The following is a 59,665-nucleotide window of genomic DNA, read 5'->3' on the forward strand; positions in this document are numbered from 1 at the left end:
GGTAACACCCACAGGTGACAATGCCATACAGTACCTTGGGTGGGTAATGTCAGATGTGTTAGTCCCACATTGCACTGCACTGTAACATACGGCATATTATCATTCGCACATACAGGATAGAGATGTGAACGTGAACGTCAAGATCAAAGCTGTTTCCGACTTTCAGTGCATTTAATAACAGTCCGACCTAATTACTCTTTACTCGGTACACAGCGTGCTGGTCTGCTGGATAACAGTCTTATTTGCCACGCAAGGACGCAAACACCCGCTTTAGGTAATCCTCAACAACAATGCGCAGATTCTTGAACGTCAGCATGATGACGACCGGATCGACAATGGTTTGCAAAGAAAACGTAATCCCGCCTACGTGCAGCCACCTTCTCAAAAACGTGACATTATGTGGTTGCTCGTTCGTTAACATCCTGTAGATATTATAGGACGTGCCGGGAATCCAGCAGACTGCCGTGCTAAGCGTCAGCCCAGCCAGTAACAATAGCGCCCGCTTTGGATCCTTCTTAACGCCCTCAACCGCAGGAATCTCCGCATGAATGATTGCACACCGATACCACTGTGTGGATGCCGCGTTTAAAGCGCCGTCCCCGCCAGCAGATCAAATAGATATTGGCGAGTATCATACCGGTTATCGGAGCCGCCACCAGAACAACCGCCCGCGCGGTGATCCACGAATGCAAGGCCTTCATATTGATGATACAGAGATCCACACGTGATAGTGGGATTTTATATATCATGGCGTCCAGTAATAAACCTGGAAGGCTGAAAACATGGACATAGACCCACATTCCAATACATAGGCTGATTGCCACTCGGGGATTGTGCTTACGTTGGTAGTGCAACGGGCGCAATATAGCCCAGAGACGATTTACTGTCACAAGGAGGTGTGCATGTACGATAATCGGTGGGATACCGAAGTTAGCGTAAGTGAACAGGATGCAGATAGGCTCTCCCAGTTTCCAATGATAAGCGGTCAACGAGTTCAGAATGGCAATTGGACCGCTGATGAACACGTAGAACAGGGTGGCAATTGTTAAGTTGATGAGGTAGACACTAAAAGCGGTGTGGAGTTTACGGGAGGTCAGCAACATAATTAGTAGGAACACGTTGAAAATGGTCTCCAAGATGAATTCACTGAGAGCGATATATGACTGCAATTCCCAGGCAGTGGTAGAATTGGCATGGGTTCCATTTGATAAAAACATCTCTATAATAACAAACACGTAAATTGATTCCTAATAAAGCCTTTTCTGCGTGCCTCACATGATCTCAAGCTTAATTATGGAATACTGCCATATAGCCAAACGATATCAATGCAGTGCAGGCGTTCGTGCATACCATCAATCATAAATCAGCAGCATAATTAAATTACGCAATTTAGAATCAAATGGCCATTGTTACAACTGATAAATCGGCGGTTCTCATTGTTTTCTCACAATACGATCCCAAAGGAAGAGATCATGCGCGTGTAAATGCGCGCAGTGTTTACATCAACTGCAAGACAAAACCTCATATAGATATACATGTATATGCTTCATAAATGGACTGCTCGGCGGACCGCTCCAATTATTATCCGCATATCCCGTCGTCTACGATTTCTTTTGCCCAAGTAATAGCAGTAATTATGTAGCGAGATACAGTACGCGCTCGGATTTAGTCCAAAGAAGAACGGCCGCGTGACAGCGAGTAGGCCTTGCCGAAAGCATGCAGCAACTCCCCCAACGCTTGCGCAGGTTAGTAATGATTTTTGCTGGGCGGCATTGATTTTGCGCCATCGCAAGTGTCGTGCTACTTATTGTTCTAGGTACAGCAACTGTCATGTTCACGTTCACCGATCCCTACCAAGCAACCCACACGTTCAAGGAACGAAATTTAAATTTTATTGTGTCTGCTGCCACATTGCGTGTTACGGTGTTCTCATGATAAATTGATAATAGCGTCTCTACACCGTGAACTTCCGCATTTGCACAAAGGTACTATACACTGAGCAGCAAAGTACAAATATGTGAGACCAGAACGGCTTGAGAAAGACTGCAGAAATTGTGATATCCTACTGGCTGAATTTAGGCACGCAATAGTTAGCGCGGTGTTGTTTTCTGATCTTTGTCTTTTCTAAACTGCCACGAAGCAACGAAAATATGAATAAAGGAGAACGGTACTAGCGAAGAGGACTGCTAGATTCTTTGCCCTGTCACATTCTTTAATCTAACAAAACTAGGCCGATGTTTCCGTCAGCTTTAATTTTTTGTGGTGAGCAGAGAGGCATTGATTATACCCACTACCCTAGAACGATGCCTCGTACAGTCATATCAAATGAGAAAGTCCGGCATGAATTTCTTGTGCTGCATGTACGAGATACATTACCCGAACCACTGGGACGGTTTGAAGTACATTGCTACTTTCATAACGACCGATGGTGCAAAAGTCGCCTCGCAATGCGAGAACTGCGTACAGATTTGTACAGACGTGCGGTAGGAAGTACAGGTACCTAAAGCTATAAATCGTGGATGCAGTATTTTGTCCATCGCTTGGAGTAATCTGTGAATAAGATTAAAACCAAAATTATAATTAATTTTAAACCGAATTAAGTAAGGGTCATAGTATGCCAGAAGTAGCAATGCTATCTCGATAAGATCAGACCCTGCCGCATGCCGCAAAGAATTATTTTTCGGCAGCAGTTCCATGAACGGTTTTAGGTCGGTTTTTCATTTCTCTCAGACCCGGTAATGTTCTCGATTAGACTACCATTATTTTGCCTTTGACAGTTTTTACTATGTGCGGTAGTTGAAAATATCACAATCATGCAGTTGTAGCAACACTAGGAAAGTACCGGACCTGTGGTAAACTGAAAGATATGCTGCTAAGCGCTGCCACAATACAGAATACACTCCTTAGGAATCCCATGGCAACCGGCAACAGTGCTTCCGGTGAAATCCAAGCAAAAGTCGCCAAATATTTTCCGGCTTCGGGTTATGTAAAATTATACAATAAAAAGAGCTGAATACGTTTGCCTTCCAAATCCACCAAGCGTATCGTAACTGCATTCCTTCATCAGTGCCGAATCAAACACGCCCGCTCTCCTCTCAACATCCCTTCACTGAGCAACAAACCTTCGCATACCTCAGGAATTATTTCGACATTTTGACAGTTAGTTATATTGTTCTGCCTTGATTGGCCGTACATGGCACCCGACAACCAAGCGCACTCGCCCTCAACATTAACCAGGCTTAGCAACGATCTACAGCCGCAGAAAGTGCTAAAGAAAGCCAAAATGTAAGGTCAACCGTTATTTCCCAGCAAGGCATTGCACGATAACAACTGCAATACTTTTGACCAGGTTTGTTGTCAAGATTCGAAGGGCACAGCCCATCGGTTCAGCAGACTCCACTTTCGTTCAAGCCAAACGCAAATCTCTTTCCCCAGAGTTTTTGCCGCCCCGGCCAACCCGAATACGATTTCAGCAAAAAAGCACACAGACCGGCGAGGACACCAGCACACCGCTGAATCCTGTTCAATCCGATCGGATTATCGATGACACATTTTCGCACGCAAATTACGAGCCAACTGCCAACCGGGAGGGTGTGTGCGCTGAAACCCAGACAGACGATGACGTCAACAGGCCGCGTATCCGTCTGATCAATCCGTCACCTCCCCCGTCGACTGTACCGTCACATTCACCGGGCCCCAGTTTTGTGGTAGTGAAAACAACCAAACGCAGGAGACCAACGATTAAGAGAGTGCGCAGTCAGCGCAACTGTAATGAGGTCTTCGATGGTATTGAGCCGACAACCGTTGACAATTTCCTTAATACAGTGAAATTAACACGAACTGATGCGGTAGAAGAAGCTACCAATAAGCGCCACAAACCAGAGTCCGCATCGAGGCCGATTGCTACAGAAAACATCTGCAAGGTTAAGAAGAAACAACCGGTTAAAAAGCAGGTCACTATTGTGGCACCGGATATTATACCTTCGTCAGCAGAAGAAGACATCAGGTATAAAAATGTTTCCGCTAGGGTGAATATTCAACGATGGTGGTCAAGAAAGCAGACCAAGCAGAAACCAAAACTTGAAAAAAGCAGACCAAAGCATGTTTTGCCCGCAGGAGCACAGTAATAAAGAGAAACCGAGCATCGCCGAGGAAGGTTAGCGCAGCTCCGCTACGCCGTTGCCTGGTGCCCGGGTGTCATACTGAATTAAAACTTCCCCGTCCATCCGGAATGCGCTACCACGGCTTACCCAATGACGCTGGATTGCGACGAGCATACCTGCGATTGTGCGGGCGAGACCAGAAGATTTCCGTATCGGGATTCGTCTGCGGCAAGCACTTTATCGCGACTGATTATGAACCAAACGGAGTGCTCAAGAAAAATGCATTACCCTCCGTTAACTTGTCCGAACCCGGAAAGTTCTGGTACGATCGATGGTTACGTCACTAAAAAGCAAATAACTGTATAATTTATAAATTCGATTGTCTTAGCAGCGCACCGGAAATCGTAGTCAAGGCTGCTCCCGAGTTTAGCGACTTAGATGGAAGAATTTACATCACGTGGTGCGAATGACCTTTAACGTTGACATCCATAAATTTCATTGGAACTCTGCATAAGCATTCTGTGGTTTGATTTAGGAATCAACTAGCTTCTCCCATTTTCCGGCCGCCGTTGACCGCCAGTGACGATTGCTCGAACTGGGTTCCGTGTGCTAGTCTAGCAGACTGCATTCAGTTCGTTCGTCTGCGAGTGCGCCCTGCGGGTATTAAGGAGTACACGCTGCAGTACTCGGTGGTGGATATGATACAAATCTTTCGTGATTTATCGGTTTACCTTTGGAGCGATGATCGACTGGTACCCCGTGAGCGTTATATAGGGAAACTAAAAGAATTCTCAGAGCGGGAATTGCTAGTCATGCAACTTGAGAGGTTGTTTCGGTTTGATTTTGCATCGCATGACTTGCACGACAACGCAGGGATATGACCCCAGAAATCATTTACGGAAGTTTTTACCATATCATCTTGCATTTTTTACTGCAGACATTTCGTTTCCGGTGATGAGATTTCTGGAATTCTTGAGAAGCTACCAAAACAGTGATATCAATTTTTGAATTTAGAAACTGTACAGTGTACACGCACATTAGAAGCATGGACTTCATACTCTACTGAGTTACTGAGTATGCTGTTGAGAAACTCATTAGAATTTTGTTCTGAGTGGTTGCCAACATCCTGTAAACTGTTCATCACTACTATCAGTGGGTGTGTTTCTGAACATACTTGCCTGGAAACACCAAAGCAAGCAGTTCAGTAGTTGTGTCGAAATTTCCAGTTTCCGAACTTTCCGTTCGGTATACTACGACCGTATGACGCGATGGCAGCATTGGGAGCAAATTCGGCCAAATCTTTCAGGAAACTCAAGAAATCCGATCGACACCAAACGTTGACTGCGGTCGTATATAGGAGACTACAGGATTCTATCAGCTCCGGTCCTGATTAATTTTAGAAATCATCAGACTGTTTTCATTCCACGGCCCACGCTGATTAGACCGCGGACACTCTACTGGCCGGTTGTACCGTCGGCGCCAAATCCATTTGTGCATGTCGCGGAGTATGTAACGGCATTTTAGGGTGTTTCACTGTGCATTTCGGCGCGCAAAGCATGAGACAGGTCCAAATTGAAGTCGAAAAAAGTTAGACTGCCCCTTCGGCACTGGACAACGATGAACTTTGTGGGCCAACAAAGGTCATATCGTACTTATCGTTCCTTTGCAGCTGTGGCTGATTTCTAGCTCATCGTCGATTGGCACAGCGTGCATTACGCAATCCCAAAACACTGTCCACGTATCTGGATTTTACGATACGCAGCGGTACTTGATGAGAAACATTCACGTTTATAAGAAACGTTTTCAAGTGTCCCGCCTATGAAAGCCGATTTTCTGTCCACAGCGTCTACATACAAGCTCAGTTTAGTGTGCGCATAACAAAAGTTGCTTTGTTGTTTGCAACGGAAGAAGAATAATGGCAACTTAGAGATGTGTGATATCACGGGTGACTGCAGAATAGCGGATGCAATGTCCGTCCTAGTATTGTTTCGGGCGAGAAGGTACTGGCTATTTGATGCAAGAGTGCTGACATATGGTAACCAAATTTGCTCAATGGATCACAAGGTGTGCTGATGCTGATAAGTTAAGTGTGTATTGTCTACGGCGCCCCATGTATACATGAAGTTTATAAAAATTTAACACTGTATTCAACATGAACGTTGTTTTTGCTGAGAATGTGCAGCCAGAAATCCAAAGAACATAATTATATAAACTAGTGTCCCGACAACCGATCGACCACAATGACTCGATCCTCGACTCATGCAATTTAAATTTAAGTAAAGCACAAGTTAAACAGGTATTCGTCAACATAGTATCACCTTCGTACCCTCATTGGGAAAAGGAATTCTATCAGCCCGCAGACATAGTTATTGGGTCAAAGATAGAACTTACTGCAAACTGAACCGAGGTGCTTTGTTTCATACTACGGAATGCAACAAGTTAAATCCAAGATGATATGCGCAGAATGTTTTACGGAAGGCAGTAATGTGCTGCATTAGAAAATATCTCGGGCGGAAGCTGATCGGTTACCAATCTGGAGCAATCGTTGCTGGAGACTGGAGTCACCGGCTCCCGGACCAGAGTGTTCTTTCCGTACTGTCTGCTCGGTTTAGATAAAGATCACCGTGGGACAAAAGTCACAAAATGGATGCGTTGCCACCCGGCCCAGTCTAAAGGAATTTTCAGGCCAGCTGTTCTCCGAAAAAAAGCTGGTTGTTTATTGCTCAGTGTAATAGGACAACCGAGCACAACACTGCGGTGCTATATTGGACATTTTTCGGCGATTGTGTGAACGGCGCGCTCAATCCAACTGACCCCTGCCAGGTCGAGTCATACACACGGCCGTATCCAATGTGGTTCAGTCAGATCGACTTGACTGATCGTGAAGCGAATCGCTTTCTTGCAAATGCTCGCTAGTTTTTGCCTGTTGGGCTGTTGTGCGCCAAATTTCAAAAATTTGCGGCTGATGAAAAAGCCAGCCCCATCGTATGCATCATAGCCATATCAAAGGTAATTAATTACCAAAATAATTAGAATCGAAAATTAACCCGGCACTGGGCCGGTAGCGCTGGTTGTATTTCAGTAAGATAAAATTAAGATTATAGTTTGTTTGGCTGTACTAGAATACTATCGCGGTCGCGGTTTGCGGTCTTTATAATCAGTAATTTTCGCCGTGCAAAAGAGATAAAGACAAGTATTTTACATCGTATGCATTAGCACTGATAAGACATTCACTCGCTACTGTTATAGTCTAGCAAAACAAAAGAAAATTTGTCTTTGCCTGTAGTTTAGTTATCCGTCAGCTCTTAAATATGGAAGAGCTTCTTAGAAATTTCACGATGACAATAGTTGCCGGTAGTTATCTTATCGATGCCGTACCGATACGACAGAAAAAAGTCCAGTTTCTCCATCAGCATTGTTCAAGCGCTTAATTTACATGGCACCACAGATTCTGGCATATGGAAAAAATTTGAATTCTTTCTATACCAAACAAAATTTTAAAAATGGCGCTCCACTGGCTGTTGACCTTTTTTCTAGCAGGTAAGAAAAACCATACAAAAGTTCTAGAGCTCCGGTGTACAGAATAGAACGAATGAGTGGAAGTCGCAGTCGATTGTGCATGTCAATTTCGTTTCAGTGGTGCTGCTACGCATTTCGGAATCAGAAGCTAAGGTTTCGTGCCAGTTTAACACCAACTATTGCGGATGGACTCGTCCGGATGGGGCATGGGAAATCCGAGACTCCATCAACGGCTACCGCACGGTCTATAATGCAGCAGAAAATTTTGCCGGTATACCGTACAATAAAAATATAGTAGTTAATACGGGTGATTTTTGTGATGCACGATCGTAACTGCGCAACAACTTTGGCTACAGTTAGAATACCGAATTGTGCCGCAGGTGCCAGTGGAATCGCCCGCACTCCGACGCGAGACAGCTACGGTTTAAACGGGCATCATTTGCTGTCAGAGCCCATCTCCCTGAACACCACAACCAAATTGTCATTCTGGATATTTTTAAGCGAAATGGGGTACATTAGCCAAAATCACTACCGGTATTTACCTAATGCCCACATGTATATTCAATCAGCCAGTGGTAACTGGGAAGAAATTTGGGCGCTAACGAATAACGGCCGTTACGAAACTAGCCAGCACGTGACGTTAACTCTGGAGCCCATGGAATATTTCCGGGTAGGTGGTGCATTTGAAAAGTGACAAAGACGGAAGCACTCTAGTTGCCGTTCGTGTGTGTTTGCAGTTAAGGCTCAAGATTGTTGCCGCTTGGCATCAGTCGGGTGTGATGGCCATGACCCTACACAAAGAAGGTAGCACAAAATTTTCTGCTGCAGTAAAACAAGACTGCCGTTTATATAAATTTATTATGTGCATAATTCACATAATATATTTATTTAATATACACGCTTATAAAAATTAATAATTATACTTACACAAATTCCCGATCGAAGCAGGAAACGAAGAAAACTATACTATGACAGCTGAAAAACAGTCATAACTCTTAAGACGACCTCTTGTTTAATTTTTAGGAGAGAGCGATGGCTTCCTTTCTTGTACGTTTCGATCAGGTACCTGTGGATGGATTAATGCCGGTGATGGGCCAATGTGGGTGACGGGATGCAACGACGCTAGCTCCCTGTACAGGGCTCCCGATATCTCTGCTGGTATGTTCCGTGCTACATATTCACACTAGTGATTACGCTGATGTAATTAAGTCGAAGCCGTCTTGGGGCAGACAACCTTTGCCTCATAGCTCGGAATGCCAACAGCACAGAAACCATCACAGCTGCGTTGCAGTCGCCGATGTTGCTGCACGCCGAAGTGTCGCGGTTTGCCTTTTATTTCCGTTGCGGTATTAATGCGGAATTAGTGTTCGTTATCGGTGCCAAGCAAGAGAGCGTCAAAATCTGGCGACGCGATTCCTGGGAGCATGCTTTTATCGAGGTTGATGCGTTAGACAATGTCCAGGTGCGCTCTTCACATGATCATGAGTAAAACGCTCATAAATAAATACCGACAGGCTTCGTCGCTTCGATGTCAGTTGTCATTTCAAACGGATGAGCACGGCTGCAGAACCTTAAAAACAACTTGCTGCCTTTTTAATTTTCACCTTGATACCTGTTTAATGCGGGCACTAAAAATCTCGGGTGCTGTCTTTTAGTTCAAAATTGTTGCTACTTTGCCTTACGGTTCCTACTGCGCCATCGACGAGGTCACCTGGAGTGCGGATAACGGAGGTGAAAGCACAATAATTATACTTAATCTAAAAGCGTTCTAACGGAGACTTGATACTTTTTAGGTTACACACTACTGCCACACCAAACGAGCATCGCAACATCTAAAACGCCCACAACGGAGATCCCAGAAGTAACCTCAACGTTCTCCGGGAGTACTGAAACAACTATCACTGTCCGCTGCCAGCGAGGCAACCTGACCTTTTCCGAAATGAATTTCGATATGTCGGAGGCGATGCGCACTGAACTGCACTGTGACAACACCTTGAAATGTCGCCGCATCCTCAGCCAGGCGCACCAGTGGATCTTGGATCATCCGCATCAAGCACGTGCCGAGACCTCTGTGGATATAATTAGCGTGGTGTGTGACGCGCAAAACGGCTTATCCGTTTCCAGTTCTAATCCGGAAGAGAGCGAAGCATCGAGCTTAGTGTTTATAACTGCCGTCAACTTATCCTGTCGGTCAATTTTCGTCGACTTCCTGAAAGCTCTGGCGGCACTAGGTCCAAGCAGTTTATAAAGGACATTGGCAGTAATACTAACACAAGTTGCTTAAATAAAGTAAACCGTGTCTTATTTACAAAGGCAATGACTTACGGATTTGGTGAGTTAGCACAGCTGCACAGGTACAGTATGTTTAGCAAACTTTGTTTTATGACTGTGATGATCTTCGATTTCGGAATAAGATTGTAACATTTATTGGAGATAGTATCACAACAAGAAAAATCTGACCAACTACTTAAATCTGCAGCCAAGCGCAGTTGGCGATGTTAATTATTATTTTCTGCTTCTAAGTGTATTGAGTGTGTATGGCCAGTATGGGTATTACCAATCGATTCGTCGCAGTGCAAGTCGGCGATTCACACTGCCCTTTATCTGGTGCATCGCCAATGTTTCCGCAGAACACCAAAAATCTATTGTTTAGAGATAGCATCACAGACGCAGTTTTTCCGCCGAAAGCGGCTGCTTGCACATCTGGTGTCCATCAGTCCATGTAGCAAAGTATGAAACGCGGATTTGCGGTGGTTCTAGTGTGAGCGTTGCTGAGGGCAGTTACGCTACAGTAATGTTTGAGACAGCATCTTAGCTACTTGTCAAGTTCCGAAAGATTAGAATGTTATTGTTATTCAGTAGAACGCAGATCCAACGCCTATCGGCCACGAATTGCACAAGAAACCAATAAATCAAAAAGTCAACAAAATCGGCCTCAGACACATAAAAATTGATCAACAAAGCATCGAATATGACAGTGGGAGTCACCAAACATGCAAACTGAGCGCAACATATAATATATTGCGCTCAGTTTGCATGTTTGTTTGCATAGACACAGGCATTTACTGCAAATTAAATTTTTCCCGTTACGAATTTAAAAAAAAACAAAACAACGAAAAACAAGAAACAATTTGACAATGAGTTCGGATGCAGCCTTCCGTAAGCTAGTTATAGGCTTTCGTAACCAACTAACGTAACATACAAGATTACTAACCGGTAAGTACTGTAATATTAGCAATGCAGCTGAATTAGGAAGACGTTCGCCATCCGCGGTCGATAATAAACCAAGTTGAGTTTGACCTTTAGTTCAGTGACACTATCCTTTGCAACTTGAAACGAACATGCATCGTTCCTGATTCACAAGGTGATAAAGCACGTTCGACTCGATGACACTGGATGTTACTCCAGGTTTTGAAGAACGAGCCTCTGGAAACCGGACACACAACACTAACTGTGAATACAACTTGTTCCATTGCCGCACATTGGTGATTGATTTCTTTGTTTAAATGTTTAAATGGTAAACCTTGCAAACAATTCACAAATTTTTAGTTACCTGTAACCATTCTCTACAACTCGTTCACACCCTGCTGCTTTTCCTAGGATAGTATGAGTATGATAGTTGCACATTACAGATCGGAAAAATCGCGCATACGTGGTCTTTCATTTGCCGATCTTCAGTGATTCAACAGGACGTAGAATGTATTCCAGTACGAGGAGGAGTGATTCAGTTCCCACTCCGCGCAATAGCACCGTCCCAGGCTATCCTCATGTGTGCTATTCGACCCCATACGTAGGTAGTTCGCTTTGCATTTGACAGTTCGCCGCTTCGATTTATACATACATCCATACTCCAAAGCAGAAAGGCTATGTTTGTTGGTACATTGGCAGTACTGAAGCGTAGTACAATTTAGCCCTTTAAAGGCCGCACTGCCCTTTAAAGGTCTGTAGACACTGCTGTCAGGGCGGGCTTATGATTCAGCCCTTCTGTCATTGGTTGGTTTTGGGTTTTTTCCTGTCTGGGCATTTTCATGCGTTTTGATGGCTCTGTAAGGCAGCTGCGCTGCCTACAGAGACCAGTTGGTTTTGGCTTGCGCGCAAGCGCGGTGTGTGTTCAGATTTCGGCATTAAAGCCTACATCCGGGTTCGTTTTGTTCCTCCGTCGATGGACGATGCGCGCTTAGCCAGCGCCATCTGATACTGCACTATTCGTTTTCAGATATACATGGATTGCTAAAGGCCACATCAAGAGGCCGACTATTGACCCCCATGATCTTACCATTATAAAGAAACAGTAACTCGTATCGGATTTTTATTAGCGCAAGCCAGTCACACTGCAGATTTTGTTAACAACAAAAAAAATGATTTATTATAACAGAAAAATTTCTCTCAAATTATCCGTTAAATCAATGGTTCCAAGGACAGACGCCGCGTTGCCCCGCTGGATTTCGATCGATAGACGCTGGCGTAAGAATTCGTGTGATCGAGGTTCACCCGTGTGCTGCTGCAATCGCTTTCCGATTTCCTTCACTAAAGCGGATGCCGATTTTCCCCAGGGCCCGAATGTTTCAAAAGCTAACGCCGCAAAAATGTATCTGCCGACGAGGTACGCATATTGTCTGGTCTTCCTGTCTTCGGCCTGGGCAGCGGCGGATCCCGCCGCTGTTGAATTTGACTTGATATGCGACAAAGCGACGGTGTCGACGCAGGTGACGTCCCAAGCTAAGCACATGCCACGCTTCCAGGCAAACGTCGTGCATCCGTCCGGACGTCGCTCGGACGTGTGGGATGTGCCGCGGGGCTCAAGCTTCGCCGGGATACCCGCCGATACTAATGATCGGCACACAATACTGTTCAGCCCGCCATGGCGAGGGTGTCTACCGACGGAGAAGGAGCATGACAATCCGTGGTGGCCATACACGTCAACTGGTTTGCGGCATTTTGCACAAGAATGTGCTTCACAGATTACTGCGCCCAGCCTAAGCCCGACTGAAATCTTCAAAGTGTCGTCATCGAGTAGGTTTCCGATATGTGCCGAAGGCAGCGCATTTAACCAGATGCCGGCTTCCGGTTTGGACTGGGCAAGGAGACGGGCTCTGTTAGTTTCGTCGTCACGGAAAACATCCAGCAGTGTTGACAGTGACGCATTACACAGCGGTAAGTCCCACGATCGTTGACAGTTTTGGAAGTTGAGTTCGGGAAGATCTGTCTGACCGCTCTTCACTTTCCACTTTTCCCGTGCATCGGTGGAGTCCACAGCAGCGTGATTGGGAAGAAGCAGTGACATTAGTGCAGATGCGGAGTGAATCGAAGCCAGGAATTGGATTGTGTATCGGATTGTGCATGATGCGCCCTTTGAATGAAACATTGCAAACAAACGATGGCCTGACTTATACCACCGAGTCAGTACTCGGCATTCCTAAATTTATCGTTGAATTCAACCTTTACGTGGGGCTGCTAATAATCCTCTTATTGGCCCGAAAACTACCTACCACCTTCACTGTCTACCTGATCAACCTCACAGCCGTGACGCTTCTCTTCATCACGATAAGCGGATCAATTAGCATCGCCGATCAATTAGATGGCGTGCGCTGGATTATGAGCGATTTGGGGTGCAGCCTGTTCAATTATGCTAAATTCGCCTTACCTCCGGTGATGATCCAGGCGCATCTTCTGGTATCCATTAATCGATTGTGGGCCATCCTCAGACAAATTCATTACCGCAAACATCACAGCCAGAAAGTGGCCATTATTCTGTGTGTCAATATGTGGATGTACGTACATATTATCATGCTGCCGGAATTATTATTGGACGCTGTTTCCCATAAAATGTCCCCCATCTTTGGGGAAATCTGCATAATGAACGTGAAACCTTTAAATTCGTGGTTTGCTGTGCGCGCCGTTGTTCTGGTCGGAAGTCCCATGTTGTTTATATGGCTGCGATAAATATTTATTAAATTTGTTGGCGCGGGAGGAGGTTTAGGCGCGGAACTGCTGGTGTTGCATCGAGCGGTTATCAGCCAGCCAAAAACAGCGTGAGCGGATCGTGAGTGTTAGGAAGGAGCCGAAGCATGCACTGTTCTTACTCGCCGGTTTGACCGTTAGCACCGTGGTCTGCTGGATTCCAGGGACAGCCGCGGGATTGTATTTGACCTTCAACAGTACCGCTCTTCGGGATGCGGGATTTCTAAAGGCGTGGTTGAATGTTGGCGATAATCATGTTCTCCCTGCAAACCATCGTGGATCCAGTAGTCATTTTGTTGACCTTCAGAGAACTGCGTTATGTTGTGAAGCGATGCTGTTCTCTGAAATATATCCTAGTCCCATACCCTAGATGACCTGTTAGTCCATACACATACATACTGGCATAAAATGCATTTGCTGACAGATATACAGGTTTTAGACTGTGCAACGCTCTATAAAGTTTCCTAATGAACACATGGATTCTAATTTTGAATAAGGTGAGAACCGTTGATACTGACTTCAAGTAAAAACTGAAAAAATCCGCCGTACAGGCCCGTACTGCCGTATCAACGTCAGAAATGACTAACACGCTAAGGTGCCAGTGACCGTGCCAAACGTTTGCAACGTTCGTATTTTTTACGACATTTTTGATGATTTTAGATTGCGAATTTCAATTTACTATTGCTATTAAAATAGAGAGTAGTGCTTGAAAATTAGAGCGACATCAGTCATAACACGGTAAAAATTAGCGTATAGATTTGGCGCATCTGAATAACCAATGGATTTTGTTTGAACGAAGTCACTGTATATACACTGTTCAGCCTTTAAGTACTAGTGTCGCGCTAAGAGACCGGGATGTTTTGGTGTTGCTCACACCAGTACTTACTATATGTGAAATTTGGGAGTACTTAAGACAAATACGGGAGTTTCTGTTTTATCGATTTTTGATTCCCACCATTATGCATAGATGGTGCAAGTTGCAGTTATGCGCTATGGTTACTGCGTAACACGGAAATCGATTCTCACTCGTAACGCTTTATAATAATTCTCACTCGTAACGTTTCTGATAGATACAATAATGTCCATGATCCACATATGTATGTTTTTTATTGTGCGTGCACGATTCCACCCACAAAATAACAAAGATCACGTGGAGAAACCCGGCATAAAAATGAATCGGGTCAGCTGACTCAGTGGCTTCCCTTTTACATCAGTTTGGAAAGCAGCTTGAAATCAAAATTTTACGGATAGAGTACTGTACTAGTACGAAGTATCTTTTACATCTTAATCTTCGTCGGCGTTTTTAACAAAAGGGAACGTGCAATTTAAATACAGCAAATCAATATTCCGATTATACTGCGAGTACCGCTGCTGCTTTTCACCAGACGTTTATTGCTTACTCTGACGCGTACGGTATTCGGTAACTGTAGCACAGACCAAAGCATCTTTATGAAGCGTGCTTGCAAAATTCACAGTTTACAGATATGCATGTGGAACCGCTATCAAACCGGTTATCGTTACTTGCTTTCCTATCGCTGCTGTTTACACTATAAACTCTTTGTACGGCTGCATACAATAATTATCATACCTTGTGTGTAAGAGTATGTAATGTACATATACAGTCGATATCGGTGAGCACGGCTGCGACCACCAAAGTTTACCAAGACCATCGGAAGAGAAAATTAATGTTTATCTTGTAACAGCGATCTGTAATATCGTCAACTGATAGCATAAATAATTTTTATTATTTTCGTGCCGTTAGTTTGTCATCATAATTTACAAACCTACCGAAAATGTTGGTATGGATATTCGGAGTTTTGTGCGTCTTGTTTGCGTACTGCGTCTAGTAAGTGCGCGTGTCGTACAGTACGTTTGCTTACGATGAGAATTATTTTTATCTTACACGCTACAATACGTACTTATGAATTAGTTATATAGATATTCATGTGTTCAATACTCATGCAGAATTCGGAATTCTCAAATCATGATCAACGAATTGGATGTTTTCGCCATATGAACCAACGAACCGAACGAATGAGAATTGCACTCGCCGAACACTTCGCTGTATGGGCAGCCCTACTAGAGCACGGCTACGTAGCGGCGTAGTTAGCGTGCAGTAAAGCCTGTTTTAGGATACATCCGGGATAATTATTCGATAGTGCGGAACTGAGTGAGAGATAGCTAAGGTGATAGCGTATTCCCTCAAGGGACATAAAAGTAACTGCAGCCAAGTGTTCTGCCCGCTGGTTCAGTGGTTCATACATCGAAAGTGTTCAGTTCATTGAGAATGTCGAAGTATACACTTGTTGTTCGTCAGTCTGAACTCTAAAGGCAGTTCGCAAAATACAGCGGATGCCACAAATGTTAACGGCACTTGGCGAGCATTTAATCTTATCCAGCTCTCCATAGCGATGCCATCTGGAAAAATGAATACTGGCGGAAAAAAGGCATCCCCGGTCCCTTGCTATATCCACTATTGGGGCGCTTTTTGGACCAAGCTCTGGTATGTTAGTCATGCTACCTAGAGTAGATAGCAGCAGTAACGCAGCAGCTGTGATTTTTTACGTTATTAGACGGGTCAAGCCAGGTTCGACCAAAAATGGACCGAGAAGCTTGGGAAAATTTTTGGGTAGGTGTCGAAAACATGATGTGGATAATGACTGTTCCGTTATCCATCGTAAGGGTTTTACATACGCGTTGCTGCTGTACAGCATTTTCGATGGAGGAACACCTGTGCTCGTCGTGTCCGATACCGGTAAAACGCGATAGTGAGCGTTTAGATCGTTTTGCAGTGTCTGTTAGACGTCTGGTTTATTTGTAGATATGCTGAAAAGTATTCTAGTGAAAGATTTTTCACACTTTGTGAACCGACGGGAAATCGAGGGCATCAATGGGCCAGTTCTGGACCAGGCTGTCAGTGTTCTCAAAGACCAGCGTTGGAAAGTAAGAAGCACATTCCTGCACTGGGCGATTTTGTCTTTTCGGTATTTCGGTTGATTAGGATGTCCGAAGTGTACTAGTGCCGACGTTCACATCTGGCAAGCTGCGCTTGGTGAGCGGATTGATCGTAACTGCAGAAGTTAGTCAGTAACGAAGATTTTGACTGTGTACTAATAGATGAATGCCCTGATCCATGAATCCTGTCAGACACTGGTGAAAAATATGGAACTGGTTGCCGAACATGGAACAGAATTCGAAGCTAAAGAGTTAGTGATCTCGTTGTAGTTCTACCTTCTTCCAACATGTAACCCAGACCTTTTATTAAAACCCAGATTATATGGACGCGTAACAATGGACGTTATTGCTTCGACCTTCTTCGGCATGAAAATTGATTCCCAAAATGATGTCAACAATGAGTTTGTGAAGAACGCCAAAAAGGGTTTCGAGTTCAACTTTAAGAATCCGCTGCTTATCATCGTGTGTGAGCAAAGTCTTTCGCACTTATGTACAAGCTTGTCCGGCAATTCCTAATGGTGTGCAGACAAGACATATACTTCAAGTATATTTAGCGCGACCTTTGTGCTATGGCAGTTGCCAGTACATTACGCCGTGAATTTGTATATTTGTATATTTCGCTGTATTGATTTTGTATATTTCGCTGTATTGATTCGTCAGAAATTACCGGACTAGCTTGTATACCAATCGCATGTGAAAACATCAACCGTGTGAGCTAAAGTTATTAATTCTTTGGTCTTGCCCAGTTGCGTGGCCCAAGCTGGTGCCTTACATGGTCAAAATGGGATTCGACTTCTTGATTGACAGAAAGGTCGTGCAGTTTTTCGTCCGCAACACTGAACAAATTGTCAAGCTGCGAACAAGCAGTCAAGTCAGTGTGTACAACTTTCTCTTTTATAGCTGCATAAGAACGATAATTGTGGTCATACGTTGTAGGATCAATCCCGGAAGGACTTTCTTCAGCTTATGCTAAACTCCCTCAAAGGTCATAGCGGTATTGGGCGAAGCCAGAAGGAACCGGCAGGGACTTTGGTTCGCGACGAAGCAGGCGATCACGCCGATATTTTGTCGGACGTTATTTCCAACTCAACGGAACCCAGTTACCACTCCAATTACAAGTTGACGACAGAAGTACTGTATTACGCTTTCTCCCACAACCGGCTACAGCTTCATGAAACATGTTTTTATTTTAGGAATTGGTAGCCCAGTCTGTGATATTCTTTCTTGCCGGCTACGACACCACAGCAAGCGCCCTGAGCTTCCTGACATATTGCCTGACCGTCAACCCCGATATCCAAGAGAGGCTTCGTGACGAGATTGACTCTGTTATGAGCGATCGGGAGGTTGCCACCTACGATCTAATCGCCAAAATGGAATACTTGGATTGTTGCATCAATGAAGCGCTGCGGATGTATCCGCCGGTTGTGCGTACCGAGCGCGAGTGCAATGAAACATGGACCTACAAAGGAATGACGATCGACAAAGGAACGGTGGTTGCCGTGCCAATTTACGCCATCCACCATGATCCAGAGAACTGGCCGGATCCAGAACGATACGATCCTGATAGGTATTGCTAAAACTGCATTTACCTTTGCCGCGTACTGAAGCATAAATACGATGTACATCGTATTTATGCTTCTTTTCGCGGTTTTTTGGTTAATCTTTTATCGCTGTTACGTAGTATACTAATGCAGTCGTGAACATCCCTACCAATAGATTTTCCCGTGACAGCAAGCATAAAATCAAACCTTTCACCTTCGAAACGTTTGGCCAGGGACCACGAAATTGTGTCGGAATGCGTAAGCTGTTGAAAATCATTAGCATGAGCGTGCGTTCAATGCGTACTGTACATGTGTTAATGTCGCTGCAGGTTTTGCGTATTACGAGATCAAACTGGTCATGGTTTCAGTACTGCGAAAATACCGTTTCGTTCCTTCTTCCAAAACCGAGGTAATGCGCACTGTAGTACGGATGGCAAAAATTGTAATATAGTAGACTAGAATAACCAAAATCAAAGTTTACTTGGATTTTCATTACTGTAGTGTAATAAAAGTAACAGAATGAAATGTAATACGAACAATGTTTTCAGTTTTTTCCTTCGTAGATTCCTTTGCAACTGACGGACATGAGCTTTCTTCGCGCCAAGAACGGCATCTGGGTGAAACTGGAAAAGATTTAGAGTGTATGCTTTGTTCGGCGGCAAAGCCGGCTCCGTTGCCGAACAAAGGTTTCTCGAACGCATGACTACCGTACATATTAACCAGTTTCCTTGCTATGGATCACTACGGCAGCTGTTTAACAGCTTTCAAAAAGTTTTGAACAGCTTATCTTTAGAAGCGCTATCGTGAGGCCCCGAATGAAGACTTTGCAGCTTTATTTCGCTACTACAAACTAGAACTGTAGAAGTGCTACCATACGGCATACATTGCATACCTGTATCGATTTCAATAGCTGTGGCTTCTCTATTGCACGAGGGTAATTATTGTGCTTGTAAACTTATGTAAGTACTAGTTTCGATTCTGCTAGAAGCGATTCAAATCCTAACAAAAATGCTCGTATGGTTTCTGGGAATTAAATGCGTATATGTAGATCTAGTGCTAGCACAAGACAGTTATTATTGTTTCAGACATTGCCCGTTTATCCACCAGTGGTACGCACTGGGCGCATATGCACCGAAACGCTTAAATACGAGGTGTTGAAACTGACCGTATAGAAAGGAAACATTGTGGCGATACCGATCTATGCCATCCACTAGTGACTACGATCCCGAGTACTGTCCGGATCCGGTGATGTGCAGTAGTATTGGAGTAGACAGCGTTGCTAGAAAGATTTTTTTCCAAGCAAAAATTGCTTCTTATCGCTAAAATAGATGCTCCCACTGTCCCACAGATTGCTTTTCAAATCACGTGCTTGGGTTTTTCGAACAGAGAAAGGTGTCTTGTGAAAGCTCTGTGCCTGGAGCTCCTTCATTTCGGCTACAATCTTTTCATGCTGCTAGTAAAAATCATTATGAACGTTTTCTAAACACTTCTCGGAAGACTTATTGCTCAAAAATCAAACAGAGTACAACTATAGCAAATGCTATAAAAACACATCCATACCAAACTCTATACTAGCATAAGGAAGTGTGAATCAAAACATCCGCTCACGACGCCAATTTCTAAGTTATCGTGAAAAAACCTAAACAAATTGTGGCTAGTGGCTAGTGTTCAGTGTTGGGCATTGGTTAGTCCTTTCTCCAGCAAAGCGGTTCACTCGTTGGGTGAGGTTCTTCAGCACTCGGAAGCCGACATCGTCCTTATCGGCCGCACTGAGTTTGTCCACATCCTTCCCGCGCGAAGTGGGTTGGTCCATCACGTCGCCATGTATGCTCACCGCCGGCTGCAGAGCTGTCGGCTCCGACCATCCTGATCGAGGCAGCTGTGTGCGAGAGTGGAGAAGCTTGTCCTTGTACAAGCGCTCCAGTTGCGAGTGTATTTGTTGCTCTTTGACCCATAACCGGTAGGCGAACTTCCAACAAAAGTTCACGTATTTGTTGCGCACTATAACGGCGAAAGCGTTCAAGGCATAGACTACTAAAGCAGCTTGCAGGATGCAATAGTGTGCACTAAATTGAGTGTGGTATCAGACAGGATTTGCGGCAATTACTAGTACTGACCGTGATAAGTCTCAAAAGCCAGGATTGAGCTTCGTAACATATCTGCAAATAGTGACATTTGGTAAAGGAAATCTTCGGGAGACTGTAATGGTCAGATGCTGCAGTTAAATGCGTTACAGGCTGACGGCCCAAGTTAAATGCTACCTCTTTATCATCAAAATTAATAATCATCAGATTTTTTCATCAGGCAATCGAAAGCAACATGAAAATAATTATAAGTTGGTCTTAGGAAATTTGAATAGGTGGGTGATCAGTTGCTTAAATATTTTATCAAAAGTGATCGGTTGGTGAGAAATGCCGAAGTACATTAGTACGGTACGGCTGATATAAAGGAATAACAAAAACCAAACGAAAATAGGGATCACCCGCCCGGCTTGTGCAACACGGGCACGCACGCAATCACTCCTGTTCAATGTGTTGCGATTATTGCGATTGTAATAAAAATGAACTCGTACAAAATGTATGAACATAAGTCGGGGGGGGGGGGGGTGTGAACCGGCATGGGAATTTGCCTACCCGTATTTTTTTCAAAACCGGTTGCCCCTCCCCCCCGTCAAAATTTAGAAGGGAGCAGACCAGTATGGCTTTCAAAAATGATTGCCCCCCGTCAAATTTATGACAGGGGCAAAATCTGACACCCCCTTTGTGCCAAACCTCTTGACGCCCTTGCACTCGGACCAGCTAAATGCATAACTCTGGATGGAAATTCTATACTCTCCATTGTTAGAGCTCAGTTTTAAATCAACAAATAAATCGGGAAACCCACATCCTAACAGAGGAGTTATGATTTTAAAACTCAAAAAACGCCCAAGCCTAATCTCATGGTCAGTAAAGTAATCTCAGCCCTCAGGCAGTGATTTAACGGCTAATCAAAATTAATATTTTGCGTACTGAGACTACTGACACTTAATAACCGCCAACCTTGGTGGCTGGCAGGGCTGCACTACACTTGGATGGTGATTCCTAATTTTCGCTACTGGTAGTTTTTATGTGATTCCCATATATTAGCTCCATCCTCGTATATAGGTAAAACTATCCGTAAGACGTTAAGAACTAAACTAAACACACATGTCTCCTGACTGATTACCAACCCAAATGGCTTTCGGCTCCGCGCACCGTTTGTCGGTAGTACGCCAAAAGAACTTCCTTGACATGCTCATTCAGCCTGGGATGGGTCACATCCATGTAAGCATTCCACAATACGTAAGTCTGCAAAAAATCTCACTGCAACTTTCGCCGTAAAACATAGTGGGTATTGCCATATCGGGATAGCAGTGTTGGTCCGTACTTACGCACTTTCGATCGCGGGACCAGGCCCCGCCACACCACCACCACCGCGTACAGCAGTACTAACAGCGACACCACGGTCACCGCATGAATATACCGGCTTCCGATGTCCGGATGTAACGCCGGCATCCAAATGAGTATGTCATAAATAATGGGCACCATGGCCGCCAAGACCACGTCCCGATGGTAGGTGACCATGGGATTTGTACTGTTCCAAAAGAACTGTTGGTGAGGTCGGCAGAATATAACGCTAAAGAGACTAGACGGCGAGGCATGCTCGGGTTTAGAGGCAAAGGTCGTCGGGTATGCTTTGCCGAAGGAGAATGAGGAACCCGGGCGCGTTTGCTCATCGTCCATTCAGTCGACTAGATAACAACTGCGGTGGTTCCCATCGAGCCACATTTCCTTTTACAATTCCATTTGTGCAAAATTTTGTAACCTTCTCATCTAAGAAAAGCGGGACTGAAAAAAAGAGAAAAACTTTGCTCAAGTAATAGGTACTGGATTGTGTAAAACCACACGAAACTGAAAAAAAGCCTCTGCTGTATATTGTATCCGCGAACCGTTTTATGACGATGAACTAGTACAAAGTACAAAACACACACGAGTAAATAATTAAAAATATTCATTGCGCAAAAAATTACTATAGTAACCACTGGTCCACTATCCAGCGCTACAACAAACTACAGTAGCATTTGTATTTACCAGTTACGATATCTAACTGTTGAAATGTGCTTATTTGTTTTCTTCATTTAAAAACTTCATTTGAATGGAAAGTTCTCGCTGCTTGATTGTTTTCTGTTATTAAAATTTTACCCTTGCGACATAATTGTTTTACGCCGCTAAATTTTCTCATCGTTAGCTGTGGTGACCAGCCTCGCGAGTTCCCTTGGTTTGCCTACTCTAGAAAAATAATTTAAGTAAACTAACTTTACTAAGCGTGACGAAGTGAGTAGTGACTGAGTACAGTCATGGCAGAAATAAAGAGTTTACAGTATACTGTGCGAATTTACACTATTTACTTACTTACTTTAACAGCTTTAAAGACTGTACAAGTAGCCTGGAGTAGGTCATCCTAAGGCCCAATGAACAAAATAGAGCAGAACCCGTTCAGATATAAAATTTTATATACATACATAGCCCGCTCGAACATTTTAGCAGACCACTTGGCACACAAATTGAGCACAGACTTTCGATGTATCTGTACATTCCAAGCAAATTTCTAAATTTATCACATCATGAATGAACATTATCTCCACGCAGTGACCGCACAAAACACCCAACATCCAACATCGAGCACGTGTTCCCCATACTTTTCTGTGGAACTACCCTCCGTCCCTCTTCAACCTCTTCCGTTAATCCAAACTTCAGCGTATGAAAAATATTTCCCATCGTCCAGAATGCGAGGATTTCCCGTGGTCCCCCAATCGGCTGCTTTTCGGGTGGACTGTCCAACTGTTTAACACGACCAATCAATGGACACGTACGTTTCCGTAATAAGCTGATAGCGGCGCAAGACTTACCCACAACTCCCAGAACGAAAGACGACTTTTCTCTTTAACTGGTTCTGATACCGGCTGCACAATCGGAAGAACCGCTGCTTCCGGCCGATGAGGCTGCCCGTCCCTGATGAACCCGCCCATTGCCCATCGCGCCATAAGATCTCGCGGTGAATTCTGGCCCACCCTGAACGTCTCATTGGGTGGCACTGGCTCGGTAGACAAAGCATAATGGAATACGTACTTTGCCGCAGCAAAGGTCATGAATGCTAAGAGTGCCCGATCGTTGCGCAAATACTTCAGGATGAGCGGCAATGGTATGCGTCGTTGTGATAAATTTGTAAGATATTCCGCGATCCGGTTCCACCAAAACAACAGTAAATGGTAGAGGGCAGAGCTCAGCCATTCGAGGAACTGGCGAACTGCCAAAAGACGATCCCGCCACCTGTTTTGTAGCCCTCTGTGCCACTGCATTCCAAACCTATATAAGCGACTAACTAGTAGCATTATTGCCACTGTATTCCACAACGATTCAGCCCGGGAAACAATATGGTATTTTTCAGTGCTCCGTTGCGGTTGAACAAAGGTTTGCAGATTAGTCGCTATTGTTGACGAACCTTCGTGCTTCGGATGAAGAGGTTCAACCCATTCTTCTACTGATGGATGACTTTTGTATCGAGGCAGAAACAATGGACCATCATCGAGCTTGGCAGTTGCTGCCAGCTTGTTTTCGGTTGGACTTATGACGGAGGCCGAGGTCGTTTCTAATTCAAGGCTTTCGATTGTAGCTTTGTCCAGTCTGAAGAGATTCGGTGAAGGAGGTCGGTTAACGTCAAGAACGTCTGCCGCTTCCACTGACTTCTCCTGTCTTTGAGATACTAGATTTTCGCCCGTTTCTTGCACCGATGATAAGCAGTGCTGAACACGTTCATCAGCCTGGCGTAGACTGTCTTCGACTAACTCTGCATACGCTGAATGCACCATGGCTTCGGAATTTTTATCGCGACTGTACATGTCGTTGTCCACCGCGTCGGCCTTCTGCAGCGTTGCTAAATTTGTCGCCGGCGAACGTTGATGGTTGTCATGTAAATCTGCTGTTTTTTGCTCACATGTACATAATTGGTGAGATAAATGACAAAAGTTGAAACAGCTTAATGATCGAGCAGGAGGTGAAGGAGTCTCTGACAGCTCAGCCAGGTTTCGCTTTAATAACGTTTCCGACTGCAAAATACTGTAATAGATTACTGCTCGTGTGCTAAACTCCTTAAATACTGTAAATGATTTTAAACTGCACTCACTTTACAGATAAGCTGGACCGGCGGGGATATTGCTAGCGTAAAGCGGCAGTTTTCACTAGATCCTTTTCCATCTCCGCTTCCTAGATGTTCGATGTGGCTTTTTTGCAGTATCTCATGTTGACTGTAACCTTTCTCTTGTTCTTCGTGCGCATGGAAGAATCCTACAGTCCGATTGCCTTCGCCATCGTTCAAATCACTGTTTCCCAACATCTTCTCAAGCGCAGGCGAAACCTTTCCGCGAGAGTTTAAAATATCCCAGGGATATCTTCCCAGTGCATCGACGCCATGACAGTCACCCACTACCTCTTTGGCCACAGGCGAGACGCACTGAACATTGAGTGCGGATTGATCTGCAACGGTTAGGTCGTCATTTCTGTTCTCCTTTTCTAGCGATTGTGGATACTCATTATGGATTTCGTCTGGGTCATAGCCCTCATTGTTAAGATCTCTGCCTTGAAGAAGGACGCTCAAAGTTCGCGAGCCGTCGCTCGGATAGCGCCGGCTCTCGGGGAACCCAACCTCCAGTAACGCAGGGCTGATTCCGTGAACTTCGGGAGCCAGTGTGTCGTTAATCAAAGGAGCCGCTTCGGGTAGTACGAGTTGCGAGTGCAATTGCGAATCAGGCAACTGCAATTCGTCAGCTTTGAATTGCGTAAGTGAGTCGTCTGGATGTTCCCTAGAACATAGTGTATCCCATGGATAACGCTTCAACTGATCGACCTTGCTCGTAGTCCCGGTTTCTGTGCTTCCGGTTTGCTGCGATGGGAAACTAGGATTTTTACTCCCTGTTCCCGAAGCCAGTGTGGTTGCTTCCGATTCTTCATGGCTCCCCGCTTGTAGCGAGTTTGCCTCTTCTGGTTTTGTTTGATTGAGCTCGCAAATCGAAGGATCAAGTTTCTCTGAAACGATTTCCACGGTTTCGGCTGGTGTCATATCTTTTCGAACGGGAATTTCACATGCAGGCACTGACACTGGATTGTTACGCCTGAGCAATGAATCCCACGGATATCTCCGCAGTTGTTCCACTTCGCTCACGGGCTTTTCGACTGCGGATTTCCTGTCCGGGCAGATCGTCTCGGTTGAACTGGAACCCGTTATGTTCGTTTCTTCGAAACTAACCTTCTTTTTGGGACACTGCCCGACTTCCACTCGTGACAGAGTCCGCTTGAGCAGCTTCTTGACCGTCGCCGGTTCTTTGACTTCCGCTCTGTGCTCCTCTTTCAGATTCTCCCGCGACATTCCCGTAGATCGATTAACGAGAACCTGTTCTTTGCAAGTTGTTTTCTGAATATTTCTGGCAGTGTTTTTTTCCTGCTTCCTCGTTCTCGGGATAACTAGCTTGTGCAAAAACATTTCCGTGGAACCAGGTTGTAGACAACAGATCTTATCCTCTGGTATGGGCTGGCATGCAGTACCCTCACTGGTAACCGCCGTCTCCACCCCAGCGCTAAGAGTTTTCGATTGGCTTCGCAATCTGTCCGTCACCTGTACGTCGACATTCACATACCGGTCCGTGGCGCAAGCGGGTGACCTTTTACCGGAGTCTGTGTCTTGCTGCTGCGGGATACCGTGTTGCTTACGGTAGCAAAGGTCAACTTCAAGAGTTTGAACAGGGTTGCAAGGCGAGGACGGCCGATCGCAGAGAAGAAGTAAAGCGTTTTGTAGGCAAAAATCGGTGCTAACTAGTGAAGAGTCTGGTTCAGCCAGTATCCTACAGGAACGACAGCCTTATATTCTTACCTCGCATAACCAGAAAAACACAATCTAATTACAAAAGTGCTTTCGAAAGTAAAATAGACTGTGTATACGTTTAACGATAAATACCAAAATTTCGCAAGATTCAAACCGCAAAACGGGGAGCCAGTTGGTCAGCACGTACTTCAGTACCTCGTCGTGCTGAGCGAAGCGTACCCTCTTCTTAACACCAAACGGCCAATCCTTGGCTAGAATATTATCGTACAATTCCAGGCTCTGCTCATCGCTTCTCCAGTTAACCAGAACGATCTTATCGCATAACCCTGGATATCGATAGTAAGCACAGCCACAAATCAACTCATTCAACAGATGTCGCGTGCTGATTTTTAACCACGATTCGGGATCCATATACGCGAACGATATTACTAACGACAAACACGCAGTATCCCCATTGTTCCAAATCTTCTCGAAGATCGATACAATCTGGCGAATTAGAGGAACCAGGCCATGTATGCCAACTGCATTGTGTAGTTTAACCGCGTCGCACGTTAAAAGACTGAACTGATCGCCGCGTACAAACGACAGTGTTTCATACATTTCGTTGCGCGATTCGCAGGGAAGTTTGTGAACGCCAAAGTGACGCCGCCATGATAGTAGATTAACAAGCCACTGGTAGGCTCGTGCCACGTCACCGTTTTCCTCTTGCAGTATGCGCAGCACGAGTGCATCGGAAGTGGATAACCGATCGATGTCACGGGCGAGAAATTTCCTTTCGATCGCCTTTAAGGAGAAATCCTCATACATTTTAAAGCGCACTTGTCGTACGAGGTCGCTGGAGCTCGTCTGAAAGTTTTCTGGCGTAGGACTGCGCGGGGAGTTTTCGATGCTCGGAATGTTCTTGACGGGGACGAAGCTTCGCACCGTTCGAAAAGCCGATTTCAGGCTGAAATGCCTGTTAAAGAATTGAAAGCGTCACCTTTAACGAAGGAAATAGTATTTATTAGTCAGTTGATCGTCAATAAAATTTGACCTTTTGGGGAGCCTTAGGGATAACCTGGGCGTGGTGGGAGCTGTCATGATGCTGCTTCATGTGGCACATGGTAAAGTACACCGAAATTTGCTGTTACTTACTTAGTACTTTTTTCGCCTAGCGTTTACAGACGTGAAAATGATTTGCTAAAGGTTTCATGAAAAATAAAGATCCTCATTGGTCGGCAATAATTGCCAAGTGATGCTAAGTTGCTAACAACACTAGCGTTGCACTTTGAATAGTAAGCCAGACAAGTTGTCCTTGATTTAGGTATTGGCAAGAAACATAACAGATGGTGTAGGTGCAAACAAGCGTTCGACATTTCCACGGTTTTATTGTTTGGAAATTTGCAAAACATTATTGCATTCGGCACCGCGATTCATCGTCAGAAATTGGTGCACTAGAACAAAGTGTACTCGAGTGTATTTCGTGTACTAGCGTCAAAGTTTATAAAACTTTGTACACTAAATGAGTATAACTGTTGTAGCACACGGAAGACATATTTTCTCGCACAAGGGCTTAAGTTACGAACATTTACAACGCATTTCTCATCGCTTTTTTGGAGCACAGAGTCGTTTCAATGCAGGAGCATCTCGGGAGGTGCACAAAATTATATCCTTGATTTTCTTCAAGTTGTCTGCATTACCGTGGCAATACTTTATTAAGGTCTCAGATTTAAGGTCTCAGAGTTAGCAACTTTACACGATAACGAATTTAGGGACTTCCGGCGCGTGAAGCATGGCAACTGCCCATTGCGATAATGTGTGTGGTTCGGCTTTTATTTTTAAAGTTTACGAAAACGTAATTCATACATCAACGTCAAATCAAACTAAGGCGCAATGTATTAAACATAATGATTAATACAAAACGAGTTACAACAGGTAAATCTCATTTAATTTATCCTTCACTAATAACGGTCCCGAGTACAGATGTCGTGTTCCTCTCTTTGAATTTCAAGCGACAATCGTTGTCGCAGAAAATTCGTGTGAGCGAGACTCCCGGTATGTAGCTGCAGTCTTTTGCCAGTCTTTTCGGCCTTTATTGTGAAAGTTTATGAAAACGTGCAGTCTACATACATCAACGTACAATACAAAGTCGGCTTTATAAATAATTTTTGTTGTTGTTAATGTGTAAACATACGATAAAGTACAATAATATGATTGATTCCCTGTTTCAGTTGCATACTGCTATGCATGCGCGGTCATAACCCCCAGGCAAAAGATTTCAAACAAATATTTTACTGCACAAATATTTTAGGGGAAGGCTCCGCACACCACGTTTCACCACCAAAGTCTCCGTTCACCACGAAACCCCACCACCAGGCTCCGCACACCTTTTTTTTTTATTTTAATTTTTTTGAAAAAACCACCTTAATCTCCTAACACCACTAGGAGCATACTGATGCACACCACCAAATCTCTGCACACCATATTCTGTGGATGGCTCAATTTTTGTTATAACGGGCGGAAAAAGACAGCTCTTCGTCTCGCGGTCTGGCTCCTCTTTTTTGGTACCACTCGTTAGCCTCAGCTTCCGTTATAGTTAGCGATTTTTTCGGTTTACTCGCTCGGCCGCCCTGCCAGGACGGTGTTTGAGTTTTTGCACGCTTAGCTTCAAATGATGTTATAACCTCCCTCAAGGTTTTTCCAGAAAAGGTGCTCTCCTGTGGGTCAATTCCATTGAGCAGCTCGTTACGCGCAAACCTTCTAAAGCGTAAAGGCACAATCGATTCCGTTTCCTTGGTTTTGGACAGCCTTGTGGCTAGCCGTAATCTGCTTTTCCGGCGGTAACGTCCCATAAAGCAGCCATATTTGTTCTTTAACCTGCCAGTTAAGCTCCATCGCCAAACTATCATACACCCAAACTTCCTTTGTCTCCCGATGCCAGCAGGTGGTCAGGAAGTGGATTCGCAGTTGAAGTGAACATGCACGCAAAATTTCTCCAAATCTAAACCTCGGAAATCTCGGCGAAACATTCCGTACGCCCCAATCAGCCCAGAAACGGTTGGGTGAAGGTCACGCAACAGCGAATGTAGCCGGCAGGAAGGTGGACGGGTGGATGGTGGATCTTCAATGAAGGTCATCCACCTTCCTGTTAAGGTCATCCACCTTCCTGGAAAGGTCATCCACATTTTCGCAGTTGCTGTTCACTGTTACATTCACTAATTAATCATAATCAAAACATATTCGATAGCAGATTAATTACATAAAATAACTAAGCTAAAGTTCTTAAAAACCCCAGAAAGTCATTTGGCGAATGCATTCCGCTTCCAGGAATACTGCTCAGCCAAGCCCTGCTGTATTTGTAAACTGCAACGCTGCATCTAGAATGACCATGTGCGCAATTCATTAGACTGCTCCTGAAAACAATTCGCAAGATCTGAAACAAAATGTGGTCTTCGGGCTACACATGCCCGTTTAGAAGTGCCGGGCTAAGCGTTACGTCAGTGTGTCAACGCCTTTCAGGTATTTCATCTTTAATTTTTTCGTTTTCACGATTCAACAAATTACTGGGTGGCCGAACAAACTATCACTCGACGCTTTTGTTGTGCTGCGCGCGAACTACCTGACGTAATCTAGGCTTCAGAGACTTGCTCGATAGACAATTTTATTTGCTACAACTTCATAGGTCGTTTTCGACATCTCCTGTTATGCCAAAAATCATCCACCTTCCTTCAAAGCTCATCCACCTTTTCCAAAGGTCATCCACCTTTCTTCGAAGGTCATCCAGCTTTCTTCAAAGGTCATCCACCTTTCTGTAAAGACCCTCAGTTCTTCTGTCTTATGTTACTTATTTACATTATATCCCATTGATCAGTTTTAGCTTCGACCAATAAACGATAAATGCGGGGAAATGCTTGTGTCGCAGTCGCGCAACGCTATTGCAAGCCATTCATTTACTGACGAAGGATATTGATACTGATATTCGTTAATAACGGCGCCAAATATTTTGAAAGGTGTCTGTTAATTTTGCAAGGATGAAATGCTCTGTACAGATATAGGGCAGATATAGGAAGTCCCGCAGGACAGCTACGTGGTAAACAGCTACATGCAACCTATGCAATGCTGAAAACAATGATATTTTCCGAGCTGATCTTGCTGTTCTAAACGACTTATGATTGACAAATTATTTTTCGTTTGGCATCCTATTTCTTCAATTACCTCCGTAACGTAATCATCGTTATAACTCATTACTTAAAACGTATCCAACACTTTTTCTTGAACGTTTTTGTAGAAAAAAAATTAGGTGCCATTTTAACGAAGATGCCCGATTCCGTGCAGAAGTTAAAAATTTTCAAAGATTATCAGTATTCTGTTTCATCAGTAACCGAACGACTGCGTTAGATGTCTTCATTCTGCAACACCCCAATTTCTGCGCATTTACCGTTTGATGGTTGAAGGAAAAAGTGAAACCCGTCGTATGTAACAAAAACTCAAGACGAAACTGTTGCAGAAAGATGGATGACCTTTACAGAAAGGTGGATGACATTAACAGAAAGGTGGATGACATTTGCAGACAGGCGGATGACCTTTGCGGAAAGGTGGATGACCTTTGCGGAAAGGTGGATGACCTTTTGAGAAAGGTGGATGAACTTTGAAGAAAGGTGGATTTCCATGATAACAGTCGGTTTAAGTTCTACAACGTCCGCACATAAGATAACCCTGCTGTAGGTGCTCCAGAACTGCACTGTTCGTGATACTAGTAGATTCTGCCGAACCTACCCGTTCAGCGTTGATTAATATGACAGAGGCGTCATTGAGTGCATTGAGGTCCATTATGAGATCAATGTATGCTTGCACTGCTCCGGCAGAAAGGTGGATGCAGGCTCTCAGATATTTCTAGCACTCTGTCTGAACATGTCCTCCCACTCGTTTTTCTTCTCCGAAGTGAATTTGTTTATTTCTAAAATTGAAATTAAATCCTAAAGGTACACAAGGAGCACGGTAGTCACGTCCTTCATCCGCTAGTCAGCCGGCTGTCTCCGCTGACGCAAAAGTGAAGATCAAACCCTTTCCTCTCGTTCGGTTTTAAGTAGATCTACCCAGTTAACATTCCAAAAGGTATGAAAAACTTTTCGAAGTTATTTGGTTTACTGTATGGGGCGAATAACGGAAACTATGATGGCTTCTTTGCGAGAACCCTGATAGTGCTGACTGTCCAAAGTTTATGGTAAACTTATAGGGCTCTCTAACTTACATTATTCTCAACGAACAGCAGCTTACTTGGTGCGACAAACTTCTGAAAGTTTTCTTATATTCTTACGAACCTTTGGAAAGTTGATTGGAACGATTCACCCAGAACTGAACGAGAGGAATTATCGTCTGCCGAGATAGCCAGCTAACTGGCTGATTGACGATGAGCACGGTGCTTTTCGTCTAGCTCTACCGAGTAGATTTGAATCAAATTTCGGAAACAAAAACAAAGCTCTCCGGAGAACCAAAACGAGTAGGACGGCATGTTCAGACAGAGTAACAAAATATCTGAGTGAGTCACTCAGAATGACTGCATCCACCTTTCTGCCGGAGCAGTGCAAGCATAAATTGATCTCACAATGGGCCTGAATGCACTCAATAACGGCTTTGTCAGATCAATCGACGCCGACAGGTTGGTTCGGCAGAAAGGTGGATGACCTTTACGAAAAGGTGGATGAGAAAGGTGGATGACCTTTGCAGAAAGGTGGATGACCTTCATTGGCGATCCACCATCCACCCGTCCACCTTCCTGCCGGCTACAAGCGAACACATGGCATCCGTGATGTTCGGGGAAACGGTCTGGTTGTTCCGCACCCTGGCACTCTCAACATCCAGCACACTTATTCCATTAATAATGTATCGAACGACAGGGTCACCCAAAGTGACATTTACGGTCTCGAGTGACGATATTATGGATGTCTTTAATTGTGACGCTCTTCTCGGTCTTCTCTCTCACCACCTGTTTTTTTTGCAGTAATCGTTAACACGGTCATTCCTACTAAAAAACATGTTTTATTAAAGAGCATTTTTCGCTCACCTTTAGTATAGATTGCCGTGGGAGACCTTCTTTTCTCAATTTAGTCACATGCTCTTGGTCGGACTTTGATAGTATACGGTTTTTTGGGTATAATTGCCACAGGTCTTTTGAGCGTTCATGATTATGTTCCGCCAAAGAGTCTAATCGCTGGACTACCAACTGTCTGTTCTTTTTCTGAATGGAGACGTGGAGCATCACAGGGCATTCCAAGTCCTTGCTGTGGGTGACTGGTCGTGACCCTTTGCCTCTTGGGACATAACTGGTGTTGTGTGCGCAATGCCATTTGATGTATTTGTATTGCAAATTTTTCGCACAATCGTCGGCTGGTGGTAACCTTTCGGAGCGATGAGTTTGAAAGACCGTAAAAGTCTCTTTCTCGTATCTGGCAAGAGCAGCCTCCAAGGCTGCATAAGAGGCGAAACTCAATCCCACATGCAGGTGTTCGCTCTCGTGGCCATTTTCGTCGTGGTCATCAGAGTAAGAAGTACGCGACATTTTTCTAGTATGACGATGAATCAAGAACGATTTTTAGAATAAAAGTATCACAAACAGGCAGTCAGTTTATGGTAAATTGTGGCTACAAAGAACTTTCTGTGCTTATTTACAAATTAAGCAAGCTGTATAATTATAGGCTTGCCTTGCGATATATCGAAAAAACCAAAACATTGTCTGTTCTTTGTACGTACACAGAATTTAATTACATAGCCCATATTAGTCGTATATACGACCGACTACTGCATACATATCTTCGAAACTACGAGTAAAATGTGGTGTCCCGAGACTACCGACGTTTCAAATATATATAGTGGTGGCGTAAAAATGGTGGCCCGAGACAAAACGTGGTGCGAATAGTGGTGTGCGCAGCCTGGTGGTGGTGAAAGGTGGTGTGCGGAGACTTTGGTGGTAAAACGTGGTGTGCGCAGCTTTCTCCAATATTTTATGCAAAAAGCAGTTTCATATATATTTTTCATGTTTCTTTGGCAAACAAAAATAGTTTTCACGGCAAAACAAACTTGGATCCATTCAAAGAAAAAAGCATTTTTTGTTTCCATTTGCCATCATAAGCAAAGCAGCACTGCTGCAATTAATAATGTTGTCGAAGGTCAAGTACACCAAACGAATACTTCGTATGTATTATCACAAATCCAAGCAATGATGGATATAAAATGATAAAGGATCATCATTTCATCCCAACATTTGCCTGAATTTGCAAAAAAACGGCAGGCTTTACTCTCATCCACCGAACAGGCACGGCAGACATATATGCGCAGTTTCACAATTACTGTATCAGATAAAAATTAGTCGATGTATGACAAGCAATCTTTAAAGCGAATCTCTAATGGTAAGTGCACTACTTACGTGTACTTACATAAAAATCATTCTAATTAAATTTTCGTGTAACTAAAAAACTCACAGCGACTAGCCAAGTGTGCATCACAGACGTACTCATGACTGGCTGCTAATAAAAAACACCAGTACGTTTGTGACACAAACATGTGCTGTCTGACTGACATGAACAAGATCCACCAAAACAGCTGGCCGATTAACAAAAGCCCCAATTATTTGTAAATAAAATAAGAGATATATCTACGCTGATCCAATGCATATATATAAATACTTATATATGGGTTAGCTGCATCGTGCAGTACATGCAGTGCACGGACAAATAATTTTATGAATGGCATACTTTTCTCATTCACAAAATCGTTGGCCGCATTAGAGCTCACCATCAGTCGAACGCATTAAGATGCAGGCACCGTGAATACTTATTACCGACAAACGCGAATCAAGAATGAGCTGCTAGATCTTCTAATTGTGCTACATTGTATGAATGCCTCTCTGTATTCCGATATTATGATACTGTAGATGAATTTCATTAATTTCATTACATAACCGTGTATGTACAAAATGCGTGTGAAGTGCAGTGCACACAATTTCTGAAACTACGAATTATAGCCTTCACTACAGACATGTGGGCTGTAGTAAACAGTTAATTTCTTACAACTTTGTACAGACTCTTTAATACGGATACTTGTGAGTTGTGTGCGAAAACTGGTTAACTTTATGATAGGGCGGAAAAATTATTTTTGACCCCCTGGTAAGCTAATTTTTTTTTATAGTTCGTGCTTAACCTGACGAGCATTCCTCATTTATTAAATTTTGTTTACACGCGTCTTTGTAAACTGTATGTACAACCGATGGAAAAATTAAAAGATTAAGACTGCTTATCTGATATGCGTATTTTGATGCGTAATTTTTGAATGGCGACCACTTTTGTTTGGCGCTTATGCCATTTTTTTGATGCGTAAAACTTGTTTCTTGATGTTTAGTGTTTGTATCCTAAGTATCCTTATTTCTAATGGTAATAGCATTACTGTTTGTAAACGGCATTTCTGTTGCGCGTATCGTGTGGACTTTTGTTCAAGTCTCGTTTCTTTAACTAGCCGGGTCCGAATGTCCGCACATTAGTTTCTTCCAAAGACGCCAACTTGCTACTTTACTTACATGATTCCATCAACTGCAATCACTACCGGTAGATTTGCCTATTGGCTTTGTTCCAGAAGTCAGATAATAAAATTATAGTTTTGAATAATTCTGTAGCTTTTGGATGCTTTTTACAGCTTATTTTTTCTTTCGGTCTTAATTGATATCGGCACCATATTGGTACTTCATATTATTTTTACAATAATAGTGCAAATAAATGCATAATTGGACTTCGAGTCTCATCGATATGCCTGTGTAGATATGACATGTTCTCGTTTGCCCGTTCTACTTAACATCTTCGCTTTGTGATGCACCCTGCCACTGTCCCGGTCTTTTAGTCGGACTAAATGAAGGATGATGGTGCTCAACTGGTGATGGTAAACGAAACCTGTCAGGCTCCGCACGTTCGCCTACATAAACGCCCTCCGCACCCCTATACATTGTCATCTGATATTAATTTTGTTTGTTTGTTTAATTTCAAGAAGGCGATGGAGATTGTCAGACATTTTGATCTTGGATGTACAAGCAGCCTCTCTAAGCCTCTTTACTTGCGCATTTTAGCTTGTGCTGAATGTACGTTACGTAATTATTATTTTTATATGCCGCAAAATATATAAAGCTGCAATAATCGAAAATTTTTAATGTACCCGTATATGTATTAAGAATTGCGTTACACATTTACCTATTTGATTACACACCTGTACTAAGGGTTAACGCGTAAACTGGCAATAACCTTTACAATTATTTATTCAGCTTACATTTTCGTCTCCTACTAATGACTCACGCTTGGGACTAGAGTAGTCAGTTCCCGAGATAAGTCCATATTCTGAGAAAAACCAGTTGTACTCGTATGCACGATTATTTATAATTGTAATTGTAACCAAAATGTATTACAGTTATTTGATAATGACCATGCTACTTCCTGGTAATTATGATGTTGACGTTGGTAAACTTCGTAAAAGATAGATCAAAACTCAGAAGTTAAGATAAAATCCTGCCTCACTACTGCAAACTGTACATAAGAGTAATGCGTGTGAAGTAATGCAAACTGTACATAAGACCTACTGGCTTATGCTCTCGGACTTTGTCCGTCGATATCCATTGATTGTGTGAATATATTGTATAGACATGTTGCTGGATATAGCTAATTAGCTACGCAGTACGTATTTAGGGAATGGACATCAAAATCAGTTTCATCAAATTATAGTGTCTGCTTTCTGTATAAAGTAATTCTCACTGCCAACGCGCGTATCGCCGTATACAGAATACAGCACGCATACGTTGAACGGATACACGGATACAGACTACGGAGTACATGCACATATTGCACCGGTTGAACATTCCGCGCTATTACTGTAACCCACAATTAATGATCTACACTTGCAGTATCTGCACAGCTGTAATTCAGTAAGTTCTAAACAGACTTGAAAGTTTAATGTTTTTTTCTAGCAAATATATTTACTGCGTACATTTACGTTTTATTTTAGAATTCTGTTGCCAGCTCTTCCAGTCCCAGATTCTACGACAACACACTACAGGATGCTCGCACGCTTCCGGTGAAACGGTATAACTGATTATAAATTCACTGGTTTGGCAGCCTGGTTGTCGGCAGCCAGCTCATATTCAGCTTCGTCATCCCCCTATCCTTTCCTTTCGCCAGCATGATCCTTTCATGGTATCTTGTGGTCAATATCATGGGAATCTTCCACACAGTGCATGGTTAGTGTCACCGACTCAGTAGGTGCACAGTTCACAGTACATCGAGGTACCTTAGATCTTATGCTTGTAGAATGCACTATGCTGTGGATCACTTTTGCTTGAACTACAATAATTGTCAGCGGTTTGGAAATATTCGGCGACTGTTTGACCTGTAGGATAGTGTTTCTAGTTTCTACCACTATCACTGATTGGCACTGATTGCCTAATGAGCAGTGCATGTTACAGGTGCGGGGTATCTGTACGGGCCGAGCTTCTCGCCTTTGGCGTCCAGCGGCATGGGTGCCTACATGCATCCCAGTTACCGCTACGGCTATCCCAGTCCCATGTTCAGCGGGATGGGAATGGGGCCCATGGGAGTGGGAGGAAGCATGGATGCGCCCGGCTTTCTGGCCATGGGTATGGTCAATCCGCTCCTCGGCGACTGGACGGCCAAGAATTCCGCCTTTGGACTGGGATATGGTTTTCCTATGTATGGTTAGCACTGCAGACTACTGTCAACAAACCCGTTCGACTGCTTGAGCGACAACTAGTGTTTTGCGGCCTTTGAGCGCGGACATTTGGAAAAGTCTGCGCCACGCGCCACTCAACGCAGGAAGCCTAAATAAATTTTTAGAGGACAAGTGGTTTTTATCTTCTTGAGTCGAATCGCTATGAACGTCACTCACTACTCAGTAGTATCTCGTTGAACACAGTAGTTGAACAGTGCATGTAATCATTCTAATCATGAATCATCTTTCTACCTTTTTTTTATTTCACGATAAAGTCCAGTCAATGCAAAGCGATAAGTTAAAAATCGGTCTTAATCACCCTTCAGAATTTGTTGTGCGTATAAAGCATCCCAGCAAGCGAACTGCGATATGTACCAAGTTGCACAATCCTGCCGTCCAGAAACAGTTACAGAAAAAGGATCTTGAAAGAAAGCATAATTTTGCCGTCAGCTAAAGTACTGTGTTATCTGTAGTGCACAATCAAACATGCAGAAACAGGTGCGGCGTAAAACTGAACTAGTAATTTTCCAGCATCGGCGTCTCCCGTGAAATCTCCATATCTCCGGAATATACGAGTATCATGCGGACCCTCGAGTAAGCTGCCAAAGTGTTTATGCTATTAACACAGCCATTTTGCGAAGCGCTGTTGCTTTATATACTTTAGCCTAGCAACGGTGGAATCACAAAACTCATCTCTTCAAAGCCTGAAAACATTGTTTACCGTAAATTACTGGTACTTGTAACTTCCGTTCTGATTTTGCCTGTTATCAGTACATGTATAGCGAGTGTTAGCAGTTGTATGAGGACTTTCTCTGTGCTATATGAAATCCATATTGATTGATGCACAAGTTTCCATACCAGTTATGCTTGTTACAAGGCTGTTTGTTAATTTGGCCGTGATTCTTTGATCGCAGTGAAGATGAAATTTAGAAAGGCCAAAGCTCCCGCTCCCGGCGTGGAGGTAACTGAGAAGACGGAAGTTTCCGTTAAAACTGAGACCTCCAACAAAGGTGCGGTTATTGAGAAGTCCACAAAAACCGAAACGTCCACTTCGGCCAAGCTGAAAGGCAAAGTGGTGAAAGCCACCTCCTCGGTGGACGTTAGCGATGCGCACGAGTACAGCAAAGAGGTCATGACCAACAAGATTCCTGAGCAGATCCTGCCCGAGGAGATTCCCACCGCCCGCCTCATTCTGCGCCGCGACCGCGTGACACACTGCGAGGAAATTGGGGCGGCGGTAATGAAGATGCGTGCCAATGACAAGGCATACGACTGTGTCATCATTTGTGGGACGGCCAAAATCCCGGCGCACCGCGCGGTCCTCATCTCGCATTCGGAGTACTTCAAAAAGATTCTGTTCGAGAGCGGGGACAAGATGATGGTGGATGTGCCGACAGATGGCATCCCGCCGGAGGGCCTGAAGGCCATTGTGGACTACATGTACTCGGGGGAGTTAAAGGTTACGTTCGAGAATGCCGTGGACACACTGTCTACAGCCAATGTTTTGCAAATGCCGCAGCTAGTCGAGAGAGCGTCAGATTTTATAAATACGCTGCTGGCTGATGAGAATCTTATGACGACGCTAGAGGTACGTGACACCGTTCAAGTCTAGCACAATTTTGAAGTGTAGACTTTTTTTTGATACGCAGGTGACAGGTGTTATGTTTGCAATTTGCAATCCGTTTCCCATCAAATTTTTTCCATACTTTGTGTCGACATTTTTACGTCGACATGCATAAAAAATAGGATTGCCCGTTCACCTATTTAAAAAAATTATATTCCAGCATGATGTACAATACTGTGCGTGAGGAAACACTTCAATTGGTATATCGATAATTTGTTTCGTACAATTTGCGCGCTTGATGAATTTGAATTTACATTTTTTGTTACGATAGCTGGCCGAGCGAACCGGCAGCAATATGCTTTACTCGGAAGGTTACAAGCGTTTGGCGCGACATTTCTACGTGCAGACTAAACTTGCCGGCTTCCTGTTATGGGACATCGAAAACGTGATCAAACTGCTGAGCAGCGATCACATCGTCATTGAGGTGCGTTGAGAGTCTTGGGCGGTTAATGAGCGGAACCGACACTCTGTGTTCTAGACAGAGCTGCACGTGTTCACCGTGGCTGTTCGGTGGATGCTGCACAAGGAGAGCGAACGGCGTAAGCATTTCAAGCAGCTGATGAACTGCGTGCGCTGGGTGTACATGACCACGGAGGAGGTCATGAGCTGCATCGATCAAGAGCCGGAGCTCTTGCGGCACCACGATGTTCTGGGACTCTTGATTGATGCCACATGGTACACTGGGTTTGCTGACGATTTGTTCATCCATTTAACGTTATCATTATACGTGTATCTTAATACGTCACAACGTAATTGCAATATAACTGCAAAAAATCCTTGCAGTTTGTCTGTGACGTTTTAGGTACACGACGTTGAAGCACTACAATTTCACGTGGAAGGACTACGTAATCCCACTGCCCCGCATTGCGTCGTTGCGCAAGGAGGACCCTGATGTCGTAGTGCAGCGAATCCGCGTTTCGCTAGCTAACCGGCATCATTCCTATGATCACGTGTGGAACCGACGCGAACCAAAGGTCAATAGCTGTATAATTCTTCCCTAAGCTTATCTCTCCGCCTTTACGGATTGACGTTTGCCATTACATTTTGCAGAGCCTGTTTATGCGGGAGAACAAGCATTTCTGGCAAGGCCACTCCCACTCGCGCTCCAAGAGCCGCTCACCCAGTTTGCATGACCTGACCAGTCCGCATGCCAGCCACTCGCACCGCATCGCATCTCCCTTCCGCCATCGCTCCAAGCACAAATCCCTCTCCAAGAGTAAATCTACCAAGTCGCACGGCTTTTTCTCGCGCAGTCGCTCCAAGTCTAAATCCAAATCCAAATCAAAGTCCAAATCAAAGTCCAAATCCAAGAAGCATCACAAACCACACACCCCGGCGGCCGTGTCCCGCAGTGTCTCGCGGATGCGGAAGGCTTTCTCACGCAGCCGCAGTAAGGGCAAGACGAAGACGGAGAAAACCGAGACTTCCACCAAATCCAGGAGTCATTCGCCCTTCAAGAACCTGGGACCCGCGATTTCTCGGAGCGCCTCCCGCATTCGCCAGGGGATAAAAAAGAAACTTCCATCGCTCAAGCGGGATAAGAGTGCATCCAAGAAGGAGAAGGTGGAGGTAAAGAAGGAGGAACACACGGAAGTGTCACGTGGCCGACGGCGTTTTTTGATTTTCCGCTGCGGGAATCGCAGTAAGAGCGCCAAAAAGGAGGTCTCCACTAAAACGGAAAAATCCAATAAGGACGGGTTGGAGGCCACGAAGACCACGACGAAGGTGGTGGTGACGGGGGATAGTAAAGGTAAAGGTCATGTGCATTTTGTTGTCTAGCTTCCTTTTATATTTTTATCGTTTTATTTGTGTTTTTTGTCTTTTCTTTCTGGTTTAATTTTTTTAGCTGGTTGGCAGGAATTTGTAGTCATGTTATCGATTGTAAAAGTTGTTGTTTTATTTTTTTATACAGAATGCGAGTGTCCGCCTTAATGATTTTTGATCCAGTTATCCCGTAGTGCTGCATTGCTCCCTCCATGACACAAGGACATCCTTTTGTTAATAAATTTAATTAACTCAGAGCAGTTTTTAAGACAGCTTTTGGGAAGTAAGACCATGGAAAAGGAAGCAAGTGTTAATGTAACTTTTTTCAACCCACAAGACATGTAAATTACATGTAAAATTCAGTGGGGCTGCAGTCAGCCATGTCTTGTTTGGTTCCCCGGTTCCGTTTTTGCGATGTACGGATTTGTACATGGAGCTAATGTTGACCGTGATTGCCTGCACTAAAATGGTTGTCTTCTAGTGATCGTGTAGGCATGAAGTGCGAATGGCAAACGCACACGGGGCATGCTGCATGTGGGCGGTGCATGAAAGCTGAAACAGTGAAGCTGATCCTTGCGGCAAGCAAATAAAACAGACTCAAGAAAACGACAACTGACGTTGGATGACCCCAGTTGTTTTTATTTTTTTAATTTCTTACACAATCATGTTGTTTTGACTTTTCAGTTACCTTTGTTCTTAAGTTTTTACCTGTTCACAGCGGGATAATTATGGTCATGATAGAATGTTGGGTTAGCATGACCTATTTATCGCTCAACCTGCATTGAAATTCGGTCAGTTAGAAGCGCTCCCCAAACCTATCTGTAGCTGAAAATCCGTAAAATAAGTATACGTAGCGCTGCAGAGGCTGTTAGCACTTCGTATTTTTTATGCTTCAAGTCAAACTGTATAACTTAAACGTGTAGTACACAGTACTAAGTACCGAAAAACGTGATTGTTTAATTAAGTACATTGTTTGCAACTATGCATGCAGCGGGCAAAAATAATAGGATAACAGATTGAGAAATGCAGTGCAAGGTAGTTGCTGGCTTTATTAGTGCACAAAGGACGCATCACTTCTGAAGTGACCAATCAGATCCGAAAACTGGTACCACAGCTACACAAATGAAACAAAATTTGTTTCGTTTGTGTAGTTGTGGTACCAGTTTTCGGGTCATTTAATGATGTCTAGTGATGGTGAACAACATGCGTGACGGCGTGCGATACTTTCTTAACTCCGGAGTTAAGAACGTTAAATGTCTTCTTCGGCATGGCAAGCAGACCCATGAACGTGCGTTTGCGAAAGGAACCGTTGTCACCGGCGTTTTTCAGCGACGGTTTTCGCGCTTCCGGCTTTACTGACTCTGCATCGTTTGCCGGCTTTTCGGCAGGAGGATTGGCCGGAGCGTCGCCAGTCGCCTTGCTTGAGAGGTAACTGCCACCGTCCGAGGGCGCTTCCGTGGGAGGCGGCGCACTCTTGGGTGGCTCAAAGTTAGCGGCTCGCGATGTCCCGCCTAGCGACAGTCGCGCATAAAACCGGTGTCAAACAAATAAAGACAGAGCAAGCAATTTTTTCTATTGGTTTCTTGATGATTTTCTGGTAAAAGTTTTTACGGGTGAAAGTAAAATTCTGATCACTATTTTATGCGCTATTTTGACCGACGTTCGAGAAATGTTACGGGGTAATAACAGTGACTACTACTTTTCAGTCACTGACTACACTGTTAAAGCCAGGTTTAATAAGGTGTGTGAACCTGTACCTGTAATATTGCAAGAATCTGCTGGCGCTTCTGGTACGAAACACTCCGTCGATCGTTGAAAATTAGTGTTGGATTCGGAGCCCGGAACCTCTACCGGCTCCATGAGGAAGTACTCATCCTCGCTGATCAGCATCTGTTTGCGCAGATGATCCACGTGGCTCTTTCTGATGTCGCTTAAATCGCGCTTCTGGCAGTGTTTTGTTCGCCAGAACGCCTCGGCATCGTCACTGTGGGTCTTGGACGACTGTACCTTGTTGACAAAATCGATTATGTCGATTCCGCTGCACAGCCGGATATAGGCTTGTAGGGCGGCTGTCGCCGGGACCACATTGTCTGCAGTTTGCAAAGTACTGATTGTCGTTGGTATTATATATACCGCTGCATGTGGTGGTTGCGTTCAGTAATTAACATACCGGTGCTGCAGCGATACATGAGCGTGTGGATCTCGCGTTCCAGCCCTTTAAGGACTTTCTTGTACTGCCGCACCTTGTCCATCATTGCGATGACCCGGCCCTCCAGGACCTCACGCAGACGACTGCGGGTCTCCCCTATTTCTCCATACATGACCTCGCGGTCCAGCTGCATGGTGCGCACACAACCCTCCAGGGCGCGGATGCGCTTCTCGTTGTAGCGGATGATCTCCTGCTGTTTCTGTGCATAGCGTTCCAGCTCCCGCTCAACGACCTGGCCAAGTTTGGCGTTCTGCTGGGTTTGGGAGACATATAAGGCTTCGTAGCGATGCAGTTCTCCCTGTAAGACAAACCGAATGACCCGTGGAAAATAAGATACCTACAGTATTAGAAACTGAAAGATGTTACCAGACAGCTTCCCGGCAGCAATAGCAATCCCGAAATTATGATTTAACAAAGGATACAGTATAATTTAAGATCTGAATTGATTGAATAAAATGGTATATATACTCATGATAAAACTGAATGTTTTGCCTTGACGATGCTAATTACGATCCCATTATGGCTAATAATTAAAAAACTTAAATTTTAATTTCCGCCACGAAGGTATAAGTACAAAGTTGGGAAATATTCTGACGGAAATGAATAGAAATAGATGAGAAACAATAAACTATTGTTCCACTAAAGGTTTCGTAATTATGACACAGTTAGGAAATTCAATTACCTGCAGCATGTTGCGCTCTTTTTCAACGGACTGATGCAGCCTCTCCAGCGCCTCGCTCTCAGTACTGATCATGGTTTCGCGTTGCAACCACGCCATGGACGAATCATCGACGAGGCCCTCCAGCTTGCCCAGTATCTGCGCATAATCCTGGACGAACTTCGTGTTCGTGGTGATCTGTTTCTGCAGATGCCGGTCGAAGTCATCACGCAGATCGATGGCACCGGCTATGCGTTTCCGCTCCCGCGTTAACTGCATGAAGTTGCGGCTCATCAGGTCAACGCTTTCCTTCAGCTTGGCGTCCAGCTGAGCCTGCTGGTTGCGCACACACTCCAGTTTGGCGCGGGCCGCCTCCACTTTATCGTGGTAAAATTCAGCATTCATGGCCAGACGCGTGGTCTCTTCTTCGTACCTGCAAAGCCGCCCCAGTTCCTCCTAGTTATTAAATGCAGAAAGCGATTGCCGCTTAATCTTACTATTAACTAAAACGATGCACAAAACTTTAACAGTGGACACGTGCTTTAACAGTGGACAGTGGACAAAACTTTAACAGTGGACAGTATCAAATTATTATAATAACTTGCATTTCGGTGAACTTTTCGATACTGCAAACAAGGTATATGATAATAAAACGCTAATATTTAACTGAACGCCAACGATCATATTTAATTATTTTATTTATTTAACTGGATGGGACAAATAACTTTTGTTCCGATATTTGGTAACGACGCAGTTTAGGGAGAAATGCTCAAAAATCACTGTATTTATTATTTGATACCTTTACCTGGTTTTCAGCGATTCTCGATCATTAATGCCTAAGACCAGCGTCTCCATGATGGATATGAGCTCCTCCCGTGTGTAGGTGGGGCAGCGGTTGGGATCGAAAAGTGGGCCCGGCTCGTCCAACGTCATTGACCGCACCGAATACAGATCTGGCTCCTTCTTTTCGGAAGGTTGCGGACAGGGCGTCCGTAGCACCATCGGCACTTTGGCGCCAAACAGCGGATCACCGTACTTGGGCTCCGTGCGCAGATCCAGCTCGGAGCCTTCCGGCGGGAAACGACGCGAGTAACTAGATTTGGTGCTGCTACGCACGGAGGCCGCGTCATGCTCCGATTTGCGGTCAGGGATTTCCTTCACACGGACTGTTTCGTCGAAGCGCAGTTTCCGGCTGGCGGCATCCGATGGCTCAACCTCGGTAGGCGCTACAAAGTACGCTAAGAAAGGTCACGATCCATTCCTTTACAAAATTTGTTTGCCACTGATGACATACTGCAATAGCTTTCTTTTTATCCAATAATAAAGCAGCATCAAAACGTTGTGCATCGAAGCGATGCCTACCTAACGGATATTTTATTCGCAGAAATTCAATAAATCATTTTAAAAATTTAATCAATGATGTTTGAAAATTATTTCCGTATTTATTGAGTATAAATTACTTTCGCTTTCGCTCGTTTTATCACCAAAGATAATTTCTTAATAAATTCGGTGATATCGCTAAGCATTTAAAAAAACTTTCCAATAAATGAATTTAACTGGGACGTTTGTAAGATTTATCCTCAGCTCATCAGATGGTTTAGGCTTTTATGAAATGCCGTTTCTTTCGTACCAGCAGCGGTGACTGATGGTGACCTCGCCGGAGATCCAGCGGGTGACTTCGACTTCTGACTGACTGCTGGGGACTCTGACTTGGGTTGTGTCTTGGAATCGGCGGACTTTGCGGCCGGGGACTCCGCCTCTTTTGGCGGAGGCGGCTCCTCGCCTTTCTTGCCCTTTTTATCTTTCTTATCCTTGTCCTTGCCCTTCTTTTCTTTCTCCTTTTTCTCTTTCTTAGGCTTTTCCTCCTTTTTTTTCTTATCTTCCTTTTTCTTTTTGTCTTCCTTCTTGGCAGACGGTTTCTTCTCTTTCTTTTTATCCTTCTCCTTGCTCTTACCTTTGTCCGCTGCTTTGGCCATGGCGCCGATTTAGATTACAACACGATAAAATAAGATAAAACGATAAAAACAAACAACACACAACGGGTAGCGCTGCGCACTACACGGGCGTAGTGACGTAGGTGTACCACAGTTGTTGAAATACGAAGGCTGGGTCTACGTCATAAGCAGCCAGCATGTCCGAACATGCCACCTATACGCTGTGTGACAAATCAAGGGCTACAAGACACCGATAACAATCTGTCGCTGACTCATTCAGACTCCCGTGCAGTTGCGCAGTTAGTCTTAGCAACAGAGTTTTACGGAATAAAGCTGTACAGTATTATCAATAATTTAGCACTATTGTTAGAATTTATCAAATTTTGCCCTACGCATTCCAGCCTAACTGATATCCTGACCACGGGAAATATGGCCCTGGTCGCAGTAGTTCAGTAAATTCAGCGTTTATTTTGTACAAGGCGGTTCGGCTTGAAATAAGCAAGTAACCGCTAGCGAAATTGTTAAGACTTGGGTACTTTGCATGCGATCATTAGCGATTTTAGACCTGATTTTGGATTCCTTTTAAATCTGGATTTCTTGCGCGGTGGCTGCCAGTATGGTACCGAATATTCCGTACAGTGCTTTACTGTATTAACATCGGAACCCGCTGTACACAGCAAGACCACGTTGAAACCCCGGCAGACGCCAGAAGGTCATACCCAGCGGCCTGCGAGCACGGCTTGTGCGGAGTAGGAAACAATAGTAACTGCATAACAATGATAACATTCTTTCTGAGTGCCTACAGTAGTTGGATACTAATGCAGCTATCGAATCTTTCCGAGGGTACTAGCACGTACTCATTTACCATTTGTACAGTTCTGAGCATAATACTGTAACTGGGTCTCCGCCACAATGCTGATAATATAGTATTCCATGATAATATACGTGTCATACAGTATCTCATAAGAAAACACGGGCTCGGGATTGATAAACGCAGATATTGAACCTGTTCCGTGTTTATGAATCGGGCTCTGGTTTCAAAAACACGCACGCGCGTAAAATTTGTGCCGCACGAATGCTTCACGCTGGAAAGCCGGTTTTACGGGTGACCTCGATATTCCAACGTGGATCTTGCTGTGGAATTTTCGTTTCATTCGTCCAATCATTAATGGACTGACGCTCGGCCACAAAGGTTTCCTGTTAGAGATCTACAGAAACTTTAACCTAGACTGTTATTCAGTGAAGAGACTATAGCTATCAGTACAAGTACTTGATTAACTTGAACGACAAGAAAGCATGCAACTTTCGTAAAGCTTAAATTCACTTCTTAAATAATATTGTAATAAAGATTCTATGAATATGGTTCTGGAAGAGGATTCGTTTTCACGGTTATGCGTCTATAAAGCAGGGTAGCTAAAAGATCATGCGTGCATGACTGATATGATACTTGCCTTTTGATTTTGATTTGAAAAAAGTAGTAATTCAGTTTCAAAGCGCGAGTGCGCGAAAAGGTCACAAACGCAAGTTTGCAATTTACTCTCTAAATCACTAACATCATAATTATTAAGCACAGTAGAAACCCGTTTTAAACCGAAATCGATGAATGAATGGAGGAAACTGAAAAACCAGAACCATCTGAGAATTCAAACAGTTTCCAAAACATTTTCCGATCGATTCTTGTTTTCAATAACAACCTTACAGTCAAAACGTAATTTTCCTGGGTCTTTATTGGAGCGTGAACGCGTCGTCACTTTACGTCAAACCTGTGTAGAATCAAACGGTTACAACAAAATTCAACGATGAACTAATAATGGTTACAATTGGCCGTAAGTACGAATAATAAGCAGCGTATGCTCACTTTCGATGGTAACAAGAATGTTCATAATCCGCAACTGGATTCCTTCCAGTCCCTCGACATCCGAACTACATATGTACATAGATGATAGATCCGTAAGTCGGAAGGTAAAACCATCGGTCACATCCAAATCCTCCCTTCGCCGACTGCAGTGCCCGGTAAAATGAGAAAATCAATCAATCCTCCGTTAAACCAAACCATTTTGAATCTTACAACGTTAACAAACTCCCTCATACATACAACTAGTCAGTTACTAACTGTCTTACAGGCTCATTGTTTAGACTGATAAGTTATAAATTTGGCTTTTCTAGATACTGCACAAGTGCTCTGCGCTGCCAGCAAAGCCGACATATTTAAGGTCAGCCTCCATCAGTGATAAGGATATCATAAAGGATTTTCACAAACTGGTTGAAAACTGACTTGTGAGAACCATTATCCAGCTATAAGATCTCTGCACTGAAAACCCAAACAGTGAAATAAGGAGCCGCAATCTGGGCGCACAGCAAAGTAGAAGTTGACATGTAGCCTTATTTGTCTAGCTTTGACTAACCCTTTCCAGTGCATTCCAGCGCAGTTGTATTCGTTTGACGCCAGAGCGTTAAGTCAACGTCTGTAACGGAACCTGCACAGCGTCAGTCTGCTAAATTTGCAAAATTATCTATGGAAACGCAACAGAAATTATTGCTATTATACTACCGTTAAAAGCTTCCTGGCAGCGTAAAAAGGCAAAGTACACATCGTAGTATATTCCGCCAGGATTAAGAAAGCCCGGTATGGCGCGTGTCATACTTATTAAAATTAAAGGTCAACGATCTGCAATTCATCATGAACCTCGTTCATCGATGATACCTACTGTATCGATCACAATCAAATCCACGTGTCGGGTAAAAGCAACGATCGGGGTAGAGGGTTTTTTCGATACGCCGACCTGCTCCCATCACGGAGACCGGTTTGCGGCGTTCTCCACCATGGCTGGCGCGGTGCTATATGTACACCGAGAACCAGTTGAGTGGGTGTCCGAAGAAACAGCCGATCCTGGAAACGAGTGGGGAAGTGAATGCTACGACCAAGTATCATGCCGATCAAACGGCAAACGGCGGGCTGGTGCCGGGCATTGTCATTTAAATGGGCAAATGGTGGGTGGAGCGGACGATTTACCAGGGCCCAGTCACCACCTGCCCCCTCCAAAAAATTTTGTAATTTGCATGAACAGAGTAGGTATTGGGAATTCTTCAAAAAGTATTTTCAACGGCAATGGTCCAGTGGGCGTGGCCAAAACCAAATTAACTGCCGTATGTATTGTTAGTTCACTGGCAATACATACATATAGCATTTATATCTGCTTACAGTACCTCTAAATTCTTCTCGGTGCTGCACTACGCGGGCGATGGAATGGATTCCGACGGACAGAGGAATCCGGGTATTACGACACACGACACGCCCCCTTTAATAGTGGTATCTCTGTTAGAGTTGAATGCATTTGTGAACTGGTATAAATTGGAGAATGTACAGTGCTAACTTGTGTCACTTGCCAGAGTAAAATTTTTGAAATTAAAATTTTAAGAAATTCTCGATCTGTGTTTTTTACGTTACCGTTTTCGCATTTATTTATCATCATGTCTGTTACACTCGATGAAGCTCGCACGTTAAATCTGAAGAAGTTGGGCCGCCTGAATCTCACAGAGGTCAAACGGCTCATCGTCGAAGTTGAAGGCGAGCAAGCGTTCGATGAAACGAAACCTGCTCTTGTCCAGCGGCTTTATGACCTGTTTCATCCGGATGAATCTCTGGATTTGGAAACTGATGCTGCAGCAGGTAAAGGTGACTCCTGATCTGACCTAGCTACAGCCATCGGAATTTCCGCGACGTCTGTCTCCCAGCTGTACGACAACGGATACAACTCCATCGACGATGTCATCTTATTGGCAAAGGTCAAGAATTTCCCCGACAACTTGGAATTTATCACAAACGCCCGCGATCGCAACAAGCTTGAGGTGTTTGTTATGCCCCACGTTCCCAAGTCTCCTCTCGTGGCATCCGCAAGCGACGATGCTTCCCTCCGTCGGAGCCGTTCAATAACACGTACAAGCTACCACCACCAGGCAGCTTCGGACGACGAGAGTTCCGGGAGTCCAGTTAGCGCTTACCGCAAATCCAACAACTGCTCCCGTACTTCCCCTCAAGCCCAAACTCTATCCAGACCGCATACGCTTCCATTCGTGAAAGCAACCCACAAGGCCGCTAAAGATGTTAAGCCGCATGAAATTTCACGCGACGAGTTGTTGCCGGCAACATCATGGCTGCGCTGGATTTGGCAAGAAAGACCAACGCTTTACCTACGCTGATCGAATTCCTGGAAAACCAAGTCTTTTTGGCTCGCAAACGATGCATGTATGATGACGAAGCCATTGTGCAATTTGACTGCGAGTTTCGCGAAGCCGCCCAGATTGAGGAGTTTGACCTTTCTGATATTACGCATCGCGACCCCACGGCTGACGCATATTTTTCGGCGGATTCCCGTCGAACGTCGGATTTTCAAGTTTGTAACCCAAAGGTCACTTTTGGACAGGCGAAGCGCACAGCTACCGTGGAACCCCGTTTTCCGAATTACTGCTGTTTCAACTACAACGAAGGCAGACCCTGCCGGGATATCCCTTGCCGTTTTCCACACATTTGCGGTTTCTGCCGGAAGGACCATCGCGCCACGGCCTGCACCGAGCAGTCGGCAAAATGACCTCCATTCGGTATGACCTGTCGAATTCCGGGTTGGTTACCTTTGCCTGACATTTTACCGAGACGATTGTTTTCTTTAACTTTTGACCCGGATTCGCCTGCTTCGTGCTGTTACCTTTTCATGCATTATTATTCCCCCATATCCTGTGTCCGCTTCGCATTGTCCCTGCCTGCTTTTATACTACATTGCACATTTTTCAGCCTCGTTGCGTATATTCGTTACCTTCTTAAATACTTGCTAGCGTATGCTTTTGCGCTTATAGCCTTCCGTACATTGTATGGAATTTAAAATCTGCATGGATTTAGGTCAAACTGTGGAATTCCCAGTCCGACTACAAACCTCCATTTGCCTTGCCATATTCCGTGGGATGCGACAGGACTTCCTTGCACCCTGCTTTATGCATGCGGTCTGGCGACTGCATGCATCCTTAAATGCCGTATTGCGCTGGCGTGATTTCCGCCAGAGCAGTGCTACTACTTTCGTGGATCTTCTAATTTGGTATTACTTTCGCGAATGCCCAACAATGCGCGGAATCCCGCGCCTTTGGTATCGTGATAAGCTGTTTTCCTTGAATTCAAGGAATCGGCCTGCTTTATCGTTGCACATTCATCACACTTTTCGTTGCCATCATTACGCGGTATTGGATCGCCTCCAGTCATCTTTGTGTTTTTGCCTTGGGTTTTTGGGTTTGGGGCCGTTTCCGGCCATGTTCGGCATATCTGCCCAAAGGAAGTAAATTCCGAGCCCACCTTTCTCGCGTGACGTGTAGGAGTAATGGAATGGATTCCGACGGACAGAGGAATCCGGGTATTACGACACACGACACGCCCCCTTTAATAGTGGTCTCTCTGTTAGAGTTGAATGCATTTGTGAACTGGTATAAATTGGAGAATGTACAGTGCTAACTTGTGTCACTTTCCAGAGTAAAATTTTTCTTGTTTTTTTTTTGTGCTTTTGCTCTGTTTGATGGCTTGGGGCCGTTTCCGGCCATGTTCGGCATATCTGCCCAAAGGAAGTAAATTCCGAGCCCACCTTTCTCGCGTGACGTGTAGCAGTAATGCTAGCAAGTACAAAGAGTTGACAAAACTTTGACATTGTCAAGCCAGTCAGTAAAAAGTAAAATTTAGCGAACAAAAAGTCAAAGCACAGGTTTTCACCAGTACGATGAACACCTTTTAATGAGAATCCTTACATACTTACATTGGCCATGTGCAATCAAATCAAATCGACTACCCGGTTAGATTTTTGCAAATTGGATGTTGTAAAAACCAAAATTAAGAATTAGTAGCCAAGAAGCACGTCTGCAAATGCAGTAATAACAGATAACACTGATCGGAGTGCCGAATGTGTTGCCAATACAATGTACATTGATAATACATACGGCCCTTAAATTTGTTTTTGGCCACGCCCACTGGACCATTGCCGACAAAAGTGTTTTTTTAAGTATCCCCCATACATGTTCTGTCTTCGAACAGAATATGAAATTTTTATGAGAGGGGAGGCGGTGGGCCCCTTGTAAGTACTTTATGGGCCATAAAGAACGGGTAGTACATACGGGTAGTACATGCGTAACCCTTTTTGTGCTTAACATAAGCAGCTTCGTAAATTCTACTTAACCTTGAGAATTCGGCATGTGATCGATTTTAAAGCGCAGTCGACCATAACTCAGCTTTTGCTGTCTACGCAGTAACTGTGCGATGCAACATAGTTAAAAGCCTCCGTCGAAGAATGCAGGCCATACTTAACTTCGTCCTCTTCAGCGCTTTTTTCCGTCCAAGTAAGAGCATGGAAATCCGTTGACGTTTAGTCTGGCCACGCAAAACATCCTAAAACCGGCTTGGCAGCAGCAATCACATCGCGCCCTGCAACCGGGACCGAACCAACTGCCATCTACGTTCATTGAAATGCAAAGCCGACACCAACAAGCGCCAAGCGATGACCTTAAATCATCGACTTTCTCGGGCTCGGCGGAATACGTACATGCAGAACTGCTTCGGAACTGCCCATACTAAAGGAATATCCGAATACTTCAAACGTTTTGGTTCTTGGTGGGTAGAACACAGGTCCTTACGGTTCTATGCAAGAAATTGTTTGGTGCCGTTTCGGCTTCGTCAAAAAATGTGTACGTAAGTTTTACCTGCCGCGGTGGGCAGAAAGATGACCGAACGTATGGTTTTCAACTCCGAGCGCGGCATTATATAGCTCAATAGACCATGTAGTCCAGCCGTGGAAATACAACGTCATAAAACAGGACTTCGTAACTCTACATGAAGAGGTTATCAGGAAAATGGCAAGTTATGTAGCCCTTTTGTGCGCGAAATTCCACACGACCGATATACGTGGTCTACGGAAATATACATCAGCAGTATAGAAGTATAGAAGATGGAGTCGTAATACAGTGACGTCTTCAGGTAAAGTACTGGTGGTCTGCTACTGCACAACTGTTCTCGCACATTTCCTATACGAGATACAATCATGCAATCATTGTTATCGCGAGTTATCAATTAGTGCAGTAATATACGCGTTGACCACTCCATGAAAACTAAATTAAATACGCTTTGGACGGATGTCCCACCGTCAGACCTTGGATTTAGGACCTTTCCAAATAAGAACGTGCCGAGCGCGGATGCGCGAGGCATACCTTGTCACGTACAATACTTACAATAATTATCAATATACTCGTACTATATCCGTGGCCCATGCGAGTGATGCGACCACTACTCGTACGTATGAAAAAAAGTGGTTAGAACCAGTGGTTTATTGCATCGTCCATTCAATCTTTTTGTCGTATGGTCTGAGCCAGCATTTTAGTTGAATCTAGCACGTCTTTGACTTTTCTGATATGCATGCAACCATAAACTAACCTTGCCACTAACCATAAGCGAGGTTGCAGTTTAAGAAGCAGTTTATCGGACCTGACTACGTGCTACTTGCTACCATTTTCGCAGGCGTGGTCTCCCGTAGCCGTTTTGGTAGCAAGTAGTTCCACAAAATGAGTTTATGTTGGCTGACTACTGCTACGTAGCTGGCTATGTAGCACCGACTATGTAGCGCAAATGTCTGCATAAACAGACGATGCTATTGGTAGTCGTGATTAGATTGCTAGCTCGTAAGAACAATGGTTAAGCCATGTAGTAACCTCTTGAGGTTGCTAATCCATATACCAACTTCGCAGATAATGCGGAAAAATTCGATACAGTACACAATAACCATTAAAAAGTTTGAAACCAAGTTCGAATTAACAAACACGATCGTAATGAAACTTTTTAAATTTAAAATTCAATTTTTTTAACTTTTAAATTAAATTTGAAAGTTAAACCGTTTTTTTTTTAAATTCAAGTTCAAATAGGAACTTAAATTTTTTTTAAAATTTCAACTTACAACTTAACTCGAAATTTCAAAATTAAAATTTTCAAAGATTTCAGTTTAGATTTTGAAGATGAAATCTTGAAACAAATCAAATAAATAAAAAATGTTGCACATGTACAATAAATTAAAAAGTTAAAAGCGGATTAAAATAATTTCCAGAAAATAGCAATATTACGAGTACCTGTCAGTGGGCTGTCACTTCTAGGGACGCGCTTACCCTTTAAGCGACTCCAATGGGATAATTACTTACGTACGATGATGACTCTTCAAAGCAAGGTAGCACAAATACTGTTAACCCCATTTCAACAGTTACATGGCATGCTGGGCGTTTCTGCTTTTTGTCGTAGCACTCAAATTACCTTTCAACATTCTTACTGCGTATTGGCCTTTTTTCCAGGGTGTGCAGGCCGGCTTCTGCTATCGCCCTAAGTTGTTTAAATCGGGAGACATTATTGCCTGCTCTATTTTTAATCAGGGACATCCCACTGCGCGCATTGTATCCGCACCCACAGCGTGTAATTTCCCCCCTAGCCAATGGATTCCCGCGTTTTCCAGGCTTTGTTCCCGCTGTGTTGATCATCTTGTCTTTTGTGATTGGCTGCGGTGCTATCGATGCGGCTCACACCCTGGTTAATAGAAAACGCAGCCGGATTGTATCCGGTTCTGTACAATATATTCTCAGCCAATTATTCTACATCCGCACCGGCATAGCATCATCAGTGTGGCGGGATGAATGGTGTCTCGTGCGCTAATTGCTGCTACCGGCATGCAAGCGCCCACAGACCGTCCATAGACGGGCGAATATAAAGCCGTGCGTACGGCCAGGTAAGGCGTTTCAGTTGTGCCGACTGGATTGACTAGCATTCCCTCTGCGGCTTGCCTTAATTTGTCGGTTCCGTGTTGTGCAATACGTTACAAAGCCTGTTTAATATGCAGTGCGGCGGGAGATGTGTTGCTGTGGTCCTAGCAGGACTTTTGCTGGTTACGCTGGCATTCGGTTACCCGGCGGAAAGAAGTCTGGACTGTGTCGCTGAGAATGAAAAGGTTTGCACTTTGCAGCTAGTTTTTTATTCCTTCCAGGAGTTTCTTACCCCGCTATTGGTAGTGAAAAACTATTTTCATGAACGTTTATTATCAAAATTATAGCAAAATAAATTATGTTTTATTTAAATGTAAGAGGTGAATCAAAACTTACCCACTGCTTCTTTTTAAAGTATAAAGGTCACTTAGACTATTTACGGAAATCGTTGTGCGTCTTGCAAATAAATACTTATCATGCAAGTAAAATTATAAAACTACTGTATAGTTTTAAATAAAATACGTAGGATTTTTATATTTTATTATCAGACATTCTGCATGAGACAATACGTAGGCGCGATACTTACTGTCTGCACATAAGTACGATAGCTATTCTTACGAGTACAATTTCAGTCACATAAGGATAAACGGATTCGTTTTCCGATAATGCTTAATTTTATTCGCCGAACTATATATTTAATTATATAACTGGGGCTGTCAATGGGTTAGGGTAGGCAAGCAATCACTGTACTTGCCCCGTCACCCGGCTGGAGTTTTGCATTGTGGTTAAAGATGGGGCTTATGTACCGCGCTGCATTTGACCATATATATTGCCGCAGCGCTATACTCCAGCCGGTAGACGGGGCAAGTACAGGGATTGCTTGCCTCACAGTCAACCACTGACAGTCCCTTAAATATTTCGAAAAAACGAATCAGAATTTAGCCGTAACTCAGCCATAAATTCTCGCTTGGCTTTTTGGATCAGGCGCTAACTAAGCTCCCTTGTCCTGCAGGGTCAAGCCATGCCGGGGAAGTGTCTGAAGATGCGCGGAATGCCACCGGGAATGGGTATCTGCAAGAGTCTCGACGGTCGCTACATCAACATCAACGCCATGTGCTCCAAGTTAGCCTTGCCATTATAGCCAATCGGATTCCTTCTACATCCGCTGAATTCGCAGCCAAGTCACGTTTCTCTGTGATTGGCTCTCTGGCAATAGGTTTTTCTGCGCTCCACCTGCTAAGATTGTCACGCATTCCCAATAGCAGCTTACCTTCCTCATAGCGATTTAGCTATGGAGTCTGTTGTACTACACTACTTTGTACTAATCAAATAAAGACAAAATTTATACAGATATCTGGAATACTGGTAGTATCAGTGTTTGAGCTTTGCTTGTGCACTTGATATTACCTAGAATCTTCTGCACAATAGATTCGCCTTTCAATATTCTGAGTACATTAACTGTTCAGTGTTAACGCAATAAAATCAGTTCTAGCCAGAAGCCGAAAATATATGTTTAACACAGCCGCGTCAGCACAAACAACAACGCCCACTTTCATAAATTCATAGAGGATGACACAAAACGCCACTGGCATTCGAGTAAATGCCAATGCAATGATATTGTGACTATTCACTACAGGGTGCAAAAATAGATGAATGAAGTAGAAAAACACCGATTAGAGCACCCTGACCGTTGTTTAGGGCGCATTGTCGTGTCCGACCATTTCGGCATAGTGACATTTCGGCATAGGGCATTTCGGCATGCGGATATTTCTGTTGTTTTCTAACGTTTTCTTATGAATTCTTAGATCTTCTTAGGTTTTCTTAGGCTTTCTTACCATTAGGTTTTCTTTGGTTTCTTAGGCTTTCTTAGGTTTCTTAGGTTCTTGGGATTCTTATGCCACGGTATAGAGGAGTTCTCTGGTACTGAATGATATTGTGGAAAAATTCAGTACTTTTTTGCCGTCACACCTCATTAACATTTCTTGAAAGACAAAAGAAAGACAATGGCCGAAACGGCCATCAAGTTGTAAGCGTGTGGCAGTGATTTTCGGACGATCCATAAAGGCTATAAACTTTTCACAGACTGAAAGTCATAGTAAGTCAAGAGAATGTGCAATCCGTTTTGAAAAATTCCAAGCGGTTGAGGCTGTAGGTCGTGCCACACGTTTCACGTCTTAATTACAACTTGATGCCTTTGACGAAAACATGCCGAAAAGTACTGAATGTTCATCCAGCAGATTTCAACTTCTTTCAATACCAGAGATATTTATCTCTCATATACCTTGCTTATGCTTTTCTAGGTTTTCGTAGAGTTACTTAGTTTATCAATCCTCGCGTTTTTTAAATATAATTTTGCAAATTTTCTAATGTATGTATCTCATGTAATCCTACGTTTTCTTATTTTTAAAAGATTTCGGTTTTACATGTTTGGCGTGTTTTAGGTTTGCTAGGTTTTATGCCTTCTAAAGTTCTAGTTTTTTTTAAAATTTCGTGGATTTTTTCTTAACTTCTTAGCTTGGATAAAATTCATTGGCTTATAGGTTTGCCATGGTCATCATTTTATTAGCACAAGCCAGTTACAATGCATGAGTTTTACAACAAAAACAGAATTGCAGTTACAAAAGGTCTAATTTATCCGCTCCTTCCGCCATGGGTAGGTATTATGATAATATTATCATTATATACATTTTATGCCGAAATGTCCATATGCCGAAATGTCTTATGCCGAAGTGTCCAATGCCGAAGTGTCCAATGCCGAAATGTCGGTACGCCCGCATTGTAGCTAATGCGCAACTTCCGTTTGGAGCGAGTACACCACTGCACAGAATCGCAAATCGTCCTAAAATAATGCTGATCCCGTAACGCACCTATCAACCTACGGCATTAGTCTCGAGGTAAATAGACGCTGTTCACTGTTGATCAGATCAATCGATAATACTGCCAAAACGATTCTGTTCACTCCTTTATTTTAACCAAATCTGGAATTCCGAAATTATTGTGTTTATGGTATCGTGCTCTCGGATTAATTTTCAATCACAAAACGGTGCCACATCGATCACTTTATAATTTGGTTCCTTTACAGTAGATAAACCTAATGCTGACAACAACTGACGGTTGTGGAGATGATAATTTGTAGTTCAGATTTAGGTCTTACGATATTATTGATTTCCACATCGCGTCAAATCAATTACTGTGACTTCAGTTGTGAAACACACATGTGTTCTTCGCTAAACTGTACTATGCGCCATGCGGTGTGTGCGGTGGACGGTTAAGTACAGTACATTTTAAGTCAATCACGACTGCATTTTGCAGGATAATTTCTATAATTTCTTTTGCTACCCAACGGCCGGCAGTGCACCCTTTGGCAAAGGATAATCGAGAATAACAAATATTCCCGTTGTTCACGGGAAACATCCAAAGGTATCTGGCAGACTGGTGCAGCACTAATTGTTAAATAAAGCCGCACCTGTGAATGCTTAAGTGTTGGACATGATAAAAATAGGTAAATCGGTTAACAGCAGCAACTGAAATTGTGCCTCGTCATCAACTTTGCCAAGAACCAAGACACTACTTATCAGTACTGTAAATGGGCGCACTCCTATGTGGACTCACTGTGAACACTCGGCAGACACCCACACGTGAATATTTTTTGTCAGTATGACTAGACCTTGCTGAAACACCCGGTGCGCAACGCGCCCACTGGGGATTCCAACAACAAGAGAACAATCGGCGACTGATAGGTGCGACCGACATTAAACATTCACTCAATCGGAATGATCTGCTGCCATTGTTACTGACAAAGGCTGACCCAAGGGAACGTTGTAGGTGGGAATAATTCTTGCATAGGGAGGTTGCGCAAGAGGATCAAGCGGTATTAGATATTTACCAGCATCGAATTTCACAAAATATAAGAGGATATGACAGCCTCGGTGTGATTGCGCGCTTTCGTCCTGATAAAAACTTTCATTAGGTGGGACACAATATAAGCTTTCTTGGGACACAGTGTAAGCCGATTCAGACGAGAATGTGCGTCAACCTTTGAGAGAACGGCCATACCGCCATGTGGGAGCAAAGGTCACCCCCAACTTATTGTGTTGCTGATGCGACAAAATGGTGATATCATCTTTCCTCCTACAGGACTGTCCTCACTACACAATTAGTACTGTCCGTAGGCGCCTAAAGCGTTTTGTTGAACCGCATATTAACTATGGTGTGAGGTGGAAGCTTATCGGTTCCGGATTCGTCAGCATCGCGATTTCGAAGGGATGAGTAGTCCTATTGATACAAAGTCATGCAAAGCATTCGCTCAATATCTTGAAAATATAACAGAAGATCATAACATACAATAATATCGTACGCTACGTGTCTCTGCTATGAACCTCTGCTAACTGTCTGTTAAGCCGGCGCACTCATTCTCCCAAGTTCGGGTCCTTAATATGCTGCAAATACTTCTGTGCACAAGGAAAAACAATCAGTTTTGTTTATCGAGACAAACAGGGCATGGTAAAAGAGCTGTTTCCTGCAAAGTTGTTACGATTTCTTCACACGATTACCGTGTAAAAAACGAATTGGCGAGCAGTACAGTACGGTATCCATTCGTTTCGGCGAGGTGATACAACTGCCCCTTCGAAGTTAGAACATGGAAGTATTATGCGCGCACGAACGACTGTCAGATGTTGTTGGCTCGTGCCGACGTCACAGGTTTCATGAGATTCCACTGAGCTTCCTTAGATACTTGGTGCGCTGAGCTAGATGCTAAATCATTTTCCGCCAGTGATGCATCCGTGTAGTTAAATACCTACGACTGCATCAGAAATATGGCTTTGGCGATTGCTAACATGGAGGACCGATATGTAGGTGCTTCTGCTTGCTCCAAGTCATTAGGGAATGGCTGTACTAAGAAACAATTCGTGGAAACGTTCAGGTGAAAGAAATACACTGTACACTGTAGGTCGGAAGCCTTAGAGGCGCTGAATGCGGATCACTGGCCCCTGCGGAGCTCATCTCAGTTCCACAATTCCTGTTCTACTGCTGCTTGTCTTCGTGCCTCGTCGCAAAGATTAGCCTCAAGGTCCTGGTTATTGAATACTCTAGCCCGTCTTTTTTCTGATAAATTTGCTGACATGTGCGTTATACAGCACAGCCAATCAGAAAACGGTATTTAACGCAGTCTGCGGCAGCAAAAACATCAACGCGTAACGATTCGATTTTATTTGGGCATTGGGTGAGACACCAGCACCGGAACACGGGTCACCGGCGCAACCGGCCCCGCCGTTCTTGCTTAAACAACCCCCCGTCTCCGCGCCAAAGAGGGTGGCGAGAGGGAAGAACGATTTATTACATGTGAACCACCTTTACTCCAACACAACAGCAACTGAAATGCACTAACAGAAATGCACAATCACTTCAAATGCAACATCCACAACCGAAACTGCATTGGTTATACAGTATCGGGACCTGCATCCCAAGACACACCCTAATGGGTTTTCTTGGCTGGACACTGGTTAACCAAGTCGTCCAGCCTTGCAATTGCCTCCGTTGCGTTAACCGGAATCAGCTTTGCTAATTCTATTTTAAAGCATCGCCCTTCCGAAACATGGCTGGCGAGCGGGAGCTGGAGACAGCGCGTACATTATCGGGCTGTGGTGACTACCACCGCGAGTTCCAATAATTAAAACGAAGGGAAGGTCAATGCAACCACCAGCTGCATTCAACAAAAATCCCTGGTTATAACGATGGCTACTGACCAAATTCAAAAGGTTCAAGTTGGACGGCCAGGGAATTTTTGAGCTTACAAATTCCATTCCTTTTGGAGACATGAAGAAAGAAGAGAATTTTGTTGGAAATGTCGTACTTACTTGCTACTTTACGCTGGTTGGTGAAACGGCTACTGCGAATCGTTCAATCTGAAGCATTCTGGGCGGCTCTGTCTGTCCATATGGCCGTCAATTTTCGTCCCGAAGGGTGTCTGTTGTTGTGTGGGCTATTTGCAAACTCCACAAACTATTGAGGG

The 59,665-nt window shown here is 44.0% G+C and overlaps 9 protein-coding genes and 3 long non-coding RNA genes across 22 annotated transcripts; 5 read left to right on the forward strand and 7 right to left on the reverse strand.

Annotated features, from left to right (window-relative positions):
- The first annotated feature begins 2,971 nt into the window (after positions 1-2,971).
- On the forward strand, positions 2,972-5,876 carry LOC129593341 (uncharacterized). 2 transcript variants are annotated; one of them, XM_055489596.1, is made up of 5 exons: positions 2,972-3,285; positions 3,350-4,006; positions 4,117-4,425; positions 4,492-4,563; positions 4,639-5,876. In XM_055489596.1, the coding sequence occupies exons 1-5, from the start codon at positions 3,194-3,196 to the stop codon at positions 4,982-4,984; spliced, it is 1,476 nt and encodes a 491-aa protein (XP_055345571.1). In that variant the 5' UTR covers positions 2,972-3,193; the 3' UTR covers positions 4,985-5,876. The 2 variants fall into 2 exon arrangements, with proteins under 2 accessions (XP_055345571.1, XP_055345572.1); XM_055489597.1 differs by having other exon boundaries at positions 4,495-4,563.
- A 1,535-nt stretch (positions 5,877-7,411) lies between these two features.
- LOC129593339 (uncharacterized) lies at positions 7,412-10,076 on the forward strand. The gene is made up of 8 exons (XM_055489594.1): positions 7,412-7,643; positions 7,741-7,893; positions 8,003-8,292; positions 8,360-8,426; positions 8,646-8,780; positions 8,852-9,084; positions 9,278-9,353; positions 9,416-10,076. Exons 1-8 carry the CDS (start codon positions 7,607-7,609, stop codon positions 9,868-9,870), a joined length of 1,446 nt encoding a protein of 481 aa, XP_055345569.1. The 5' UTR covers positions 7,412-7,606; the 3' UTR covers positions 9,871-10,076.
- Positions 7,460-10,042, reverse strand: LOC129593340 (uncharacterized). 3 transcript variants are annotated; one of them, XR_008691084.1, is made up of 4 exons: positions 9,948-10,042; positions 8,165-8,413; positions 7,988-8,082; positions 7,460-7,867 (listed from the first exon to the last, which is right to left on the reverse strand). It is a non-coding gene; the product is annotated as an uncharacterized LOC129593340 (long non-coding RNA). The 3 variants fall into 3 exon arrangements; XR_008691082.1 differs by lacking the exon at positions 9,948-10,042 and adding an exon at positions 8,689-8,806; XR_008691083.1 differs by lacking the exon at positions 9,948-10,042 and adding an exon at positions 8,550-8,800.
- Positions 10,077-11,948: 1,872 nt separating the features above from the next.
- Positions 11,949-14,258, reverse strand: LOC129593381 (uncharacterized). Of its 2 annotated transcripts, none has more exons than XM_055489662.1 (2): positions 13,949-14,258; positions 11,949-13,884 (listed from the first exon to the last, which is right to left on the reverse strand). In XM_055489662.1, exon 2 carries the CDS (start codon positions 12,985-12,987, stop codon positions 11,989-11,991), a length of 999 nt encoding a protein of 332 aa, XP_055345637.1. In that variant the 5' UTR covers positions 12,988-13,884; positions 13,949-14,258; the 3' UTR covers positions 11,949-11,988. The 2 variants fall into 2 exon arrangements, with proteins under 2 accessions (XP_055345637.1, XP_055345638.1); XM_055489663.1 differs by having other exon boundaries at positions 11,949-12,972; positions 13,267-14,258.
- A 928-nt stretch (positions 14,259-15,186) lies between these two features.
- Positions 15,187-19,124, forward strand: LOC129593278 (cytochrome P450 3A24-like). Of its 2 annotated transcripts, none has more exons than XM_055489507.1 (14): positions 15,187-15,429; positions 15,983-16,086; positions 16,157-16,212; positions 16,295-16,338; positions 16,405-16,526; positions 16,585-16,635; positions 16,701-16,789; positions 16,856-17,004; positions 17,285-17,409; positions 17,475-17,669; positions 17,732-18,105; positions 18,255-18,337; positions 18,409-18,488; positions 18,643-19,124. In XM_055489507.1, exons 5-14 carry the CDS (start codon positions 16,407-16,409, stop codon positions 18,715-18,717), a joined length of 1,341 nt encoding a protein of 446 aa, XP_055345482.1. In that variant the 5' UTR covers positions 15,187-15,429; positions 15,983-16,086; positions 16,157-16,212; positions 16,295-16,338; positions 16,405-16,406; the 3' UTR covers positions 18,718-19,124. The 2 variants fall into 2 exon arrangements, with proteins under 2 accessions (XP_055345482.1, XP_055345481.1); XM_055489506.1 differs by having other exon boundaries at positions 15,993-16,086.
- A 439-nt stretch (positions 19,125-19,563) lies between these two features.
- On the reverse strand, positions 19,564-22,085 carry LOC129593368 (uncharacterized). Its single transcript, XM_055489646.1, has 4 exons — positions 21,493-22,085; positions 21,288-21,405; positions 20,197-20,238; positions 19,564-20,080 (listed from the first exon to the last, which is right to left on the reverse strand). Exons 1-4 carry the CDS (start codon positions 21,838-21,840, stop codon positions 19,734-19,736), a joined length of 855 nt encoding a protein of 284 aa, XP_055345621.1. The 5' UTR covers positions 21,841-22,085; the 3' UTR covers positions 19,564-19,733.
- Positions 22,086-22,608: 523 nt separating this feature from the next.
- Positions 22,609-27,755, reverse strand: LOC129593270 (uncharacterized). Of its 3 annotated transcripts, XM_055489494.1 has the most exons (5): positions 27,006-27,746; positions 26,160-26,927; positions 24,281-25,991; positions 23,007-24,203; positions 22,609-22,938 (listed from the first exon to the last, which is right to left on the reverse strand). In XM_055489494.1, exons 1-5 carry the CDS (start codon positions 27,050-27,052, stop codon positions 22,720-22,722), a joined length of 3,942 nt encoding a protein of 1,313 aa, XP_055345469.1. In that variant the 5' UTR covers positions 27,053-27,746; the 3' UTR covers positions 22,609-22,719. The 3 variants fall into 3 exon arrangements, with proteins under 3 accessions (XP_055345469.1, XP_055345470.1, XP_055345471.1); XM_055489495.1 differs by lacking the exons at positions 22,609-22,938; positions 23,007-24,203 and having other exon boundaries at positions 25,854-25,991; positions 26,105-26,927; positions 27,006-27,755; XM_055489496.1 differs by lacking the exons at positions 22,609-22,938; positions 23,007-24,203 and having other exon boundaries at positions 25,863-25,991; positions 26,168-26,927; positions 27,006-27,755.
- A 7,926-nt stretch (positions 27,756-35,681) lies between these two features.
- LOC129593348 (uncharacterized) lies at positions 35,682-37,300 on the forward strand. Its single transcript, XM_055489608.1, has 3 exons — positions 35,682-35,906; positions 35,987-36,218; positions 36,444-37,300. Exons 2-3 carry the CDS (start codon positions 36,161-36,163, stop codon positions 36,695-36,697), a joined length of 312 nt encoding a protein of 103 aa, XP_055345583.1. The 5' UTR covers positions 35,682-35,906; positions 35,987-36,160; the 3' UTR covers positions 36,698-37,300.
- On the reverse strand, positions 35,784-37,310 carry LOC129593349 (uncharacterized). The gene is made up of 3 exons (XR_008691085.1): positions 36,959-37,310; positions 36,722-36,815; positions 35,784-36,367 (listed from the first exon to the last, which is right to left on the reverse strand). It is a non-coding gene; the product is annotated as an uncharacterized LOC129593349 (long non-coding RNA).
- Positions 37,311-37,413: 103 nt separating this feature from the next.
- LOC129593315 (uncharacterized) lies at positions 37,414-40,911 on the forward strand. Of its 4 annotated transcripts, none has more exons than XM_055489565.1 (6): positions 37,414-38,294; positions 38,602-38,754; positions 38,809-39,005; positions 39,133-39,304; positions 39,381-40,080; positions 40,587-40,911. In XM_055489565.1, the coding sequence occupies exons 1-6, from the start codon at positions 37,626-37,628 to the stop codon at positions 40,682-40,684; spliced, it is 1,989 nt and encodes a 662-aa protein (XP_055345540.1). In that variant the 5' UTR covers positions 37,414-37,625; the 3' UTR covers positions 40,685-40,911. The 4 variants fall into 4 exon arrangements, with proteins under 4 accessions (XP_055345540.1, XP_055345543.1, XP_055345542.1 ...); XM_055489568.1 differs by having other exon boundaries at positions 37,415-38,294; positions 40,576-40,910; XM_055489567.1 differs by lacking the exon at positions 40,587-40,911 and adding an exon at positions 40,243-40,546 and having other exon boundaries at positions 37,415-38,294.
- A 51-nt stretch (positions 40,912-40,962) lies between these two features.
- LOC129593314 (uncharacterized) lies at positions 40,963-45,176 on the reverse strand. The gene is made up of 6 exons (XM_055489564.1): positions 44,592-45,176; positions 43,767-44,187; positions 42,986-43,394; positions 42,265-42,601; positions 41,852-42,184; positions 40,963-41,605 (listed from the first exon to the last, which is right to left on the reverse strand). Exons 1-6 carry the CDS (start codon positions 44,935-44,937, stop codon positions 41,280-41,282), a joined length of 2,172 nt encoding a protein of 723 aa, XP_055345539.1. The 5' UTR covers positions 44,938-45,176; the 3' UTR covers positions 40,963-41,279.
- A 1,303-nt stretch (positions 45,177-46,479) lies between these two features.
- On the reverse strand, positions 46,480-47,382 carry LOC129593413 (uncharacterized). The gene is made up of 3 exons (XR_008691094.1): positions 47,017-47,382; positions 46,754-46,896; positions 46,480-46,658 (listed from the first exon to the last, which is right to left on the reverse strand). It is a non-coding gene; the product is annotated as an uncharacterized LOC129593413 (long non-coding RNA).
- Positions 47,383-59,665: the final 12,283 nt, after the last annotated feature.

Source organism: Paramacrobiotus metropolitanus, unplaced genomic scaffold (genome assembly GCF_019649055.1).
Source record: "Paramacrobiotus metropolitanus isolate TYO unplaced genomic scaffold, Prichtersi_v1.0 Parri_scaffold0000061, whole genome shotgun sequence".
NCBI classification, from domain to species: Eukaryota; Metazoa; Tardigrada; class Eutardigrada; order Parachela; family Macrobiotidae; genus Paramacrobiotus; species Paramacrobiotus metropolitanus.

Coding starts and splice junctions, on each gene's coding strand:
- LOC129593341 (XM_055489596.1), top strand. CDS start 3,194: ATGGCACCCGACAACCAAGCGCACTCGCCCTCAACATTAACCAGGCTT. Junction 3,286..3,349: donor GTGCTAAAGAAAGCCAAAAT/GTAAGGTCAACC, acceptor ACTTTTGACCAG/GTTTGTTGTCAAGATTCGAA. Junction 4,007..4,116: donor TCAGCAGAAGAAGACATCAG/GTATAAAAATGT, acceptor TTTTGCCCGCAG/GAGCACAGTAATAAAGAGAA.
- LOC129593339 (XM_055489594.1), top strand. CDS start 7,607: ATGGCGCTCCACTGGCTGTTGACCTTTTTTCTAGCAG. Junction 7,644..7,740: donor GTTGACCTTTTTTCTAGCAG/GTAAGAAAAACC, acceptor ATTTCGTTTCAG/TGGTGCTGCTACGCATTTCG. Junction 8,781..8,851: donor GGCTCCCGATATCTCTGCTG/GTATGTTCCGTG, acceptor GTCTTGGGGCAG/ACAACCTTTGCCTCATAGCT.
- LOC129593381 (XM_055489662.1), bottom strand. CDS start 12,987: ATGTTTCATTCAAAGGGCGCATCATGCACAATCCGATACACAATCCAA.
- LOC129593278 (XM_055489506.1), top strand. CDS start 15,377: ATGTTGGTATGGATATTCGGAGTTTTGTGCGTCTTGTTTGCGTACTGC. Junction 17,005..17,284: donor TCCGCTGCTTATCATCGTGT/GTGAGCAAAGTC, acceptor GGTCTTGCCCAG/TTGCGTGGCCCAAGCTGGTG. Junction 17,670..17,731: donor ATTACAAGTTGACGACAGAA/GTACTGTATTAC, acceptor TTTTTATTTTAG/GAATTGGTAGCCCAGTCTGT.
- LOC129593368 (XM_055489646.1), bottom strand. CDS start 21,840: ATGGACGATGAGCAAACGCGCCCGGGTTCCTCATTCTCCTTCGGCAAA. Junction 21,406..21,492: donor GCCTGGTCCCGCGATCGAAA/GTGCGTAAGTAC, acceptor GATTTTTTGCAG/ACTTACGTATTGTGGAATGC. Junction 20,081..20,196: donor GGCTTTTGAGACTTATCACG/GTCAGTACTAGT, acceptor TCGCCGTTATAG/TGCGCAACAAATACGTGAAC.
- LOC129593270 (XM_055489494.1), bottom strand. CDS start 27,052: ATGACAGCTCCCACCACGCCCAGGTTATCCCTAAGGCTCCCCAAAAG. Junction 25,992..26,159: donor CAGCACGACGAGGTACTGAA/GTACGTGCTGAC, acceptor TCGTTCCTGTAG/GATACTGGCTGAACCAGACT. Junction 22,939..23,006: donor TTTCGTTCTGGGAGTTGTGG/GTAAGTCTTGCG, acceptor CGTGTTAAACAG/TTGGACAGTCCACCCGAAAA.
- LOC129593348 (XM_055489608.1), top strand. CDS start 36,161: ATGATCCTTTCATGGTATCTTGTGGTCAATATCATGGGAATCTTCCAC. Junction 36,219..36,443: donor AATCTTCCACACAGTGCATG/GTTAGTGTCACC, acceptor TGCATGTTACAG/GTGCGGGGTATCTGTACGGG.
- LOC129593315 (XM_055489565.1), top strand. CDS start 37,626: ATGAAATTTAGAAAGGCCAAAGCTCCCGCTCCCGGCGTGGAGGTAACT. Junction 38,295..38,601: donor ATCTTATGACGACGCTAGAG/GTACGTGACACC, acceptor TTGTTACGATAG/CTGGCCGAGCGAACCGGCAG. Junction 39,305..39,380: donor GGAACCGACGCGAACCAAAG/GTCAATAGCTGT, acceptor TACATTTTGCAG/AGCCTGTTTATGCGGGAGAA.
- LOC129593314 (XM_055489564.1), bottom strand. CDS start 44,937: ATGGCCAAAGCAGCGGACAAAGGTAAGAGCAAGGAGAAGGATAAAAAG. Junction 42,602..42,985: donor AAGAGCGCAACATGCTGCAG/GTAATTGAATTT, acceptor TTTGTCTTACAG/GGAGAACTGCATCGCTACGA. Junction 42,185..42,264: donor CATGTATCGCTGCAGCACCG/GTATGTTAATTA, acceptor TGCAAACTGCAG/ACAATGTGGTCCCGGCGACA.